We start from the raw sequence: 72,089 nt of genomic DNA, 5'->3' as shown, positions 1-72,089 counted from the left end.
CCCCGGCCATGATGTTCTTTAACCGAAGGTTGAGATCTCGTCTGGACTTGCTCAGACCAAATGTGCGAAGAAATGTTGAGGACAAACAATTCCAGCACATCAACGAGAAGCCGACAAGGAGCTTCAATGTAGGGCAACCAATCTTGGCCCGTGACTATCGAACAGAGAAGTGGCAACCCGGAACGATATGTACAAGGCAGAGGCCATTAATGTACACAGTGGATGTCGGGGAGAACATTGTGAGATGCCACGTCGATCAGATCTTAGCGTCACAGAAATGCGTCAACCCTATGACTCTAGTACCTGGGGATGAACCCGACATACCGGTAGCATCTACTTTAGACCCAGTAGCAGTGGAACCCGATGAACCACCTGATGAAAAGGGGTTAGAATTGCCTCTGCACCAAGAACAAGAACCTCCGGAAAGGTGCTATCCCGAAAGGGTCAGGAAGCCGCCCCAAAGACTGAATCTATAAATGGACTTTTTGTTATTGAATGTACATGTAAAAATGTAATTGTTATTTGAATATTAAGGGGGTATTATTAATCTAAAAAGGGAGGAATTGTAGTGTATGTGCTTTAAGTCAGAACTACTTTTTACAGCTCCTGTATGCTGTAGTACCGGCAGTAACCACACCGGTATATAAGCTGTGCGCATGCCTCTGTACTCCAGTCTAGAGATGACCCTCCTCCAGTAAAGACCTGTTGTTTGTTTATGTACAGCATCCGTGTAATTCTTTATCCACTGAACCACGGATCTAACAGTACTCCCACAGTGCTGTGAGGGAGGGAGTTCCAGGATTTTGACCCAGTGACGATGAAGGATTGGCGGTATACTTCTAAGTCAGGAGGGTATGTGACTTGGAGGGGAATTTAGAGGTGGTGGTGCTCCCATGCACCTGCTGCCCTTGTCATTCTAGGTGGAAGAGGTCGCGGGTTTGGTAGGTGCTGCTGGAGAAACCTTCGCGAGTTGCTACAGCGCATCTTGTAGATGGTGCACACTGCAGCCACGGTATGCCGGTGGTGGAGGGAGTGAATGTTTAAGGCGGTGAATGGGGTGCCAATCAAGCAGGCTGCTTTGTCCTGGATGGTGTCAAGCTTCTTGAGAGTTGTTGGAGCTGCACTCATCCAGGCAAGTGGAGAGTATTCCATCACACTCCTTACTTGTGCCTTGTGGATGATGGAAAGGCTTTGGGGAGACAGGAGGTGAGACACTCGCCACAGAATACCTAGCCTCTGACCTGCTCTTGTTGCCACAGTATTTTTATGGCTGGTCCAGTTAAGTTTCTGGTCAATGGTGACCTCCAGGATGTTGATGGTGGTGGATTTGGCGATGGTAATCCCATTGAATGTCAAGAGGCGGTGGCTAGACTCTCGCTTGTTGGAGATAGTCATTGCCTGGCGCTTCTGTGGCGTGAATGTTACCTGCCACTTATCAGACCAATGCTGTACGTCGTCCAGGTCTTGTTACATGTGGGCATGGAGTGCTTCATTTTCTGAGGAGTTGGGAATGGCACTGAACACTGTGCAGTCATCAGCAAACATCCCCATTTCTGATCTTATGTTGGAGGGAAGGTCATTGCTGAAGCAGCTGAAGTTGGTTGGGCCTAACACACTGCCCTGAGGAACTCTTGCTCTGATGCCCTGGGGCTTTGATGATTGACCTTCAACCACCACAACCATCTTCCTTTGTGCTAGGTATGACTCCAGCCAGTGGAGAGTTTTACCCCCGATTCCCATGACATCAATTTTACTAGGGCTCCTTGATGCTACACTCAGTCAAATGCTGCCTTGATGTCAAGGGCAGTCACTCTCACCTTACCTCTGGAATTCAGCTCTTTTGTCCATGTTTGGACCAAGGCTGTAATGAGGTAAGGAGCTGAGTGGTCTTGGCGGAACCCAAACTGGGCATCAGTGAGCAGGTTACTGGTGAGTAAGTGTCGCTTGATAGCACTGTCGGCGACACCTTCCATCACTTTGCTGATGATTGAGAGTTGACTGATGGAGCAGTAATTTGCCAGATTGGATTTGTCCTGCATTTTGTGGACAGGACATTCCTGGGCAGTTTTCCACATTATCGGAGAGATCCCAGTGTTGTAGCTGTACTGGAACAGCTTGGTTAGAGGCACGGCTAGTTCTGGAGCACAAGTCTACAGCACGATTGCTGGGATGTTGTCGGGGCCCAAAGCCTTTGCTGTATCCAGTGCGCTCAGCCGTTTTGTGATATCACGTGGAGTGAATTGAATTGGCTGAAGAGTGGCTTCTGTGATGGTGAGGACCGCAGGAGGAGGCCGATATGGATCATCCACTCAGCACTTCTAGCTGAAGATGGTTGCAAAAGTTCATTCTTGTCTTTTGCACTAACGTGCTGGGCTCCAACGTTATTGAAGATGGGGATATTCATGGAGCCTCCTCCTCCCATTAGTTGTTTAATGGTCCACCACCATTCATGACTGGAAGTGGCAGGACTGCAGAGCTTTGATCTGATCCGTTGATTGTGGGATAGCTTAGCCCTGTTTATAGCATGCTGCTTCCGCTTTTTAGCATGCATATAGTCCTGTGTTGCAGCTTCCTCAGGTTGGCACCTCATTTTTAGGTACACCTGCTGCTCCTCCTGGCATGATCTTCTGCATTTCTCACTGAACCAGGGTTGGTCCCCTGGCTTGATGGTAATGGTAGAGTGAGGCATATGCCATACCATGAGGTTACAGATTGTGGTGGAATACAATTCTGCTGCTGCTGATGGCCCACAGCACCTCATGGATGCCCAGTTTTGAGCTGCTAGATTTGTTATGAATATATCCCATTTAGCACGATGATAGTGCCACACAACACGATGGAGGGTGTCCTCAGTTTGAAGACGGGACTTCATCTCCACAATGACTGTGCGATGGTCACTGCTACCAATGCTATCATGGACAGATGCATCTGCGACCGGTATATTGGTGAGGATGAGATCAAGTAAGTTTTTCCCTCGTGTTGGTTCTCTCACCACCTGTCCCAGGCCCAGACTGGCCATTATGTCCTTCAGGAGTCGGCCAGCTCAGTCAGTAGTGGTGATGGACATTGAAGTCCCCCACCCCATGTTCAACATGGAGGAGTACTGATTCATCATCTGAGGGCGAGCAGTAGGTGGTAATCAGCAGGAAGTTTCCTTGCCCATGCTTGACCTGAAGCCATGAGATATCATGGCATCCGGAGTCAATGTTGAGGACTCCCAGAGCCACTCCTTCCTGACTATATACCACTGTGCCGCCTCCCCTGGTGAGTCTGTCCTGCTGGTGAGACAGGACATAGCCAGGGATGGTGATGGGTGTGTTTGGGACATTTGGCTGAAAGGTATGATTCCGCGAGTATGACTATGTCAGGCTGTTGCTTGACTTGTCTGTGGGACAGCTCTCCCAATTTTGGCACAAGTCCCCAGATGTTGGTGAGGAGGATTTTGCAGGTTCGATTGGGCTGGGTGTGCTGTTGTCCTGTCCAGCCTGCTGGGCCATCCGGTTTCATTCTTATTATTGTGTTTCGTAGTGGTTTGTTACAACTGAGTGGCTTGCTCGGGCATTTCAGGGGGCAGTCAAGAGTCAACTTTGCTGTGGGTCTGGAGTCACATATGGGCCAGACCAGGTAAGGATGGTAGATTTCCTTCCCTAAAGGACATTAGTGAACCAGATGGGTTTTTACGACAATCCAAAAGTTTCATGGTTACCATTATTAGTACCAGGGGGGCGATTTTGCCAATGGGGGCGCGTTGGAGGCGGGACAGCTGCTTGTCAGGATTTAGTCCCGCCTCCATCAACTTCTGGCCAACCCATGCTATTTTTCCTTGATTGACCTTGTTAAGCCCGCCCAGTGGGTTTAGCAGGCCAATTAATGGGAAGCCAGTAACAGAGAACGTCAGTGTATGACGTTTCATCTGTCAAAATTGTCACCGTTTGACAGCTTTGTGAAGCTGTCAAACATGGACATTCTATGTTGTTTGATGAATCCTTGTATTCAAGACTAATCAAACCTCTTTTGTGAGCAGAAATTGGATGACTGTTACATCGGAGAATGCAGCAGCCATCTGTCATCTCTGCCGGTGAGATGCGAGACTCTCCGCATCCCCAACTGTTGAAGCCTGCAGGAAGAAGTCAACAAAGGAGGACAAAGGGATTAATTAAGAAAGGGAAAATAGAATATAAGAGTAAGCTAGTAGGGAACATAAAAACTGACTGTAAAAGCTTTTATAGATATGTGAAGAGAAAAGGATTGGTGAATTCAAGCGTAGGTCCCTTACAGTCAGAATCAGGGGAATTTATAATGGGAAACAAGGAAATGGCAGACCAACTAAATACATACTTTGGTTCTGTCTTCACAAAGGAGGACACAAATAACCTCCCAGAGATGCCAGGGAATATAGGGTCTGATGAAAGAGAGGAACTGAAAGAAATCAGTATTTGTAGGAAAATGGTGTTAGGAAAATTGATGGGACTGAAGGCCGATAAATCCCCAGGGCCTGATGGTCTACATCCCAGGGTACTTAAGGAAGTGGCCCTAGAGATAGTAGATGCATTACTGGTCATCTTCCAGAACTCGATAGACTCTGGAACGGTACCCATGGATTGGATGGTATCTAATGTTACCTCACTATTCAAAAAAGGTGGTAGAGAAAAAGCGGGGAATTATAGACCGGTAAGCCTGACATCGGTAGTGGGGAAAATGCTAGAGTCTATTATAAAAGATGTAATAGCAGAGCACTTGGAAAGCAGTGACAGGATCGGACAAAGTCAACATGGATTTACAAAAGGTAAATCATGCTTGACTAATCTACTGGAATTTTTTGAGGATGTAACTGGTAAAATAGATAAGGGAGAACCAGTGGATGTGGTGTATTTGGACTTTCAGAAGGCTTTTGATAAGGTCCCACATAAGAGATTAGCGTGCAAAATTAAGGCACATGGGATTGGGGGCAAGGTATTGACTTGGATAGAGAACTGGTTGGCAGACAGAAAGCAAAGAGTTGGAATAAACAGGTCATTTTCCGAGTGGCAGGCAGTGACTAGTGGGATACCGCAAGGATCAGTCCTAGGACCCCAGCTGTTCACAATATATATTAATGATCTGGACGAGGGAATTGGATGTAATATCTCCAAATTTGCAGAAGACACAAAGCTGGGTGGGAGGGTAAGCTGCGAGGAGGATGTCGGGAAACTCCAGTACGATTTGGACAGGTTGGATGATTGGGCAGAAACATGGCAAATGCACTATAATGTGGATAAATGTGAGGTTATCCACTTTGGTGGCAAAAACAGGAAGGCAGATTATTATTTGAATGGCAATAGATTGGGAGAAGGGGAAGTGCAAAGAGACCTGGGTGTCCTTGTGCACCAGTCGCTGAAGGTAAGCATGCAGGTGCAGCAGGTGGTTAAGAAGGCAAATGGTTTGTTGGCCTTCGTAGCAAGAGGGTTCGAGTACAGGAACAAGGATGTCTTGCTACAGTTGTACAGGGCCTTGGTGAGACCGCACCTTGAGTATTGTGTGCAGTTTTGGTCACCTTATCTGAGGAAGGATGTTCTTGCCATGGAGGGAGTGCAGCGAAGATTCACCAGACTGATACCTGGGATGGCAGGAATGACGTATGAGGAGAGATTGTGTCGATTGGGCTTATACTTATTATGTCCGTGTATAATTGAGACACGGACTGCAGGAGTTGGTTATAACAGGTCTTTACTGAATGGAGGCAACCTGGAACTACTATGCAAATGTTACTACACAGGCTTATATACAGGGGTGGTCACTACTGGTACTGCAGTATACAGGGGCTGCAGAATATAATTCCTTCTGCAAAGTACATACACTACAATTCCTCCTCTTTTAGCTAAACAGTACATAACATTCAATTAACAATGAAATAACATTTTTACCATTACAGTTGCTAGATACATTAGTTGAAGTTAAGCAATTATAAGTTCAGTCTTTGAGGAGGCTTCCTGATTCTGTCTGGATAACGCCTCTTTGGGGTATCAGGTTCTTCTGGCAACGTTGAGTCGGGATCAACGTCGTTGTTTGGTTCGTCTCCTTCCAATACAGGTAGACTACCCTTTATCCGGACTTCCGAAAACCGAAACCCTCTAAAAACCGAAGGTTTTTTCATTCAGCGTAAGTCGTGCGTACGACTTACGCTGAACGAAAAAACCTTCGGTTTTTAGAGGGTTCCGGTTGCGCAAGTTCGGACAAAGGGTAAGTTGTGCGCACGACCCCCCGCCGACCCCCCCGCCGACCCCGCCAGCCCCGACAACCGCCGACCCCGCCAGCCCCGACAACCGCCGACCCCGCCAGCCCCGACAACCGCCGACCCCGCCAGCCCCGACAACCGCCGACCCCCCCGCGGACCCCGCCGGCCCCGACAACCGCCGACCCCGCCAGCCCCGACAACCGCCGACCCCCCCGCGGACCCCGCCAGCCCCGACAACCGCCGACCCCGCCAGCCCCGACAACCGCCGACCCCCCCGCGGACCCCACCAGCCCCGACAACCGCCGACCCCCCCCGCGTACCCCGCCGGCCCCGACCCCCGCCGACCCCGACTGACTTACGCTGAGCGTCAGCGTAAGTCGTGCGCACGACCCCCCGCCAACCCCCCCGCCGACCCCCGCCGACCCCCGCCGACCCACCTTCCGAAATCCGAAATTCTCCTTTATCCGAAACTCGGCTGGTCCCGAGGTTTTCGGATAAAGGATAGTCTACCTGTATCACCGATTCTGAGGTAGATGCAATTGGTACTTCGGTTTCATCGCCATGTGTATCAGATCGTGGTGTGGAGTTGACGTTTCCCAGTGACTCTAGAATCTGGTCAGCATGGCGTCTTACAATGCTCTCTCCAACGTCCACGGTATACATTAGAGGTCCTTGCCGTGTACAGATCGTTCCTGGCTGCCATTTCTCTGTGCGGTAGTCCCAGGCCAAAACTGGTTGACCTATCTTAAAACTCCTGGTCGGCCTTTCATTCATATTCTGAAACTGCCTGTTCTCCACATCTCTTCTGATGTTTGGCTTAACCAAATCCAAGCGACATCGTACTCTTCGATTGAAGAACATCATGGCTGGAGTTTGGTTGGTAACCGCATGTGTCGCATTCCGGTAGGCAAACAAGAAGTTATCCACCTTGTGCTGTAGGGGTATATCTTCATTACACATTGCCTTGATAGCCTTCTTGAATGTTTGAACGAACCTCTCGGCCAATCCATTAGTGGCCGGATGATATGGGGCGGATGTGTAATGCTTAACACCATTGTTCTTTAAGAACCTCCGGAACTCTTCAGACACAAACTGTGGTCCATTGTCGGAGCAAATCTGTTCAGGCAGCCCATTCCTGGCGAATATGGTTCGTAAGACTGTGATAGGTTTTTCTGTGGTGTTTGAGGACATTTTTATTACCTCTTGCCACTTTGAATGTGCATCCACCACAATTAAAAACATCGAGTCCATAAATGGACCAGCAAAATCAATGTGCACCCTTTTCCATGGAGATGAGGGCCACTCCCATGGATGTAGAGGGGCTTGTGGTGGGGCGTTTTGGACCTTCTGGCATCCTGTACAGCTCTTGGTCATCTCTTTGATTTCTCTATCGATTCCCGGCCACCACACAAACGCTCTGGCTAAGTTCTTCATTTTTACCCCTCCCAGATGACCCTCATGAAGCTCATTGAGCACTCTATCCTTCAATTTGGGAGGAATTACTACTCTGGATCCACACATTAAGGTTCCTCTGCACACTGACAGCTGTTCTTTTCTCGGCGAGAATGCTGGCAGCAGTGGTTCGCCATGTTCTGGCCATCCCTTCACCATTAAATCATAGACCCAGGAGAGTGTCGGGTCATTTCGATTTTCCTTTTCTATGTTTGCATTCGTCACGGAGACATTCGACTATGGTCGAGTGGAATATCTCCACTGGATCCACTGCAAGTTCTTCTTCCACCGTCGGCAACGGTAGGCACGACAATCCATCAGCATTCCCATGCTGTTTAGTTCCTTTGTACTCGAAGTCATATTGGTGTGCCCCTAGGAAAAGGGACCACCTCTGTAGCCGTTGTGCTGTCATTATTGGTACGCTCTTCTGAGGGTTGAAAATGGAGACAAGAGGTTGATGATCAGTAAGTAGAGTAAATTTCTGACCGTGCAGGTAGTGATTGAACTTCTTCACCCCCCACACCAGGCTGAGGGCCTCTCTGTCAATCTGGGCGTAGTTACGCTCAGCTGAAGTTAACGAGCATGACGCAAAAGCTATCGGCCTCTCTGAACCATCAAGGAATTTATGTGACAGTACCGCCCCAATGCCGTAGGGAGATGCATCACACGCCAGTCTTATCGGTAGTGATGGGTTGTAGTGAGCCAATACTTCTCTTGAAGTGATTAGGTCCTTACTCTTCTGAAAGGCCCGCTTACATTCATGGCTCCATTTCCATGCTACTCCCGTTTGTAGTAGGGCGTTCAGTGGGTGCAGAATTGTGGACAAATTCGGCAAAACTTACGGTAGTAATTCACCAATCCGAGGTATGACCTCAGTTGCGACACATTTTCAGGTGCTGGAGCCTTAACTACCGCTTCAATTTTGTCAGGGGACTTATGTAACCCCTCTTCATCAATCACGTGGCCACAATACAATATCTGTTTCTTAAAAAACTCGCACTTGAGGCGATTGGCCCGTAGCCCATGTTCACATAGTCTAGTGAGCACCTGCTCTAGGTTGGCAAGGTGTTCACTGTCATCTTCACCTGTCACTAGGATGTCGTCCAAGTAACACTGAGTCCCCGGAATTCCTTGCAGGACTTGTTCCATCGCTCTTTGCCATATCGCCGGAGCTGATGCTACTCCGAATACCAGTCGATTATACTGGTAAAGACCTTTGTGAGTGTTTATCGTGAGATACTTCCTAGAGGATTCTTCAACCTCCATCTGCAAATATGCTTGTGCTAGGTCAATTTTTGTAAAACGCTTCCCTCCAGATAGTGAGGCGAAGATATCTTCTATCCTTGGAAGAGGATATTGTACTGTGTGAAGGACTGGGTTCACCATCACCTTGAAGTCCCCACAGATGCGAACCTTCCTTGGCTCCTCAGACTTATTGTTTAACGTTTTCTTCATGACAGGAACGATGGGTGTCGCCCACTCACTCCAGTCTACCTTAGATAACACACCTGCATTCTCCAGATTCTCCAGCTCTGCCTCGACGGCTGGGCGAATTGCATATGGTACCGGTCTTGCTTTGAAAAACTTGGGAATTGCATTCTGTTCTATTTTTATCGAGGCGGTTACGCCTTTAAGAGTTCCCAGTTCTTGTTGAAATACCTCTTTGGTGTTAGCTAAGATTGTTGACAATCGTCCAGGAGTGACGTCGTCATCCTTTTTACCAGCCACCGTCAGTGCCTGAATGGAGTGCCGGTCTAAACTTATCTTTCTGATCCATTCATGTCCCAATAACGGTGGTCCACCATCTTGCAGTATGTAGAGATACAATTTCTGTCTTTCCTTGCCGTTGTATTCGACAGGCACCCTTATTTTTCCTCTGGGTTATACTTTTTGCCCCATATACGTCTTCAAGACAATGGATGTCTCTTTCAAGGGTAAGTGTGAGAATAGCCACTCGTAGTCTCGTCGATTCATGATGGTTAGAGCTGATCATGTATCCAATTCCATTTTGACTTGGGACCCTGCTATCGTGAGGGTGACCCAAATGGTTCGGTGATCCTCTTTTGCGATTACGTTGTGAAGTTTGAGACAGCTTAGTCTCTTGTTCCCGGATTCACTATCGCTCATCTGGTCTTCGGAACTACTGCCCGTCATCTTTTGTACTTTCCTGTACGGTTCCTTAGTAGCCTTTTTGTTGTCATTGGTCTTCTTCCCAGACCTGCAAACTCGTGCAATGTGTCCCATCTTTCGGCATTGCCTGCATATTTTGTCCTTGGACCAGCAGTCCTTCTGGTCATGGTTTGTTCTGCCACAGCGATAACATTTTGCAAATTCCCATGTCATTTCGTGGGTGCCGTATTCCTGTGGCTTTTGCTGTATTTCCGCAGCTCCCCTTGCTGCTGCTTCGTACGATACTGCCACGCTGAAAGCCTTATCTAGCGTCAGCTCTTTCTCTGAGAGTAACCTCTTCTGGGTTCCTTCACTCAGGAGTCCACAGACAAATTTGTCCCGTAAGGTATCTGCCAGTCCTGCTCCGAACTGGCAATGCTTTGATAGCTTGCGTAGTTCCGTAAGGTAATCAGCATTGCTCTCATCTTTATGCTGATTTCTCCTGTGGAATTTAAATCTTTCTGCTATCAGCAGCGGTGTAGGATTTAGGTGTTCCTGTAGGATAGCAACAATTTCGTTAAAACTCTTCACCTTCAGTTTGGCTGGAGTAATCAGGTCCCGCAATAGGCCGTACGTTCTTGCGCCCATTAAGTCTAGCAGTACCGATGCCTTTTTCTCATCGGCTACTTCGTTTGCCTCGCAATATACCTCGATTCTTTCCACATACGTGGTCCTGTCTTCTATTGCATTATCGAAGGCAGTGATATTGCCAGTCTTCCGCATCTTGGAAATCTAAGATGGTGCCTCCCACGCTTTGCCTTCTTCCCCGATTTAACAATATGGCGCCTCCCATGCTTTGCCTTCTTCCCCGCTGGATTTAGATGGTGCCTCCCGCGCTTTCTGTCTTCTCCGCTGTTGCTAGCGCCGTTGCTGCCGTTTTATGCCTTGATGGCGATGCCCTATGGTCTTCGCGCACTTCCCCCCACGCTGCTGCTAACGCTGCTCTCCGTGGTTCCCGTGGCAAACTGCCGCTCCTCGCGGCTTTCTGCGCATTTAATTTTTATTATTTCCCCGTCGTCGGAACAACCCTGCAGACTCTTGCCTCCCTCTTCTCGGGTCTGTGCGCTGCCCGGCTTTGTAGCACCGGCCGCGCCCTGTGTGCTCCACCCTCTCTCTCTCTCTCTCCTCTTCCCGACAACGCTGCTCGGCCCCGTTGCAAAGCCACCCGCTCGAGCTCTAGACCGCCGCAACCCAGGAAGGATCAGTGTACTACCTGCCACCAGCCCGATTAGCTGAAGCACCATCGACAGAATAACCAAGCCCCGCTCTCGACATCTCTCCTGCAATTCTTCAACTCCGCTGCCTCAGAGGCGGATGCCCACGGTCGACGCCCGTTTCTTCTGTTTCTTTCTTCCTTCTGGCCTCGACCTCTGATAACTTCGCTTCAGGGATGGATCCCCATGAGGTGGTGCAGACTGTAGGTAAGTTCGTATCTGCTCGTTGCCAGTATTATGTCCATGTATAATTGAGACACGGACTGCAGGAGTTGGTTATAACAGGTCTTTACTGAATGGAGGCAACCTGGAACGACTATGCAAACGTTACTGCACAGGCTTATATACAGGGGTGGTCACTACTGGTACTGCAGTATACAGGGGCTGCAGAATATAGTTCCTTCTGCAAAGTACATACACTACAATACTCACTGGAGTTTAGAAGATTGAGAGGGGATCTCATCAAAACCTATAAAATTCTGTCAGGTCTGGACAGACTAGATACAGGAAGGATGTTTCTGATGGCCGGGGTGTCCAGAACCAGGGGTCATAGTCTAAGGAAAAGGGGTAAGCCATTTAGGACTGAAATGAGGAGGAATTTCTTCACCCAGAGAGTGGTGAACCTGTGGAATTCTCTGCCACAGAGGGCGGTGGAGGCTAGTTCATTAAATATATTCAAGAAAGAGTTGGATATATTTCTTGGGGCTAAAGAGATCAAGGGATATGGGGAAAAGGCAGGGACAGGGTACTGAATTTGGATGATCAGCCATGATCACATTGAATGGCGGAGCAGGCTCGAAGGGCTGAATGGCCTACTCCTGCTCCTATCTTCTATGTTTCTGTGTTTCTATGTAAGAAACAAAGGTAAGTAAACATTTTATATTACTTTCCACTCATCTCACATGCTTACCTCTCCACACTTGCACCCATCACTCACCTTCACAGCACACTTTTGTACCCCTCTGACACCCGCAGACCCACTGCTCTCCTCGGTGACCCTGCCGGGGTTTCCCGATGTTGGGATGGGTACCCGCCCCCAGATTCTGCCATTTTCCCGGCAGTCCCACCTCCAAACCCGCCTCCGCAGGGCTGGCAAGATCGCGCCCTAGCTTTTTGTTCCAGATTTTATTTTATTAACGGAAAAGTCAGCACCTACCCATAGGAATTTATTAAATGTAGCATGTCTTTACATCCCTGTTTTTTGTATGATGATGTGTTGGCCAGGCAACAATGTAATGAGTAATTGAAATACTCATTTGCTGAAAGATTATTTTCACTGGCAGGTGTTTTGGTAATAAGTGCAAGTAAATTTAGGATCAGTACAAAAAGCAGAAAGGGAGGGGATCAAAGATCGGTTTTCATTAGATAAAATTAGGTTATTAGAATTTGGGCTGCATTACCAAAAGTGCCTTTTGAAGACATCAGTCACATCATTCAAGAGGGAATGGGATAAGCATGAAGAAGGAAAATATTAAAGGGTATGTGGAAAGGGAAGAAAATGGGACTGCAGTAGATAGCTCCAGTATGGAGCTAGCAGTGCCACAGGCAAAATAGGCTAACATGACCTCCTTCTGTGCTTAAATTGCAATGCTTCAATGGACTGGTTTCACAGCTGGCTTTTCAGTTTTGTAAAATATGGACCTCCCCCAAGCCATGTAACAATGAATAAGTCAGCTGAAGATAAATGGTGGGGGAAGGGGCTGTACACATGTATAATGACATTGGAAACCTTTAGGACATGGTGTTGGTGGACGCCACTATCAAATGTGGCAGGGAGCCTCCCACCCTCAAATTGTCAGTCACAATACTCAGTGGGAGAGATGATGAGGACAGATGTGATGAGAAAAATATTATGAAAATAGATTTACGTGAATTTACTCTATGTGTGTTAATTGTAACTTCCAAAAAAATCCTTGGAAAAAATATGTTTTAAAATGCTTGCTGGTTTGACTTTTTGAAACTGGCTAGAATTAGTATTAAAGGAGTAAGTGGCGGGGGAATGTTGTCAAATAACACTGGATATTGAAAATTCCAGTGCATGATTTTCTGACATTTCAAATTGTGGGCAGGAAATGCCCATGTTCAGCATGTGAGACTCCCTGCTGACAGGGTAAAGTGAGAAAATGGCCCCTTCAATGCACGTTAGACATAGATGATCAGTTTAATAAAAATTATACATTTAGGCAGAGCAATATCCACTTCCTCCTGCCATCATTCAATATTTTTTATATTTTAAATGAAACATTTAGTACAAGTTTTATTAATAGACCAGTATGCTGCTTCCTATATGATACAATTTTCTTTTGCACTTATGGATAACCATCACTCACCAACGAAGTAATCACTTGTGAGTTATGTGGTCAGTTTTATTTAAGGAAATTAAACTTAAGCTCCAATTTTAACTTAACCCACCCTTAAAAACAGGACGGGTTTGAATCGGATGCCCAATTATATCCATCCCAATTTTATGCCCTTTGCTTTCTACTTTATCTGCTTCAATTGTTCAGCAAAATCTTAGACGTGAAAATTGAAAAGATAATTTTAAAAAATCTAATTTAAATCTAATTTAATAATGGTGGGGTCCACACCTTTCTTCCCCCCAGTGTGATCCCCAGGTCTCATTTCTCTGCTGTCAAAAGAGCTAGCTAGGGTTGGAGACTCACCCAGGCCATTACTAACATAGGGTGGACCAGGAGCCATGTGTGATCGACCCAGGGGCGACATTTTCTGCCATCAGTCCACCCCACCCCAATCTCAGTGGGGAAGATTGTGCTTTTCACTTGGCATCTTGATTTGAAGAGATTAGAGAAGATGGGATTGCTCTCCTTAGAGCAGAAAATGTTAAGTGGAGATTTAATAGAAGTATTCAACATTACAATGGGTTTTGATAGCGGAGATAGGGAGAAACTGTTTCCACTGGCAGGAGGGATCAGTAACCAGATTTAAGATAATTGGAAAAAGAATCAGGGGGGAGATGAGGAGACATCTTTTTATGCAGTGAGTTGTTGTGATCTGGAATGCAGTGCCTGAAAGGGTGGTGGAAGCAGATTCAATAATAACACACAAATGGGAATTGGATAAATATTTAAAAAGAAAACATTGCAGGGCTATGGAGAATGAGCAGAGGAGTGGGACTAATTGGATAGCGTTTTCAAAGAGTTGGCATCGGCACAGGCACGATGGGCCGAATGGCCTCCTCCTGTGCTGTAAAATTCTATGATTCTATTCTATGAATCTCTTGCAGCACAACCGAGACCGGGAAATTACGTGAAGTGGAGGCTTGAATCGCACTGTGGGTTTAGCGGGAAAGTGGCTGAACAACTTGAGCTTAGACTCACGGAAATATGATAAAATATCTCCACAGTTATCAGACCACACACATGTGCATTCTAAACATAATACACTTTTACTGTCAAACTCCTAAAGCCATTTGCACTGAAAGGAGAACTAAGCTCTGTCAGCAGATCAGCAATCATTGTCATCGCTCTTTGATTCATATTTTAGATCAGTCCTGCTGACATCCTTCTAGTGTCTGCCTTGGTTCTGATCTGTCACTGTGTCTCTGTGCTTTGATCGGTAGCAACTTTCTGTCTCAGTTTCAGTAACATCTGGTTCCGATGCAGATCCTGCAGCTATGACTGTGTTCGAGGCCCAGTTCCCTTTCTCCACCACCTGCAGAAGCACTTTGTTCTGCCTCTTTCGTTCTGCAAAAAGGATTTTCTTTTCTTTCCCCCTGCGGGTCAGCAATTGTTGTGGAACATGAAAATGTGCTTGACCTGAAGCCCCAGCTGTGAACATTTACCTCCCACCGATGGCAAGGTCTTAGATTCAAAACACCTGGTTTGTAGCAAAATACGCATGAAGACATATGGCAACAAAATAGACTTAATATAAGCCACAGGGGCTTAGAAAAAATGAAACTACAATCTACGCATAACTACTCCTGATTATAATGTCAAATGCAGACCAGAAAATGGGAGAGCAGACTCCATTTTTTAATAAACTATTTTGTTTCAAGTTGCCAATCATTACAAACAAACAGATTGCAAATTGAAACATGAAAACAGCCCAAATGTCTAACAATTGGCGATCAAGGCTCAACTGAAGAAACATACACTTGTTTTCACATAGTGTGGTGGTAGATAGGGGTGATTCTGTGATCTGGGAGTGTGCCTGCAATTTCCCGAGTTTACATTGCATCTACTGCATAGAAACAGTCCATTCGGTCCAACGGGTGTTTATACTCCACACGAGCCTCCTCCCCCTCTAATCCTGCCCCCATGCCTCTCTGCTCCCGTCTCCTTCATGTGTGCATCAAGCCTCCCCTTAAATGTGCCAATGCCATTTGCTTCAACCACTCCATGTGCAGGGAGCTTCATATTGTTCCTTGTGAGCGCTGTCGATAAAGGCGATCACTTGAGGAATTGAAATTAACCAGATCGTGACGACAGTGAGTGTGCACTGGTCACGTCACGCCCGATCTGCAGCGTTGGATTTCACCATTCAACATACCAGGCAGAGCAAGCATTCAACAGCAGGAAAGTAACTCCAGCAACGATATTTAAGGAGATCATTTGCAATCACTTGCACCCGACATGTTTATATAGTTTGAGTGGCTTTGTGCAACTTTCTGCAACTCCACCAGATTTATTAGCCTCTTTCAAGGTTCTAAGGTAACAGGGAGTGTTGTTGCAAGTGGCGAAAGCTATCATTATTTTTTAAAGGCTTCTGCTCACAACACTTGCTCTCAGTCATAGGGGCTGTACTGGCAGTCGACCAGGATCCTCGGCAGAGGGAGTGGACGCAGCGAAGAAGACGGGTACATGCATGCAGAGGAAGGAGGAGGGCCATGAGGGCTCTCAACAGGAGGCCTTACCCACCTAGTATCTTTCAAGAACGCTTCTCCTACATCCACTTAAATGAGGAGCAATGTATTAGGAGGCTACACTTCAGCAAGAAGGTGGCCACAGAACTCTGCCACCTCCTGCAACCAGACTGGCAGCCTGAGAGCAGGGTGAACACGGCTCTTCCAGTGGCAGTCAAGGTCACTGTGGCCCTCAATTTCTTCGCCAGCGGATCCTTCCAGTCTGCAGCAGGAGACGTAGCTAACATCTCAAAGTTCGCCATCCATCGCTGCATCCGGGAGGTAACTGAGGCTCTCTACACCAGGAGAAGGGACTACGTTGTCTTCTCTCTCAACAGAGAGAAGCAGGACGAGTGCGCATGTAGCTTTGCCAGGATAGGATAGCCAGCTTCACCATGGTGCAGTGCACCATCAACTGCACTCACGTGGCTTTACGGGTGCCGCATAACAATCCTGAGATCCTCCGTAACCACAAAAGCTGCCACTCACTTAATGTGCAGTTGGTGTGTGACCACACACAGCAAATACTCAATGTCAATGCCCGCTATCATGGCAACAGCCATAATGCCTTCATCCTGCATCAGTCCGGTGTGCCAGCAATCTTTCAGCCACCTCAAATTCCAGCAAACTCAAGGGTGGTTACTGGGAGACAAGGGCAATCCATTGTCCACCTGGCTTATGACTGCCCTCCGCAAACCCAACACTCGTGCCCAGCACTCTTATAATGAGAGCCATGCTGCCACCAGGAACATCATCGAGCAGACTTTCGGGGTGCTGAAGCAATGGTTCCGCTGCATTGTCCGCTCAGGAGAAGCCCTCCAGTAATTGGCGGAGTGGGTGTCCCATTTCATGGTGGTCTGCTGCATGCTTCACAACTTGGCCATCATGATGGTGCAGCCCTTGCCACCAATGATTGCGGCACAACCTCAGGAGGAGGAGGATGAGGAGGAAAAGGATGAGGAAGGTGACAAGAGGAAGAGGAGGGAGGGAGGAGGCAGGCAGTCAATCATCCTTTGGATGGGCTCTCAGTGAACGGCTCATCAGGCTCTGATTCAAACGAGTTTAACCCTAGATCCCCGTTGCTCACCACATCCCCATCATACCATCCCTGTCTCACGGAATATCACAGCATCTTCCTGGGCACAAAGCTGAAGTGAGAAACACCACAAAAGATTTCAAACAAAATTAGTAAATTGATCACAAATCAATTCACACATATTTACATGAAAACTATTAACCAATCACCCTTGTACAATCCCTTAGCGCCTGTTGGTGATAAAAGCAGCGGCGAGGCTCAGGTAGGCCTCAGAGCAGCAGCGGCGGCAGACCTGCAAGGAGCGAGGCGGCGGCGGCGGTGATAAAAGCAGTGGCAAGGCTCAGGTAGGCCTCAGAGCGGCAGCGGCGGCAGACATGCGAGGAGCGAGGCGGCGGTGATAAAAGCAGTGGCGAGGCTCAGGTAGGCCTCAGAGCGGCGGCGGCGGTGATAAAAGCAGCAGCGAGGCTCGGGTAGGCCTCAGAGCGGCGGCGGCAGTGATAAAAGCAGCGGCGAGGCTCAGGTAGGCCTCAGAGCGGCGGCGGCGGTGATAAAAGCGGCGGCGAGGCTCGGGTAGGCCTCAGAGCGGTGGTGGCGGTGATAAAAGCGGCAGCGAGGCTCAGGTAGGCCTCAGAGCGGCGGTGGCGGTGATAAAAACAGCGGCGAGGCTCGGGTAGGCCTCAGAGCGGCGGTGGCGGTGATAAAAGCGGCGGCGAGGCTCAGGTAGGCCTCAGAGCGGCAGCGGCAGTGATAAAAGCAGCAGCGAGGCTCGGGTAGGCCTCAGAGCGGAGGTGGCAGAGATAAAAGCGGCGGCAAGGCTCAGGTAGGCCTCAGAGCGGCGGTGGCGGTGATAAAAACAGCGGCGAGGCTCGGGTAGGCCTCAGAGCGGCGGTGGCGGTGATAAAAGCGGCGGCGAGGCTCAGGTAGGCCTCAGAGCGGCAGCGGCAGTGATAAAAGCAGCAGCGAGGCTCGGGTAGGCCTCAGAGCAGTGGTGGCGGTGATTAAAGCGGCAGCGAGGCTCAGGTAGGCCTCAGAGTGGCGGTGGTGGTGATAAAAGCGGCGGTGAGGCTCAGGTAGGCCTCAGAGTGGTGGTGGCGGTGATAAAAGCGGTGGCGAGGCTCAGGTACACCTCAGAGCGACTGTGGTGGTGATAAAAGCAGCGGCGAGGCTCGGGTAGGCCTCAGAGCGGTGGTGGCGGTGATTAAAGCAGCGGCGAGGCTCAGGTAGGCCTCAGAGCGGCGGTGGCAGTGATAAAAGCAGCGGCAAGGCTCGGGTAGGCTTACCAATCTCCAATCTCCGAGCTCAGAGGAAGGGAGAGAAGTAAAAAGTAATCGAAGTGTGACGTCACCAGAAAGCAGGTTGGTGAGTATTTCTCTCTTTTTTAAACTTAAACTCTGTGGTTTATAGTTTCTAAGCCTCTATGGTGTAGTGGGGACTGTTGGTAAACCAGGGCCCTTAAGTATATCATTTAACTGTGGTGTAATTGGTGGGATTGATTTGATTGAATTTAATTTGAATTAATTAAAGGATAAGTCATGGCAGGAGAGCCCGGCCCCGTGGTATGCTCCTCCTGCGCTATGTGGGAACTCAGGGAGACTTCCTGTGTCCCTGACGACCATGTGTGCAGGAAGTGTGTCCAGCTGCAACTACTGGCAGACTGCATTGCGGCGCTGGAGCTGCGATTCGATACATACTGGACCATTCGTGATGCTGAGGACGTCGTGGGTATCACGTTTAATCAGTTGGTCACACTGCAGGTAAAGGTTGCACAGGCAGAAAGGGAATGGGTGACCAACAGGCAGAGTAGTAGGCGCAGGGAGGTAGTGCAGGTGTCCCCTGTGTACATCCCCCTCTCAAACAGATATACCACTCTGAATACTGGTGAGGGGGATGGCTTATCAGGGGAAAGCAGCAGCAGCCAACTTCCTGGCATCAAGAGTGGTATATGGACCCCCAAACAGTAATGCGGAGGTTGGGGATGGCATTAAAAGGGAAATTAGAGAAGCGTACAATAAGGACACAGCAGTTATCATGGGTGACTTTAATCTACATAGAGATTGGGCTAACCAAATTAGTAACAATACTGTGGAGGAGGAATTCCTGGAGTGTATACAGGATGGTTTCCTGGACCAATATGTCGAGGAACCAACTAGAAATCAGGCCATCTTAGACTGTGTATTATGTAATGAGAAAGGATTAATTAGCAATCTTGTTGTACGAAGCCCCTTGGGTTGGAGCGATCATAATATGATAGAATTCTTCATTAAGATGGAGAGTGAAGTAGTTGACTCAGAGACTAGGGTCCTGAATTTAAATAAAGGAAACTACGATGGTATGAGGCACGAGTTGGGTAGGATTGATTGGGGAATGTCACTCAAAGGGTTGACGGTAGATAGGCAATGGCAAACATTCAAAGGCCGCACGGATGATCTACAGAATTTGTTCATCCCAATTTGGCATAAAAATAAAACAAAAAAGGTGACTCAACCGTGGCTAACAAGGGAAATTAGGGATAGCATAAGATCCAAGGAGAGGACATATAAATTGGCCAGAAAAAGCAGTAAACCTGAGGATTGGGAGCAGTTTAGGATTCGCCAAAGGAGGACAAAGGGATTAATTAAGAAGGGGAAAATAGAGTATGAGAGTAAGCTTTCAGGGAACATAAAAACTGATTGTAAAAGCTTTTATAGATATGCGAAGAGAAAAAGATTGGTGAAGTCAAGCGTAGGTCCATTGCAGTCAGAATTAGGGGAATTTATAATGGGGAACAACGAAATGGCAGACCAATTAAATACATATTTTGGTTCTGTCTTCACAAAGGAGGACACTAATAACCTCCCAGAGATGCCGGGGAACATAGGGTCTGATGAAAGGGAGGAACTGAAAGAAATCAGTATTTGTAGGGAAATGGTGTTAGGGAAATTGACGGGATTGAAGGCCGATAAATCCCCAGGGCCTGATAATTTACATCCTAGGGTACTTAAGGAAGTGGCCCTAGAAATAGTAAAAGCATTGCTGGTCATCTTCCAACATTCGATAGAATCTGGAACGGTACCCATGGATTGGAGGGTAGCTAATGTTACTCCACTATTCAAAAAAGGTGGTAGAGAGAAAACGGGGAATTGCAGACTGGTTAGCCTGACATCGGTAGTGGGAAAAATGCTAGAGTCCATTGTAAAAGATGTAATAGCAGAGCACTTGGAAAACAGTGACAGGATCGGACAAAGTCAACATGGATTTACAAAAGGTAAATCGTGCTTGACTAATCTACTGGAATTTTTTGAGGATGTAACTGGTAAAATAGATAAGGGAGAACCAGTGGATGTGGTGTATTTGGACTTTCAAAAGGCTTTCGATAAGGTCCCGCATAAGAGATTAGCATGTAAAGTTAAGGCACATGGGATTGTGTGTAAGGTATTGACTTGGATAGAGAACTGGTTGGCAGGCAGAAAGCAAAGAGTTGGAATAAACGGGTCTTTTTCCGAGTGGCAGGCAGTGACTAGTGGGGTACCGCAGGGATCGGTCCTTGGACCCCAGCTATTCACAATATATATTAATGATCTAGACGAGGGAACTAGATGTAATATCTCCAAGTTTGCAGATGACACAAAGCTGGGTGGGCATGTGTGCTGTGAGGAGGATGCCGAGAAACTTCAGTATGATTTGGACAGGTTGGGGGATTGGGCAGAAGCATGGCAGATGCAATATAACATGGATAAATGCGAGGTTATCCACTTTGGCGTCAAAAACAGGAAGGCAGATTATTATCTGAATGGCAATAGATTGGGAGAAGGGAAAGTGCAACGAGACCCGGGTGTCCTTGTGCACCAGCCGCTGAAGGTAAGCATGCAGGTGCAGGAGCCGGTTAAGAAGGCTAATGGTATGTTGGTCTTCGTAGTGAGAGGATTCGAGTACAGGAACAAGGATGTCTTGCTGCAGTTGTACAGGGCCTTGCTGAGACCACATCTTGAGTATTGTGTGCAGTTTTGGTCGCCTTATCTGAGGAAGGATGTTCTTGCCATGGAGGGAGTGCAGCGAAGATTCACCAGGCTGATACCTAGGATGGCAGGAATGACGTATGAGGAGAGATTGGGTCGATTGGGCTTATACTCGCTGGAGTTTAGATGAATGAGAGGGGATCTCATTGAAACTTATAAAATTCTAACAGGACTAGACAGACTAGATGCAAGAAGAATGTTCCCGATGGTCGGGAAGTCCAGAACCAGGGGTCACAGTCTATGGATAAGGGGTAAGCCATTTAGGACAGAGATGAAGAGGAATTTCTTCACCCAGAGAGTGGTGAACCTGTGGAATTCTCTACCACAGAAGTCAGTAGAGGCCAATTCATTAAATATATTCAAGAAGGAGTTGGATATATTTCTTAAGGCTAAAGGGATCAAGGGATATGGGGAGAAAGCAGGGACAGGGTACTGAATTTGGATGATCAGCCTTGATCTCATTGAATGGTGGAGCAGGCTCGAGGGGCCAAATGGCCTACTCCTGCTCCTATCTTCTATGTTTCCATGTCTTTTGTGTAGCTTTTCCTAATCTAGCGCTCCTACGAAATGCTCTTCCAGCGGCTGCAGCATGGCTGGTGGAAGGCTACAGTGTTTCCACAGGGAAGACCTCAGATAGCCTTGCTGGGCGACCTCGAGCAGCTCCGGCCCTAGAAGGCCTGGCTGTAGACTGCACCACCTTGGCATTGGCTGCAGCAGTCTGGGCTGGATGGCTGACAGACAGCGGCAAGGGAAATGTCAGCGTGGCAGAGGTGAGAACAGGAATACTGTCATTTTGAGAGAGGGGAGCAGGGTCCTGCTCCACTGATCCACTGGCACTCCCCAGGGTGGTGCATCAGCACTCCTAGCAATCTGTTGGAGCACAGATTGCTGGCCTGCTGCAATACCCTGAAAGCTCCAGTCTACAGTGGTAAACCCAACCACGATGGAAGCAGTCCGACCTTGGGTGGCTTCAAGCTGAAACTGCTTGACGTTGGTCTGAGCTTGGGTGGCCTCATGCTGAGACTGCATGAGAGCAGTCTGAGCTACCACTGCAGCACGAAGACGTTGGGTCGCTGCAGCCTCTGCTGCAATGTCAGCTGCGACACCGCCCATCACACGCTCCATCATGTCTGGGTCGACACAGTCTCTTGGGGAGTGTACCATCATTTCCAGGCTGGAAATCCTGGGCTCCATGCTCTGCTGAGAGCCCTGTGTAATGTTGGAGGTGAACTCTTCCACGCTCCTAGCTTTTGTAGAGATGCTTTCTGGCATGCTTGCCATTACACCCATCAATTCGGTATGCATGCCCATCACCCTTCTTCTGAAGTGCACAACTGAGTCCTGTGCAGCAGAACCCATGCGCAATCTCACCCTCTGGGGAGCTGGTCCCCAAGCTACTCTTTCCCCCTGAACTTGTTGCAGCCCACTACACTAGGCACTAAAATTTGCATAGTGCCAGTTTCTGAGCTGGTGTCTGCATGTTAGAGATGCAGTGACACAGTGTTTTCTTCCTCCTCTTCTTCTCTCCCCTCGCTCTCTGCGATGACATTGGGGGCAGGCTGTTCAGGTGCTTGTTGATTTTCTAAAGCAGAAAGGCACAAGAGTCGGGTTATGTTGAGGGGAGCGGGGAGGATGCATGCGTAGAGGATGAGTAGCTTGAAAGTGACAAGTGAGTAAAGATTGTGGGCTGAGGGGGAAATGGGATGTGAGAAGAAAGATTTGGAATGAGCATACCATTGTTGTCCCCAAGTGGTTCAACCTTGCCGGTTACCACGGGCTCTACTACGTGCTGCCCAATTAGCTGGAGTACCCACTCCTCCAACTGGCTGAAGTCTTGCGTGTCCACCTGGCCCCCGCCTGTCTGCTGCTGCTCCTGCCGATTATGTGCTAGCTTGGCCTCCAAGAGAAAGAGAAGCGTGTTGAGTGAGTTTAGTGCAATGTGTTTGGGTGATGTGCCTGCCAAAGTTGAATAGCTGTAAGCGTGTGCAAGGTGTGAGATGTGAGTGTGAGTGTTGCAGCAGTGGTAAGGTTCTGAGGGTGAAGTGAAGCTATGATTGTGAGGTGTGAGTGGTGAACGGTAGAGATTGTTGGTTGGTGATTGATGTGGGTGTGGTGCATTGAGCAGTGTGTGAGGCTTGTGGTGCAGATGGTGGGATATGGTGTTTTCTAAATCTTCACTCACCTTGATCACCCATGTGAGGTCATTAAACTTCTTCCTGCACTGGATGTGGCACCTCTGCACTGGCCATCACATGGTCCGCTATCTTCTGCCTCATGATACGGGATGTATAGGGTGAGGGCTTCCTGCCACTTTGGGGTAGAGGACAGCCCACCTCCTCTTCATAGCCACTATGAGTACCTCCAGAGGTTCATCGGAAAACCCCCTGACTCTCTCCCTGGTGCGATGATCTGCCATGTGTACTGCACTCTTGCTTGTCCTTGAGCTTCTCTTTCTGGCTGTTGGGGCAGCTGCAAACTCAACTTCCCTGACAATGAGGTGCTGTAGCAGCAATGCACTGCCCCTTTAAATAGTGGAAAATGCAAGTGCCACACATGACTGAATTAGACTGGTCCCAATATTGGTCCACCTGTTGAGTGCTAAGTCAATGAGCATCAGTTTTTGCACTAAAATCATGATTATAATCATGTTAATGAAGAGCGGGCATGAATTTTGTGTGTTACCGAGCCCATTTTCAGGTGGCGCAGCTTAACATCGTTTGGCCTTAACACTGCCCGTTTCCTGGCTTTATCCAATTTCTAGGCCAAAGTATCTAAGAACATGGGCCTAGAAATTCAGTTGCTTGCGCCACCAGTTTGCGCCCAAAGAGGCCACTCAGAGGCTTTAGCGCCACTGGCCACAACCACCGTGATATTTAGCGGGGCGCTAATGGCGGCGTTAGCCTGTAGCGCTGCGCCGCCACCGATGACGTCATCGGTGTGCGCAGCGCCCCGCTACCGCCCCGAGCGACATATTAGGTTGCGCCCGCCTCTTCCGCGCTGGCCGCAAATAGCGACCGGTACACAGGGGCCTACCTGTGGCGGTAGTGGGGCGAGTTAAGGTGCAGGTGCGGTCAACCGCGTTTTCGGCGCCCGCCTGCCCGCACCTCCGTCCCCGGCCTCCTACACCCGCCCCCCCCCCCCGCGGCATTGCCGGCTGTTTCCCGAGAGCCCGGCACTTCTCCTTGGTGCCGGGCTCATTTGCCGGCACTCGCGAGCGGGGATCGTGCTGTTGCAGGCACCTCCCCCTTAACAGTGGGAGGAAGGCCTGCAGTACCGCAGCCTGCCGTGCCGCAGCGGGTGGCGCTGCGGCACTTTGCGCGCCGATATTCAGTTTCAGCGCCCCAAGCGGGGCGCCAAAAGCCTTGTTTAGCGGCCAGCTTCCATTTGGGGCGCTGAAACTGAATATCCCGATGGCGCAAGTGGCTCTGCGCGCAGCGGTAATTCCGACACCCAGGCGAGCTGGGCGCCCCTAACTGAATTTTTAGCCCATGGTGTTGTACATTATATAACATAATCACTAAAACATGACTTTAATTTAGAATTTACTCAGTTTGCCAAACTTTAAAGAAATTGTTGATTCCTGAAAATGTATAACAATGATTATTTTTTCTCAGGAGTACCTTGAACATCGAAGACCTTTTTTATTTTGATTACCTAGCTCAGTCTGTGACTTTACCACTTGTTGATGATTTTGGGTTTGTTTTATGCTGCTTTTGTCCCCTTGGGTTTCATGCAACTTCGTTGAGTCATAGAGTCATAGGGCTAGATTTTCAGTCGCTTGCGCCAGCAGTTAGCGCCTTAAGAGAAGTGATTTCCGGGCGCTATGCGTGTAGCGCCCGGGCGCAGCGCAGTTTGCGCCCCGCCCCAAATTAAGTTGCCCGTTAGCGCCGGCGCAAAGTTTAGCGCCCGCCCGGATGCGCGCGCAGAAAATGACGTCACATCCTCGTGCAACGCCCTTTGGCCGCCCCGATTGCAAACTTCAGTCGGACCGCCCCATTGTGCGGCGGGCGGCCGGAGCGTTTGGAAAAAGGAACGCAACACAACCAGTGCGGGCCCCGGGGGGCGCTAATTAAAGGGAACGTCCTCTCCAGTATAAAGGCCATCCTTTTTTCAGAAAACAGTCTTGTGCAACGCATTTCTGGAGACACAACAAGGAGGATAGCTAACTGGTTTCAAGCAGCAAGAGCCAGGTATTTTTGGACTCAGGCAATAGCGCTGCAAGTGGCCATTTGGAAATTAGACTGTTTGCCAGGATTTGATGGGGGCTGCATGGGGTGCCAACGCGCAGCTGCAGCGCCATGTCCATAGGGCTCGCAGACGCATTGTGAGAGGGGCTGCCCTGGCTAGAGGCAGAGGGGGCTACAGGCGTCGGCCACGTAGGCCTTACCCAGTCAGGCTATACCGCCAGCAGCGCTCCTACCTAAACATGAGTGCCGCGCGATGTGTTAGAAGGCTCCGATTCCGAAAGGAGGTGATTGCAGAGATCTGCCACCTGCTTCGCCGAGATCTGCGGCCAAAGCTCAGGTGCAGGACGTCTCTGTCGGTGGAAGTGAAGGTGACGGTGGCATTGAACTTCTATGCCACCGGCTCCTTCCAATACGCTGCTGGGGACATAGCAAACATCTCCCAGTATGGCGCGCATCGCTGCATCCGCCACGTGACCGAAGCACTGTTCAGAAGGAGAAGCCAATTCATCTCCTTCCCCATGGCCCTCGAGAGCCAGCATCAGCGCGCATTGGGATTTGCCAGACTCGGGGAATTCCCCTTGGTGCAGGGCGCCATTGACTGTACGCATGTGGCTTTGCGGGCCCCTCTGGAGCATGGCGAGCAGTATCGCAACAGGAAGGGCTACCATTCTCTGAATGTGCAGCTGGTATGTGACCACAAGCAGCGCATCATGGCAGTCAATGCCAGCTTCCCAGGCAGCAGCCACGATGCCTTTATCCTGCGGCAGAGTACTGTGCATGACATGTTCCAGGCACAGCCTTCCCCAAGAGGATGGCTCATCGGGGACAAAGGCTATCCTTTGTGCACCTGGCTCATGACCCCGCTCCGCGCGCCCAGGACCGCTGCTGAAGAGGCCTACAACGAGAGCCATCAAACCACCCGCAACATCATCGAGCTAACTATTGGGGTCCTCAAGCAGCGGTTCCGCTGCCTTGATCGCTCCGGAGGAGCTCTCCAGTATTCGCCGGACCGGGTCTCCCAATTTGTGGTGGTTTGCTGCATGCTACACAACCTGGCTATCCACAGGACTCAGGCACTGCCACCTGACGTTGGACCAGCACCTCAGGAGGAGGAGCAGGAGGAGCATGAGGAGGAGGAGGAGGAGCAGGAGTACGTTCCCAGGAGGGAGCGACCAGGGCCAAGGGCCGCACGACGCCACCTTATTACACGGTACTTCTAAGCCCCCTGTCAGGGAATGGCCAGGGGCCATGAGGGAAGATGAATGCAGCCGCTCCGCAAGCCCTCAGCCGGCGAAGCCAACAAACACTAAGAAGAACAACCATGGAGACTGCATGAATAAAGATAATTTTTTATTGCACAAAAATGAAAAGCCCTTCCCACATGAATCCCCAAAAACAATAAACGGGCCCCACAAAAAGCCCAACAAACGACTCACTCCCACAAACTGGGGAGGAGCCACTCCACCTTTATTCAAACCGGGCCTCAACGTCGGCCTAACGCAAAAAATAAGCCCTCCAAAAGCACAACCATGGGCAAAATAAAGATGGCCACCACCATATTAAAGGAAAGCTGCCCACACCCTCTACTGAGTGGCCCGCGAGGGCGAGACCTTGGCCAGCACTTTGCCTCCCCTGCCCTGCCTGCTGCTCCTTCGCAAGCTCTGCCCAGTGGCTGCTGCGAGGCTGGGGGAAGGCGCCTGAGGCTCAGATGCCCTTCCGCCAGATGCCGCTGGGGGGCGGCCTACACGGCGTTTGGGCCTCGAGGGGCCGTCTGCTGAGTGGCGCACCTGAGCCTGGCCACCATCAGCTGCAGCCGCTTGCCGTTGACGCCCCAGAGGGGGAATGGCGGCGACGGATGGCGCAATGTGGGCCAGCTGGCGTCTGGGATGCGCTGGCTGGTGCTGTGGCGCGGTGGCACTCGGCCGGGCCCGCACTGCAGGATCCGCAGCAATCAGCCGACGGGCGGCTTGCTGGGATGGTCCAGCGCGGCGCCTGCCCTGGCGATGCCTGCCTGAGACAGCGCGTGTGGCAGCAGTGAGTGGCCCTGTGGTCCTGGTGTGCGCGCGCATCACATCCGCCAGGGTCTTGACGGCATCAGTCAGCATGCGGCCACTCGCGGCAGTTGCTGCCCCGAACTCGCGCACACTGGTCGCCAGCGACTCGATGGCCTCAGGCATGCGCCCCACCACGCTCATGAGCTCCGTGTGGCGCCGGTCCGAGTCGTCGGCCATCTTATCCAGCTTCCGCACCTCCTCGGAAGTGAAGGTGTCCGGACTGGAGTCGCGACTCTCCCGCTGGGGAGGAGGGGGCCGAACTAGGGGACCCTTGCCGCGTTGGTGACGGCGAGTGTGCCGAGCAGCAGCACTCCCCTCTGATCCTTCCCCCCTTTGGGGGGAAGGCCGCGGGCCACGCGCACGGCTGCTGGGTGGCTGGACGCCACTGGTCCCAGAAGCTGCATTGCCCTGCGACAGTTCCTCCAGGCACTCGTCCAGTGAGGAGGTGTCAAGCATTTCCTCCTCTCCTGCGGGACGTGACTGTTCCCCCGAAGGTCCGGCTTGCTCCTCCTCCTCCTCCTGGTCGGAGGTGCTGTCACTGGCAGCTTCAGGGTCCTGGTCGTCACCAGCTGAAAGCAGGAATGCACAAGAGTAGCTTCAGAGTGAGGAGACGGCGTCAGCGAGGGAGTTAGGACTGGTGGGATTCAGCGCATTGGTGGGACAGTGCCAAAGGAGGTAGCTCGGATGGGCCAGTGCGACGCGAGAGGGCCAAAAGGCGAGGTCCTTACCATTGCCGGGCAGTGGAGGGTCGGATACACCGCACGCTGTGGGGACAATCACACGGGCTCCCATGAGCACACACACGCGCTCCTCCAGCCGAGTGAGCTTCTGCAGCTTGGCGCGGCCACCCCTGGCACGGGCCTGGCGATTAAACGCTACTTTAGCCTGCAAGAGAAAGGACGGGCTGTAAGTGCGCAGTGAAGCCCTGATGTAGTGTGCACTGCCTCCCATGGTGGAATAGCTTGGACAGAGTGAAGCCCTGATGTAGTGTGCACTGCTTCCCATGGTGGAATAGCTTGGACAGAGTGAAGCCCTGATGTAGTGTGCACTGCTTCCCATGGTGGAATAGCTTGGACAGAGTGAAGCCCTGATGTACTGTGCACTGCCTCCCATGGTGGAATAGCTTGGCCAAAGTGTAGAGTGCCGAATGGCCATTTGATGCTCATGACTGTCCCAATGCTGCTGGCTGAGGGCTGGCCAATAGGACTTTCAGGTCCCTTTGCCCATCATGTCAGGTGTACATGCAAGAATGAGGAGGAGACTGGAAAGGCTACTCACCTTCACAATCCTGGTCAGATCGTTGTATTTCTTACGGCATTGTTTGTGGGTCCTGGGGGCCTCGCCGGTGAACGTCACCCTCTGGGCGATCTGCTTCCAGGCTTTGGTGTAGTCATGGTGGGTTGGATTCCTCCCACTCTCTGGAAACAAGATCTTGCGCCTCACCTCCAGAGCTGTGACCATTATGTCCAGATCACCCTCTGAGAAGCGCAGGGCACGCTGACGGGCCTTCTCTGGCGTTGCCATGACTCCCTGGGGCTGAGCAGCAGTGTTGAGGCCTCTTTGCAAGGCTGCAGTGTGCAGGGCGTGGCAGCAGACCAATTCGTCCCTTCCCCCTTTAAGAGCTGGTCGGCACCACGGGGTCTGCTGTCAGTGCAAAAATGACCGCACCCGTGCTGCGCCCCGCCTGGGCGCTATCCCTCTGGACCGCCGGCTTAGCGCCTAAAGGTAGGAGTGGAACGCCTCTTTTAGCGCTCCACCACTCTCTTAGGGCGAAGCCACTGAATTTCCGGCAACGGGGCGCTACTTTGGGGCGGGCGCTAACTTCGGGCGGGCGCTAAGGTTAGCGCCCCAAAACTGTCTATACTGAAAATCTAGCCCATAGAGTTTTACAGCACAGAAAGAGGCCCTTCGGCCCATCGTGTCTGCGCCGCCCATCCATCCCTGTCCAGTCTAATCCCATTTTCCAGCATTTGGTCCATAGCCTTGTATGCAATGGCATTTCAAGTGCTCATCCAAATGCTTCTTGAATGTTGTGAGGGTTCCTGCCTCCACCACCCTTTCAGGCATTGAGTTCCACATTCCAACCACCCTCTGGGTGAAAAAGTTCCTCCTCAAATCCCCTCTAAATCTCCTGCCCCTTACCCTGAATCTATGCCCCCTTGTTATTGACCCCCCCACTAAGGGGAAAAGTTCCTCTTTATCTACGCTATCTATGCCCCAAGTGTACTTGATCAGGTCACTAAGCCAAAAGAAAGAAAGAACTTGCATTAATATAGCACCTTTCATGACCGCAGGATGCCCAAAAGCACTTTAGAGCCAATTAAGTAGTTTTGAATTATTGTCACTGTTGTAATCTAGGATAATGCAGGAGCCATAAACAGCAATGAGATAATGATCAGATAAAATGTTCCTTTATTGATGTTGGTTGAGGAATAAATATTTGCCAAGACATTGGGGACAACTCCCTTGGTCTTCAAAACGGACGATAGTAAATGCAGCCAATTTTACACCCGCCTGATTTTCTTTTCTATTGATATTTTAGGAAAAGAGAATCGGTTAGCGTTTAAGACAGACTACTGATTAATATTGTCCATTTAGCGCATTGAAAACGATCATGTAGAGTGATTGAGCAGTAGAATGAAGTGTGTGTGTGTGTGTGTGTGTGTGTGTGTGTGTGTTTGTGAAGCAAGATTTAAACCAGGGATATTGACATTTAAACAACACAAGCAAACAGAAAATCATACAATCATTTATTCCTTGTGAACATTTTTTCCAGTAGCAACCATAGCTATCACAATTTTTGTGAGCCAACGTGTTGGCATTGACAGATTGGTTACACAGTCTGTCAAAATCAGTACCAGTGTTGGTGAACTGCTGATGGGGCTTGGCTATTTAAAAATACACAAAACACCTACAGAAAGAATAAAGAGGTGTTCATTGTAACAATATAGCTAACAAGAAAATTTGATTTGATTTGACAAATTGTTAATTAAACAAAACCCTGTTGGCTGGGGATGATTTACTGCTCCATCTCCACACCATTGTTATTAGGCAGGCATCCAAAATGGCCAATCCAGCAAAGGATGTCATAAAAGTAATTGTGCTGCGAACCCTCTGCAGCAAGACACACTTGTTAATGATTGGAGGTCAAATCAAATTTTGATGCCAAAACAGCAAGCCTGAATTACAAACAATTTAGAAAAATACTAATATTGTGAAAATTCTGTGTTTTCAACCACAACAATTTGCATTTCTATAGCACTTGGGAACAAAGGAACAGGAGTTGGCCATTCAGCCCCTCCAGCCTGTTCCACCATTCAATGAGATCATGTCTGATCTGTGATCTAACTCCATATACCCGTCTTTGGCCCATATCCCTTAATACCTTTGGTTAACAAAAACTTTAAGGGGGGGAAAATGGGTCGCACCCACTTTGGGGCAATAACTTCGCTGGGGGGCTACTTTTAACCCCCCTGAAAAGTTAGCACCATCGCACCTGAAATTCAATGCTAGCACCCCAACCAGGAGGCGGGGTGCTACTGGAAGAGCTCCCCCTTCCTCTTGGGGTGCTCCCGTTGAATATCGCGGTGCTACGTGCAGCAGCGCCACGTGCAGCAGCATATAGTGCCGCAGTAATGCAGGCCTCCCTCCCCTGATTAAAGGGGAGGGGCCTAGCGCAACGCGCACCAGGTTGACCGATCATGGCCGGAACCCCCCAGGAGCAGGCCAGAGGGGGCAGGTGCTGGCAGGCAGCCCAAAAACAAATGGCCGCCCGGTACCTGCCCTTTAATTATTGCCACCCTGGCCACAAAAATGCCACCCTGATGCTGTCGGACATAGCGTCTGGTGGTAGGTCAGAGGGCGTGAGCCAAGTTTGCGGCCGGGACACAAGCAGGGCACTGCACACGCCGATAACGTCATCGTCGGAGGCGCAGTGCCACAGGGTGCTACCGGCTACCGCCGGCACTAACCTCCCGCTGAATTTTGCAGAAGGCGTTAGCAGTGCTGCGCTCAGGCGCTAGGGGCTTTGCGTCCTGTTAGCGCCCCCTCAGGAGGCGCAAAGCAACCAAATTTTTCCCCCTAAATGTCCCAAGATACTTCTCGTGATCATTATCAGATTAAGTTTGATACGTGTCCAAAATCTTGGTCAAAGGTTTAGGTTTTATGTTTTACCTTAAAGGAATTACATGGAATATACAGCACAGAAACAGGTCATTCGGGCCAACCAGTCCAGGTCAGCGTTATGCTCCACTCGAGCCTCCTCCCATCCTTCCTCATCCAATTCTATCAGCATAACCTTCTATTCCCTTCTCCCTCATATGCTTATCTAGCTTCTCCTTAAATGCATCTATACGATTCGCCTCAACCACTCCCTGTGGTAGCGAGTTCCATATTCTCATTACTCTCGGGGTAAAGAAGTTTCAGGAGGATAGAAAGGTAGAGAGCCGGAGAGGTTAAGGGAGGGAATTTTAGTGCTTAGGGCCTAGATAGCGTGGCCAACAATGGTAGGTCGAAGGGAGAGGGGGATGCACAAGAGGCCAGAATTGGAGGTATGCAGCATTCTCAGAAGGTTATAGGGCTGGAGGAGTCTGCAGAGATAGGGAGGGAGGAGGCCATGAAGGGATTTGAACATGAGGACTACAATTTTAAATTTTCACCATTGGTGGACACAGAGCCATTATAGGTCAGTGAGCACAGGGGTGATGGGTGAACAGGATTTGGTGTGACTTAGGATATGTACAGCAGAGTTTAGGATGAGCTTAAGGTGGAACCATAGTCTAGCTGGAGAAATCTGTACTGGTAGCCTGCAACCATGCCACCCAAATCTCAGGTGGAGTTGGCAGCCTTTGTTTTGGGCAACCATGGGTTCCTCTCCTAGCACCTGTGCATGCGGAAAGAGCCCATCAGTATTTGTTCCTCAGTTTATCAAAAAGTGAATTATCAGATGGAGGAAATTTAGCCCATACGTTCCCAGATCACGGTGACAAATCACAACTTTTCTTGCATCTTTAACCCAGAAGAATGCAAAATGCTCCGTAAAAATATGAAAACCATGAATTTTTATGACTTTATTGAATAGTTACAAAATATGATAGCTATAGTGAATTACAACCAGCTTATGCCAATGTCTATCTTCTGCAATGAAGAATCGTTAGTTTTGTGTTGCTTTGTCACATCACTGTGCAAATAGCTGTCCTTTCTGTTTTGTTTCACTCATTTTATAATGCCTTAATTTTAAAACCACTGTGACCCTGTTAAAGGACTAGTAACAAAACAGCAGGATAGTTCTCTCATTTGACCCATGATTACCCGCTTTCTTTACTTTTCCTCGCTATCTCAACAGGTCACTTTTCAAATACAGGAACTCTTACATTTATCACTGTTAATGGAACAGTAAATGTTTGATAATAACTGTAGAAGAGCACAAAATATTCAAATCAAAAACAGACTGGTATCCAAGGTAATGGAAAGAATAGCTGAAATGGGAAAGGAGAGGGCTACTTTAAAGAAATACTTCTGAACTGAAATGCTTAGAAACAAAATATATATTTTAAAAAATCAAGCCTCAGGTGCCTCAGCTTACCTTGGTACAAACATAACACACAACAGGAAACAACGTTCATCCAATTCATAGGTGAGCCTTTCATAATCCAATCTTGACTATATTGGCCCGTAATTTCCGATTGGAGGCTTCCTGTGTGCGGAGGCCTGCTATCGGAAAAAAATCTACACTCTTATCTGAGGGCTCCCGAGGTCCGGACACTTCCAATGCTGGGCCTCTCCACAGTTGAAATGCGCAGGGCTCACATATTCCAGAGGTGCCTGCAGTTCGCAAGCATCCCTGGGATCACATGGGCCAGGCCAGCCAATAGGAGAAGGGAATCTCCCTTCATACTTTTGACAGATAGACCTGTCAAATATATGAATGGAGATCACCCCAAAAACACATCAAAACATTAAATAAATTTTTAAAAAACCATCACTTTTTAAATGAGTTAAAATTACATTAAATTAAATATTTTAAACAAAAATTAAATTTTTTGAAAAAAATAATTAACGTTTTTTACGCAGCTAAAAATAAACTTACCTTTTTTAAACATATTTTTAATTTATAAATGAGTGAACTTTTTTAAAAACTTTTTTCAACTCTTATGCTGGTAAAAGCAGACTTTACGTCTGGCGTAAGAATTCTAAGGGTTTTCAGCGGGCGGAGGTTCTGCAGAAAGCGGAACTCTCCCCCCGCAGAGGCCCTTCTCTAGGGCAGGCATCCGATCTCTCAAGAGAATTCTTGACAAATCGGAAATACCGGTTTTCGCAAGCCTGAAACCAGCATTTCCGATGTCCCTACAGGTGTGTACACAGCCCATACACACCCATAGGCATCGGAAAATATGGGCCATTTAGTCTTAAGTTACAAGGTCCTCCTCATATATACAATTAAATGATATTTCACTATCAGAGGACCTGTTAAAGTTTTATTATTACTTGCCAAAGAAACACTGACATTTAAGAATCTTGAGCTAGGGGAGGATTCTTGGCTAAGAATTTCACATGCATTATTAAAGAATTCAATATACTTCAGTAGGTTTGGAAAGGGAAACTGTTATTGACTTTAACAGACTTTGACGGAATTCAACAATATCTAGAGTTCCTTTAAATATTTGATAAACTGCAACAAACAAGAACCTTTCTCGGGACTGTAACAAGTGTTGATGGTACTAAAACAAGTTGTATCAATTTTTTTTATATAGGAAAACCTGACGTTTACAAAACCTACATGTAAGCATCCACTACAAGGTTTTAAAAAAACATATTGATGTCAAGAATATGTTTTTAATTACTGTTGATCGCTTGTTTGATATTGAAACGGTGGCTGCTAGATAGCCTTACATCATGTTTAACACGTGCTTGGTCATAACCCTTCCCTTCAGGTTCCTGATGAAATGCAGTGTACAATTCTTGTAGTAACTAAAGCAGTTTATTAAACAAATAGTACTGTAAACAAATCATTCGCATTTTGTACGGAATGCACCACATGCTGCTCTCCAGGCAATTTCCTTTTGACACACATCTACTCATCATTTAGCAGGATATCAACACATACTCTCAGGTCAGGCTCAAGGCCAAAGCCTCAGGCCTGTCTCTATAACGCTCATTTAATACTCCGTCTGTCGCGATACAGATAAGGATACAGGGAAAAAGGAGAAATGAGCCAAGAGAGCATGGCAAGAAAGAGAATACTGGAGCAGACACAGTTCAGGCAGTGAAGGAAGGTGAAGCTTGAAAAAGAGACAATTCACCAATTATTCACTATGAGGTAGAAGCCAATCTCCTACACATTATAGTGATCACTTCTTGTAACCTGATATTAATGAGACCAAAATGTCAAGACAAACAGATTTATTCCTAAATACCAACCCTATTAATGCTCTAATCTTCCTCTCATTAGGTTATTAATAAAAACAATTTCATCTTCTCTGAAAATAATAGTTGAGACATTAATATAGCTGGGGGCAATGCAAGACAATAACAAAATGACCTCCTCACAGTGCCCTTGAACCTTTAAACTTTAGCAGGATACAGGGAAATGTCTTCATAGACCAGCTGGTTTTGTAAGTTTTCAATTCATAAAATGTGGCCCTGAAACAAATGCTAATATCATAGAAAAAGACTACTCAAATATCAGAAGTAGCTTCATTACTGTAACATGAATCCTATAACAGCACAATGCAATTTTAATTAAAAGTTTAAAAAAATGTCTAAGCACTTCAATTCAGGTTACTCTCTTTTCCTTGTCTTCCCTTCTTTCCCATTTTCTTGCCATTTAAGTTTTATTTTGTTTAGCTTATCTGAATTTTCTGTCTTTTTCCTTCAATAAATAAACCTTTTATTACAGTGTTTCCTCTTCATCCTGGCTTCTATCATTCATTCATATGTACGGTAGCCTAGTAGTTATGTTGCTGGACCTGCACTAATAATCCAGGGAATGTGAGTTCAAATCCCTCCATGAATAAAAATTGATATTAGTAAGTGGCTCTGAAGCTGTCGGATTGTCCTAAAAACCCAACTGGTTCACTAATGTTGTTTAGGGAAGGAAACCTGCCATCCCTACCTGGTCTGGTCTGGCCTATGTGTCCCATACCAATGTGGTTGACTTTTAACTGCCCTCTGTCGTGGCCTAGCAACTAGGGATCGGTAATAAATGTCAGTAAGTTTTGAAGCCTGGGGCAACTTTCCAACCAATTTACTTGTCAATGCTTTCCAGCCAGTCAAAATCCCAGGTTGGTATGTTTGTATCTTGGACTGTATAACTGGGGTCCATTTTTCCATAGGAAGGGAAAGTTTATTTGTTTTGACCAGCTTGGGATAGTTGGATAGATGGCCAAGTTTTCCTGGTGATGCTGCAGAAGTGAATTCAGGGAATTTTTGTTAGAAGCTCATGAATTTGTGATTTCTCACTCTTAGCTAAGTTGCTGCAGATCCACTGTGGAGGTGCATTGATGCTATGGTCCTGCTCACTTGTTGAGACTTAAGGGCAGAAGGCCAATAACCCTGCTTATAGTACTGCATCTCTTTGAAGCGCATAAGCCTCTCTGTGTTTTGTTGTGAGTTGCTTTCTAGCTTGTGTGAGAGCTTTGCCAGTTTTGTTGCAAGCTGCTGTTTTTGTGTTACTATTCAAGGCTGTGTGGTCTTTTCTTAAGCTTACTTTTTGCTGCTAGTATTTTATATTTCCTCATGATGCTAAGTTATTGGGCCCGATATTAATGTTAAGGCAGGTTCCGGGCGGGGTGGGGGTGGGGGGAATTGTGTGCGTGAAACTTGGAATTGAAGTTAGTGCTTCAGATTCTCTGATTTCGACTTTGTAGTGTATGTACTTTGCAGAAGGAACTATATTCTGCAGCCCCTGTATACTGCAGTACCAGTAGTGACCACCCCTGTATATAAGCCTGTGTAGTAACTTTGCATAGTTAGTTCCAGTTTGTCTCCACTCAGTAAAGACCTGTTATAACCAACTCCTGCAGTCCGTGTCTCAATTACACATGGACATAATACTGGCGACGAGCAGATCCGAACTTACCTACAGTCTGCACCACCTCATGGGGATCCATCCCTGAAGCGAAGTTGTCAGAGGTCGAGGCCAGAAGGAAGAAAGAAAAAAAAAGAAAACAAACAGAAAAAACGGGCATTGACCGTGGGCAACCGCCTCTGATTCATCGGAGTTGAAGATTTGCAGGAGAGGCTGCCAAGAGCGGGGCTTGGTTATCCTGCCAATGGTGTTCCAGCTAATCGGGCTGGTGGCAGGTAGTACACTGATCCTTCCTGGGCTGCGGCGGGCTAGAGCTCGATCGGGTGGCTTTTCAACGGGGCCGAGCAGCGTTGTCGGGAAGAGGAGAGAGAGAGAGAGGGTGGAGCACACAGGGCGCGGCCGGTGCTACGGAGCCGGGCAGCGTACAGACCCGAGAAGAGGGAGGAAAGTGTCCCGTAGGGTTGCTCCGACGATGGGGAAATAAAAGAAATTAGAAGCGCAGAAAGCCGCAAGAAGCTGCAGTTTGCCACGGGAACCGCGGAGAGCGGCATTAGCAGCAGCGCGGGGGGAAGTGCGCAAAGACCATAGGGCGTCGCCATCAAGGCATAAAACGCCAGCAACAGCGCTAGCAGCAGCAGAGAAGACGGAAAGCGCGGGAGGCGCCATTTTGTTAAATCGGGGAAGAAGGCAAAGCGCGGGAGGCACCATCTTAGATTTCCAAGATGCCGAAGACTGGCAATGTCACTGCCTTCGATAATGCAATAGAAGCCTGGACCACGTATGTGGAAAGAGTCGAAGTATATTGCGAGGCAAACGAAGTAGCCGATGAGAAAAAGGCATCGGTACTACTAAACTTAATGGGCGCAAGAACATACGGCCTATTGCGGAACCTGATTACTCCAGCAAAACCGATGGCAAAGAGTTTTAACGAAATTGTTGATATCCTACAGGAACACCTAGGCCTAGAAATTCAGTTTGGGCCCGCCAGCTCGCTTGTGCCCAGAAGTTACTGCTGCATGCGGAGCCACTTGCGCCCGCCGGAAATTCAGTTTCAGCACCCCAAGTCGAAGCCGGCCGCTATTCAAGGGTTTCGGCACCCCCGCTTGGGGCGCTGAAACTGAATATCGGTGCGCTAGGTGCCGCAGCGCCACCCGCTGCGGAGCTGCAGGCTGCGGTACTGCAGGCCTTCCTCCCTCTCTTAAGGGGGAGGTGCCTGCAACAGCGAGATCGCCGCTCGCTAGTGCCGGCAAATGAGCCCGGCACCACGGAGAAGTGTCGGGCTCCCGGAAAACAGCCGGCAATGCCGCGGGGGGGGGGTGGAGGAGGCCGGGGAAGGAGGTGCAGGCAGGCGGCCGCCGAAAAAGCGGCCGGCTGCACCTCCGCCTTAACTCGCCCCACTAACGCTACAGTACGGCCCCGTTTTCTGATCGCTGTTTGCGGCCGCTGCGGAAGAGGCGGCCGCAACTCAATATGGCGGTCGGGCCGGTAGCGGGGCGGTAGCGGGGCACTGCGCACACCGATGACGTCATCGGTGGTGGTGCAGCGCTACTGGCTAACGCCGCCATTACCGCAGCGCTGAATATCGGCGAAAGCTCAGCAAGTGGCGCAAAATCCCTCTTTGGGCGAAAACTGGGTGCAAAGCCTACTGAATTTCTAGCACTAAAACCTACACCACTGCTGATAGCAGAAAGATTTAAATTCCACAGGAGAAATCAGCATAAAGATGAGAGCAATGCTGATTATCTTACGGAACTACGCAAGCTATCAATGCACTGCCAGTTTGGAGCAGGACTGACAGATACTCTACGGGACAAATTTGTCTGTGGACTCCTGAGTGAAGGAACCCAGAAGAGGTTACTCTCAGTGAAAGAGCTGACGCTAGATAAGGCTTTCAGCGTGGCAGTATCGTACGAAGCAGAAATACAGCAAAAGCCACAGGAATACGGCATGCATGAAATGACACGGGGATTTGAAAAATGTTATCGCTGCGGCAGAACAACCCATGACCAGAAGGACTGCTGGTCCAAGGACAAAATATGCAGGCAATGCGGAAAGATGGGACACACTGCACGAGTTTGCAGGTCTGGGAAGAAGACTAACGACAACAAAAAGGCTACTAAGGAACAGTACAGGAAAGTACAAAAGATGACGGACAGTAGTTCCGAAGACCAGATGAGCGATAGATAATCCGGGAACAAGAGACAAAGCTGTCTCAAACTTCACAACGTAATCGCAAAAGAGGATCACCGAACCATTTGGGTCACCCTCACGATAGCAGGGTCCCAAGCAAAATGGAATTGGATACAGGATCAGCCCTGACCGTCATGAATCGATGAGACTACGAGCGGCTATTCTCAACATACCCTTGAAAGAGACATCCATTGTCTTGAAGACATATACGGGGCAAAAAGTATACCCCAGAGGGAAAATAAGGGTGCCTGTCGAATACAACGGCAAGGAAAGACAGAAATTGTATCTGTACATACTGCAAGATGGTGGACCACCGTTATTGGGACGTGAATGGATCAGAAAGATAAGTTTAGACTGGCACTCCATTCAGGCACTGATGGTGGCTGGTAAAAAGGATGACGACGTCACACCTGGACGATTGTCAAAAATCTTAGCTAACGCCAAAGAGGTATTTCAACAAGAACTGGGAACTCTTAAAGGTGTAACCGCCTCGATAAAAATAGAAGAGAATGCAATTCCCAAGTTTTTCAAAGCAAGACCGGTACCATATGCAATTCGCCCAGCCGTCGAGGCAGAGCTGGAGAATCTGGAGAATGCAGGCATGTTATCTAAGGTAGACTGGAGCGAGTGGGCGACACCCATCGTTCCTGTCATGAAGAAAACGTTAAACAATAAGTCTGAGGAGCCAAGGAAGGTTCGCATCTGTGGGGACTTCAAGGTGACGGTGAACCCAGTCCTTCACACAGTACAATATCCTCTCCCGAGGATAGAAGATATTTTTGCCTCACTATCTGGAGGGAAGCGTTTTACAAAAATTGACCTAGCACAAGCATATTTGCAGATGGAGGTTGAAGAATCCTCTAGGAAGTATCTCACGATAAACACTCACAAAGGTCTTTACCAGTATAATCGACTGGTATTCGGAGTAGCATCAGCTCCGGCGATATGGCAAAGAGCGATGGAACAAGTCCTGCAAGGGATTCCGGGGACTCAGTGTTACTTGGACGACATCCTAGTGACAGGTGAAGATGACAGTGAACACCTTGCTAACCTGGAGCAAGTGCTCACTAGACTAAGAGAACATGGGCTACGAGCCAATCGCCCCAAGTGCGAGTTTTTTAAGAAACAGATATCGTATTGTGGCCACATGATTGATGAAGAGGGGTTACATAAGTCCCCTGACAAAATTGAAGAGGTAGTTAAGGCTCCAGCGCCTGAAAATGTGTCGCAACTGAGGTCATTCCTCGGATTGGTGAATTACTACCATAAGTTTTTGCCGAATTTGTCCACAATTCTGCACCCACTGAATGCCCTACTACAAACTGGAGTAGCATGGAAATGGAGCGATGAAGGTAAGTGGGCCTTTCAGAAGAGTAAATACCTAATCACTTCAAGAGATGTATTGGCTCACTACAACCCATCACTACCAATAAGATTGGCGTGTGATGCGTCTCCCTACGGCATTGGAGCGGTACTGTCACATAAATTCCTTGATGGTTCAGAGAGGCTTATAGCTTTTGCGTCACACTTGTTAACTTCAGCCAAGCGTAACTATGCCCAGATTGACAGAGTGGCCCTCAGCCTGGTGTGGGGGGTGAAGAAGTTCAATCACTACCTGCACGGTCAGAAATTTACTCTATTAACTGATCATCAACCTCTTGTCTCCATTTTCAACCCTCAGAAGGGCGTCCCGTTAATAACAGCACAACGGCTACAGAGGTGGTCCCTTTTCCTTGGGGCACACCAATATGACATCGAGTACAAAGGAACTAAACAGCATGGGAATGCTGATGGATTGTCGTGCCTACCGTTGCCGACGGTGGAAGAAGCACCTGCAGTGGATCCAGTGGAGATATTCCACTCGACCATAGTCGAATGTCTACCTGTGACGAATGCAAACATAGAAAAGGAAACACGAAATGAACCGACACTCTCCTGGGTCTATGATTTAACGGTGAAGGGATGGCCAGCAGATGGCGAACCACTGTTGCCAGCATTCTCGCCGAGAAGAGAACAGCTGTCAGTGTGCAGAGGAACCTTGATGTGTGGATCCAGAGTAGTAATTCCACCCAAATTGAAGGATAGAGTGCTCAATGAGCTTCATGAGGGTCATCTGGGAGGGGTAAAAATGAAGAACTTAGCCACAGCGTCTGTGTGGTGGCCGGGAATCGATAGAGAAATCGAAGAGATGACCAAAAGCTGTACAGGATGCCAGAAGGTCCAAAACGCCCCACCACAAGCCCCTCTACATCCATGGGAGTGGCCCTCATCTCCGTGGTAAAGGGTGCACATTGATTTTGCTGGTCCATTTATGGACTCGATGTTTTTAATTGCACATTCAAAGTGGCCAGAGGTAATAAAAATGTCCTCAACCACCACAGAAAAAACTATCACAGTCTTACGAACCATATTCGCCAGAAATGGGCTGCCTGAACAGATTTGCTCTGACAATGGACCACAGTTTGTGTCTGAAGAGTTCCGGAGGTTCTTAAAGAACAATGGTGTTAAGCATTACACATCCGCCCCATATCATCCAGCCACTAATGGATTGGCCGAGAGGTTCGTTCAAACATTCAAGAAGGCTATCAAGGCAATGTGTAATGAAGATATACCCCTACAGCACAAGGTGGATAACTTCTTGTTTGCCTACCGGAATGCGACACATGTGGTTACCAACCAAACTCCAGCCATGATGTTCTTCAATCGAAGACTACGATGCCGCTTGGATTTGGTTAAGCCAAACGTCAGAAGAGATGTGGAGAACAGGCAGTTTCAGAATATGAATGAAAGGCCGACCAGGAGTTTTAAGATAGGTCAACCAGTTTTGGCCCGGGACAACCGCACAGAGAAATGGCAGCCAGGAACGATCTGTACACGGCAAGGGCCTCTAATGTATACCGTGGACGTTGGAGAGAGCATTGTAAGACGCCATGCTGACCAGATTCTAGAGTCACTGGAAAACGTCAACTCCACACCACGATCCGATACACCTGGTGATGAAACCGAAGTACCAATTGCATCTACCTTAGAATCGGGAATATTGGAAGCAGACAAACCCAACAACGACGTTGATTCCGAATCAACTCTGCCAGAAGAACCTGATACCCAAAAGAGGCGTTATCCAGACAGAATCAGGAAGCCTCCTCAAAGACTGAACTTATAATTGCTTAACTTCAGCTAATGTATATGATAACTGTAATTGTAAATATGTTATTTAATTATTAATCGAATGTTATGTACTGTTTAGCTAAAAGGGGAGGAATTGTAGTGTATGTACTTTGCAGAAGGAACTATATTCTGCAGCCCCTGTATACTGCAGTACCAGTAGTGACCACCCCTGTATATAAACCTGTGTAGTAACTTTGCATAGTTAGTTCCAGTTTGTCTCCACTCAGTAAAGACCTGTTATAACCAACTCCTGCAGTCCGTGTCTCAATTACACACGGACATAATAGACTTGATTGAATCATTACATTTTTCCTTCCAGGGTTTGGTGCAGTGAGTCTGATGTGCACCCACATGACATGATCTGAAGTCCACTATTTAAAGGGCCAATGCAGAAATGGAATTTGGAGCAGCAAGGACCATTCTAGGATGGATTCACAAAGAGCAAGGGCAGCACCCAGATTTAATGATGCTTCCCTTGAATTATTGTTGGGTGCAGTCAGGAGCAGGAGGGACATATTTTTCCCCAGGAATGGGAGGAGAAACCTGCTGCTGTTACTAAGAAGGCATGATTGGAGTGGTTGAGGAGGTGAGCAGCAGGTGAATTGTGCCCAGGTTTTGCATGCAATGCAGTCAGTGATTTAATGACCTAACCAGGTCAGGAAAAGTGAGTACATTTATTGATTCACCTACATCCTTTGGTACAAACCCCGACCCTCACACTCTGCCTTGCCAAGCGTACTACATCACATCAGTCCTCACACCCACTTAATTTTTAGCACCACCCATCCTTCACCTTCCATGCACTGCCTCAGCTCCCCGTGTATCCATCCACAGCTGCCATTCATCCCAATCCTTATACAATGTGATGCATCGGGCTGATAATCCCCCTCACTGGATGTATTGCATTCATCAGGTGAATACGCGATCTTCATTCACTCATAGGTTTGGTTCTTTGCCGCTTGTAGGAGAAGAGAGCGCAAACCTCAAGGGAGAGGGAGAGGACTGGACGTGGACCACCACAAATAGTCACAATGCAGAGGAGGACGCCATGGAGATAAATGGTATATCTGTGTCCCTCTCAATCAGTGATGGAGAGACTGGGAATTCGCAGTTGGCTAGTGACAGAATTAAAAATATCTCTGACACATATATTTTATTTCATTAATGACTGAACTATGAGAAGACTGAGTATGATGATTGCCATGAACGTTACTGTGCCATGACTAATTCACATCTATTTCTTTTTTCTTCCAGAGCCTTCATGTTTAGAGCAAGAGTTGCTGGAGATGCACGAGGATGATTCCTCAGAGGACCTCATTCCTTCTGAGGATGCAGCGTCACAGGACGTACAGCCATGCACCAGCGCAAATACTCGTACTTTGGTGGGTCCATTTAGACAGTTACTTGATTTTTCACCTGGTGATTCACAATTCACAAGTGAGCACAAACAGAGACTGGTTGCAGGGACAGTAGCGGAGAGTCCACGTCACGGGTCACAGTCCTCTCCAAGTTATGCTCAGCTGGACACAGATGCTGAACCCCGGGGGTCATCATTGAGATGGAAAATTATAGACGGACAGCAGCAACTTTGCAAGGTACTGACAGACATGCCACACACACTCTCCACAATAGCGGAGAAGATGGAAGAGTCCCACTTGAACAGTAGGGGATTGGTGACACAGGTACTTGCGAGATTGTTTGCCATGGAGAGACTAGCCGCCTCCATGAAGCTTCATGCCCAGCTGTCAAATGAGTCTATGCTGGCCATGACCACAACTGTGCAGACTTTGGATGGCAACATCTCTGCCACCTTAAGCAGGATGACAGATACCTTATCTGTGGCCTTACTATGCATTACTGATCTTCACCAATCTGGTCTGCAGCAGAGTGGTAGGAGTGATATGGCGCTGGCCCAAGAAAGAAATGATGGTGAAAGGGGAAATGGAAATGGCAAATCCACTCAAAGCACTCTCACATTTCACCCATTGCAACCTCCCCCAGCCAGTACTCAACATGGTGCCTCATCTCCCGATGGCCAAGTCTGTCCCTGCACAGGTGCAGGTGGAGCAATCTTTAGCGAGTTCTCCAAAGCCCAGAGGCCGTGGGCCAAAAGCATCTCGGCAGTCAGGACAAGGATCTGAGCAGTCTGCCTCTACCTCTGCTGGAGCCACACAGGATACACCATGTAGAAGTGGTAGGAAGTGTAAGTTAAAGCAATTGTAATTCACTAAGGATATGCACATGGCTCTTTGACAAAATGCTATTTTGCTAAGTTTCCTTTTTTTATAACTTCACATAAAATTTAAAGATTAGTGCCACTTCCACGTCTTGCCCATTATTGCGTCTGGAGTGCCAACTCGCCCTTTCACTTGTTTCATGATGAATGTCAATGTATGATAGGATCCATCGGATGAATGTGCAATGGGTGGATGAGTTGAAGGACTGTTCTTTGCAAAGGATGGTGGGGGAAGGGGGTTTGGTTGGTGGTGGTGGTAGCTTTCATTTGTTATTTGTTCCACTTGGAATAATTCACTGAACATCTAGCTATGAGGGCATCCCTAGCATCCCGGACAGCAATGTATGCGGCTGGTCTTGTGATGGGTGCCCCATCTTCATATTCCTCCTCCTCCTCTTCTTCAATTTTTTCCTCACCCAAAAAAGCCTGGTGAACACCTTGGTCATCCTCCACCTGTAATCCTCTCTGCTGTGCAATGTTGTGTAGGACACAGCTCACCATTATCATTCTGGACACCCTTGGTGGTGAGTACTGAAGGGCGCCTCCCGACCCAGCTCGGCACTTAAAGCGCATCTTCATCATTCCGATGGCTTGCTCTGTTGATCATGTGACTCTCATTGTAGTGTTCTTGCATTTCATTGGTGGGATTGCTCACAGGTGTCATGAGCCAAGTTTGAAGTGGGTATCCCTTGTTTCCTTGGAACCAGCCCATAAATCTAGTTCCTGGAACAAAAAGGTCTGAGATGTTGGAATGCCATTGTATGAAAGCATCATGGCAGCTCCCAGGAAATCTGGCGCACACCTGCATGAACTGCTTCTTGTGGTTGCACACCAGCTGTGCATTGTGGAATAAAATCTCTTGCAGTGCCCATTATTTCTGGCTATGGGCGAGGCAGGGGAAGGTGGCATAAGTCAATGGCCCGGCAAACAACCCATCCATGACCTGCCCTATACTTTATGTGCAGCTCACTGAGACACCTTTGAGATGTCTCCAGTGGAGCACAGGAAGAAGCCAAAGGCAAAATAAATTGAGGGCGGTGGTGACTTTGACAGCAATGGGCAATGCGTGGCCACCAGGTCCAGAAGGGAACAGCTCTTCTTGAAGGAGGCTGCAAATGTCAGTGACCACCTGCCATGTCAATCGAAGCCTGCGGAAGCTGAGCCTCTGTTGGTAGACCTTCTCACGTGGGTAGTACCTCTGCGACCTCGGCTCCTCTGTTGGTCTCCTCTCTGCTGTTCTGCACCTCTCTCCTGTGCACCTGTCTCTTGTGCACCTCTCTCCTTGCGCCTGTCTCTTGTGCACCTCTCTCCTGTGCAACTCCCTCCTGTGCACCTCTCTTCTGTGCACCATTCTACTCTGCACCTCTCTCTTGTGCACCTCTTTCCTGTGTACCTCCCTCCTGTGCACCTTTCTCCTGTGCATCTCCATCCATGCACCTCTCTCATGTGCACCACTCTTCCTGTGCAACTCTCTCCTGTGCACTGATCTCTTATGCACCTCTCTCTTATACACCTCTCTCTTGTGTACCACTCTCCCGTGCACCGCTCTTCTATGCACGGCATCCTGTGTACCTCTCTCCTGCTGATCCCACCACAGCACGTCGTCACTCCCGTGGATGGTGAATGATTTCCTCTTCCGATGTAGTGTCGGAAACATCGAGAGTGCCTCCCATCCTGCTGGTGTCCATTTGAAAGCCCCTAGACTTCTCAAAAACATATCTGCTGACAAAAACCCCCTGCTAAATGTTTGGCAGAAGGAGCTGATAAAGCAATTGTAATCACTGAGCCTTTATTCAGATCGGGCAATCTTAAATGTAAAGATCCCCATGAAGTTAAACTCAAACTCGCCTCCTTTTCGCTGGCGAGTTTCCTGAACCGCAGGAAACCCATGCTGCAGGCATTAAATTCAAAAGAATGATTAAATCAATAGAAAATCCCCTCATTTTCATGTAATTATGATGTTAAATGTTAATCGCCGACCCACATGTGCTAATGATTGCACCGACTCCGGTGAGCAGGTTATAGCAAACATGCCTCATTTAAACTCGGAAGTGGGCGAGTTGGTGCCGGGTTGCGATCGCACTTAAATGTTCTTCTATTTTTACTTCTTGGGTGTTAAAATGATCCTCATTGTGTTTCCCTTTGAGCTTTGCACACCCTAGATTTGGTGTGTATGGAGGGGGGCTTCATGGAAGGACATCTGCAGCATTGACTAGGAAGGACATAGGATCCAGATAAGAGGGCTATAGGACCCAGGTAAGAGGGCTATAGGACCCAGGTAAGAGGGCTATAGGATCCAGGTAAGAGGGCTATAGGACCCAGGTAAGAGGGCTATAGGATCCAGGTAAGAGGGCTATAGGACCCAGGTAAGAAGCACATAAGAACCAAGTAAGAGTGAAATCCAGCCAGGAATGATAAGAATGATGGAGGATCCAATTAAGAGGGATGAAGGATCCCTGGTGGAAGGAATATAGGAGAGCTGTAGGATCCAGCTAGGAGGGCAGTATTTCTGTATCGATATATATTTATTCATGGTCCAATAGGAATGCTGAAATTATTTTGCAAACCCCAACCGTCATGAGTGTGGGATGATAAAGTTGTTTATCTCAAATGGGGCCTGTGGGACTGGAGTAAAAACATACGCATTCAGGTTTAGTTCCCTCCATGCATTTACTACTAATTTAAGGCTTTCTCTGATCTTATAGTGGAGGAGAGAGGGGCACCCGCTCGGTCCTGCATATATAGAGCTTGTTGAGTGTTAAGGTTGCACCCATCTAGGTGAGTAATGAGTATTCCATTCAATTTCTGATTTGAGCTTTGTCAAGGTAAGCCAGTTGTTACAGAGTGCCCAGCCTCGATCCTGCACATGTAGCTACACTGCTGATATGGCTAGTCCAGTTCAACTCCTGGTCAATGGTGACCCTCAAGATATTGATGATCTGGAACTTGGCAGTGGTGATGATGTTGAAGATCAGTGGGAGATGGATGGGCTTTCTTTTGTTTGAGAAACTCATAACCTGGCACTTATTTGGTGTAAATGTTATCTTCCTCTTGTTAGCCCAAGCCTTAATGTTATCCTAGTCCTGCTGTAGGCTGGTATGGGCCACTTCATTATTAAAGATGTTGTGAATTGAGATGAAATCATCAGTAAACAGCCCCACTCCTGACTTTGTGATGCAGGGATGGCCATTGATGCAGCAGCTGACAATGGTTACGATGTTTGGGGCTGTGAGGAGTGGCCTTTGACAACCACAACTTATGTCCTGTGTGTCAGGTTTCACCTCAGCCACTAAAGGGATTTCCTTTGACCCTCATTGGCTTCAGTTTTGATCGGGCTCCTTGCTGCCACATTCAGTCAAATTCCACCTTGGTGTTGAGTGCAGCTACTCTCATCTCATCTCTGGTGGTTTTCATGGGAACAGAGTTGACTTTATGGCATCACAATGTAAGCTATTGCATATGCCGAACAAATATTTGTTGGTTCAAAGTCTTTCCCTAATTATGAGGTTACATTTCTGATTTGGCACTCCTGATGCAGACTTTCGCACAACAGGAGCATATGTTGGAATCTAGAGACAGGGATCAGCATGCCCGATTCACAGCCCGCACCATTTTTCCATCCATTAAGCTCATGGGGTTTAAAGGTAATGAACTGAAAAATCATGTAAGCCACGAATCGGGCGTGCCAGCCTCCATGGTTGAATTCTCCATGTACGCTCCCTTCACACAAAGCTTTTGTGCTGGGAGGGCTGACATTTACCCCTGGCTATCAATAAAGAGTGACTCTGAAATTCCTTGCAGGTTCCCTTGGTCTCCCATTGTAATTCTAATGGAAAACCAGGTGAAACCCAGTAAAATTTCAGGGCCAGTATCTCAAATGTAATGGGAAATTATGACTTGTCTTACAAGCATGTAAGAACCATCACTGGAAAGTATAACAGATGGAAGTTATTTATGATTCACAAGAGTAAAAGGTTAGCTGGAACCCACTTCCACGCATGAGCTATTAGGAACTATTTTATTATATAGAAATGCCTAAAATAAACACAAATTCCAATATCAATGAACACATTTTTCTTAAATTGCACCTATTCTTGCCTCTTGGGGCAAAACTATGCTGTGTGCTATTAATATATGAACATGTTAAAATGCTCATAAAAAATTACTTTGTCTGTTATTTTAATGGAAATGTCAATCCATTTTATTTCAGTTTAAAGCCTTTGAATGTGAATTTTCTATTTCCTAAACCTGAAGGCAGAATCCCTAGTCTCCAATGGCACCTACTGCTCTCACGCAGCTGGTCATTTTTCTTGTGTGCGTCTAGGTGGTGGGAGTTTGTAGGCTAGTCAGCTTGAGGGGCATCATAGCAAGAGTAATCCTGTCCTTATTCAACAACTGTACACACACACTTTCAAGCAAGAGTCACTGCATAGCGATCAGGAACAGAATCCTTGGGGGAATTTTAACTCCCCCACAACAGGCGGGAGAGGATAGGGGGAGGGTAGTCAGGGTTTTGGGGAGTTGAGTAACCTGCTCTGGAGAGACAATTAATAAGCCTGCTTCCTCGGGTTTTGCCAGCCATTTAAATTTAATGATTTGCAGGCCGGGTTTTCCAGGGCTCGAGAAACGCAACAGTTAATGGGAGGCGGGAACTGTCAGATCCAGCAGGTAAGTGCTTTTCCAGCATTTCTTGTGGGTCGGGAGGAACCGGAGTGTCTCCCCTCCCAGTCCCTCAAGCAAACCTGCCGCGATTGCACCTCCATATGTTCCGATCTCTCCTCCCCGCGATCTCTCCCGCCATCCACCGACCCCCGATCTTCTTGCTTGCTGGGGACCGTGCCCAGCGGTCCCTGGCTGCTGCCTTATAACGCAGGTTTTCCCACTCAGCAGCCAGTCGTCCTCTCAGTCTGGCCGACTGCGCGGTGGGACACAGAGTAAAAAAATTCTAATGAGGTCCTGCCTATGAATTCAGCAGGTCCTCCGCCTTCCTGGTATTTCTGGGTTACCCGGCTGCTGACACGCACCCGCGTTCCCTCCCCACCTCCCTGTAAATATCGGGGCCCATGTTTCCAAGAGCATGTATGCGGACATCAGGTGAGGACAGAATTGAGACCGGCTATGAAGCTTTCTCAATGATGGAATAGCCTCAACTGACTTGCTCACGTGTGAAAAGTGACAACTTGGATGAGGAACTATACCCCACTATGACCCAGGAGAGGAGGGTGGTAAACTGAGAAAATTAAAAGGGAATTGTGAAACACATTGCTGCATTACTGATTATTAATTAAATACATGCAATAGTGGATTCCTGTGAGCAGCAAAATTATCTTTCATGCCCATCATATCAATTTAAACAAAGGTTCCGAGGCTTAACTAACAGCCGACGGTAATTGAACTGTGTACTTTTGACAGTTACTGATTTTGTTAGAAAATCCTTTCATTCATTTGTGAAAAATCTTCACATGCTCACTTGTCAGATGTGAGTAGTGGGTCACTAGTCAAAAATTGATTTACGTTTGCTTATGTCTAAAAAAAAAATGAATGCATCTTCCTGCTTAGCCAACAAAGTCTTATGAAATTTTTTCAAAGGAATTTTTTTTTTAATGCAATAAATGTGATCACTTAATGTCTGGTTGAGTGACTATGAAATGATTGTGCTCTACATTTAGTCCTTTTCAGCTACTCTATAATTGTGGCACTGTAAAAAACACTGGTAACTTGAGCAAATACATTTTTGGCACGTGTAAGCGTTGATTTTACCTTTCAGCATTGGTAGAAAATGGGCAGTAGCGATTCGGCTGTCATTTTATACAATCAGACCGATTTTCCATTCCATTGAAGTCATTGAAATTAACCGCCAAAAGTTAAAATCAGCCCTGTGACCTTATTCTTTTGATTATGTCTCCATAACGGCACACAGGTTGATACTCATCTGCAGCAATTAAATATTGTGGGAGTCCTGGTGTAGTTCAAGAGTCAAAAGTTTTAGTTCAGATCCAAAATCACATCAACATTCTCCTGAGATGAAGTACATTCTACCTGTATTAGCCTTGTGTTCAAATCCTTCCATGATCTTGCCCCTGCCTATCTCTGTACCCTCCTCCAGCCCTACAACCCCTGAGCACTCTGTGTCCCTCCAACTCTGGCTTCACGCATCCCTCACTTTCTTTGTCCCATCATCGGTGGCCGTACCTTCAGCCGTCTAGGCTGTAAGCTCTGGAATCCCCTCCTTAAACTTTTCGACCTTTCCACCTCTCCCTCCTTGTTTAAGACCCTCCTTAAAACCTACCTCTTTGACCAAGCTTTTAGTCACTCTTCCTAATATCTTCTTCTTGACCTTGGTGTCAATTTTAGTCTGATTATGCTCCTGTGAAGTGCCTTAGGATATTTCCTATATTAAAGGCACTATATAAATGCAAGTTGTTGTACTGTAGTATGAACCCAAGAATTTGATGTTTTCCTCTCTTTTAAAAAAAGGTTTGTTTGTTTTTAGTTTTTTATGGTAGAAAATTTTAATGGTGGTTGCACATGATTTTTCATCACTCGAAGGGCAGGTACCGGTTAGATACAGAGTGGAGCTCCCCCTAGACTGTTCCGTCAAACACTCCCAGGGCAGGGATTAGGATCTTTACCCAGTAAACTATCAGAGAATCAGCACAGACCAGGAATCGGTGGATTTACCAAGTAAACCCCGCTTCAGTTATATGGAGAGACTGGAGAAGCTGGGGTTGTTCTCCTTGGAGCAGATTTGATAGAGGTGTTCAAAATCATGAAAGGTTTTGACAGGATAAATAAGGAGAAACTGTTTCCAGTTGCAAAAGGGTTGGTAACCAGAGAACACTGATTTAAGGTGATTGGTAAAAAAACCAGAGGCGACATGAGGAAACATTTCTTTACACAGCGATTTGTTGTGATCTGCAGTGCCCTGCCTCAAAAGGCGGTGGATGCAGATTCAATAGTAACGTTTAAATGGGAATTGGATAAATGCTTGAAGGGGAAACAAATGACAGGGCTATGGGGAAAGAGCAGGGGGGTGTGGCATTAATTGGATAGCCCTACCAAAGAGCCGGTAGGGCTGAATGGCCTCCTTCTGTGCTGAACGAATCTATGATTCATGTGTCTGATTTTGTGAAACATTAATTTGCTGATGAAATGATGGAAAACAGTCCAATCACAGCACAGTTGTAATAATGTTCCTTTCAAATTTTCCATGTCCTTAAATTCTCTTTTGGGAAAAACTACTGTTAGTCAGGCTGGTTACTCAAATAGATTTTTCTTCACTTTCTGGTTGGTAAAATATCTGTTTAATTCTGTTTTCCTAATGTTAGCACAGACAGATGATTGTAGTGTGGGAGCCTAATGGCTATAATACTAGACTGGCAACCTTGAGGTCATCAGTTGAAATCCCTACCGTAGTAAGTTGTGAAGTTGAATTTGTGGACTGACACTATAAAATGACCATGAAAGCTGCTGGCTTATTGTAAAAACCAAACTGGTTCACTAATGCCCTTGAGGGAAGGGAACCTGCTATCCCTACCTAGTCCTACATGTGACTCTAGTTCCACAGTTTCGGATAAAAACAGGTATTCATTGTTCCTGTTTTCCGGGTGGTAAAAATGGGGTTAAAAGGTATCAATATTATCGGGCTGTATCCCGTGCCCCAGGGATGCCTGAAATACGTCAGACTCCATATTGGGTTGGGTGATTTTTCAAGCATTCCTGGTGGCTTCCTAAAACAGATGTTAGGCTCCTTGCATATATTAATGAAGGTCCTAATTTTTTGTCCCCCTCTGTCAAATGGGGCTGTCTTGTGTGGAGTAGGTCCGGGGCCTGCTCTGCTCAGATTTTTCTGTCATGGAAGTGGCCTAGCAAGGGGCCACCCCCAAAAAGATAAGTCAATGTTTTTTACAGTTTGATGTATGGTGGAGCAGGAGTGCCAGTCTGCAATTGCCCCCCCCCCTCCAGATGGCCCTTTGGGTGGTTTGCGCCACCCGTTAATGCCATGAAATGTCGTAAAAAAGGCGGTGGCCACTCTTCTGCCAGCTGATGGTTGCTCCTGCGACAGGTGCCATTTTACAAGGGCTGGTAGTGCTGCCGGTAAATGCGATCGCCAGAGGATTTAAATCAATGACATCGTGACGTCAGTAACTGCACAGCGCTCATTGTCACCACTCAACTCACCAGCATGTCTAAACAACGACAGGGAGAGCAGGTGTCCAACAGGAAGGAGGCTCCAGCAATTATATTTAAAGGGATCATCAGCAATCGCTAAACTAAATAAGTGGGGGGGAGGGTCCCGGTGGAGAGACATCTAGAATGCTAAAGAGAAAAGACAAGGAAGCAGTGCAGGAAGGTGATTGGGGTAAGGATAACCAGATTATGTCAGGAAGGGACAGAGCATACAAACAAAGGAGTGCACTAACAAATAGGGTCTGGGAAAGAAAAAATGCTAATAAGACAAATAGAGCCATAGTATAAAAAAATGTTAAGATGTCTAAAAATGTTAAAAAGACAAATCTAAAGGCACTGTATCTGAATGCACGAAGCATTCGTAATAAGGTAGACAAATTAACAGCACAAATAGATGTAAATGGATATGATATAATTGTGATTACGGAGACACGGCTACAGGGTGACCAAGGCTGAGAGCTGAATATCCAAGGATATTCGATATTATGCATAGTGCCAGTTTCTGAGCTGGTGTCTGCGAGTGAGAGATGCAGTGACGCAGTGTCTTCTTCCTCCTCTTCTCCCCCCTCGCTTTCTGCGGTGCCCTCGGGTTAAGCTGCTCAGGTGCTTGTTGATTATCTGAAAGCAGAAAGGCACAAGAGTTGGGTTATGGCAAGGGGCGACGTGGAAGCCAGAAATGCATGCATACAGCATGAGTAGCTTGAAAGTGAGAAAAGACTATGGGCTGAGGGGGAAGTGGGATGTGTGAAGAAGGAAAAATGAACATACCATTGTTGTCCCCAAGGGTTTCAACCTCGCCAGTTGCCACGGCATTGACAACAAGGAGGAAGAGGAGGGAGGGAGGAGGCAGGCAGAAAATCCCCATTCCGGACGGGCGGCCTGTGAACGCCTCATCAGACTCCGATTCCAGTGAATAAAACCCCAGATCCCCATTGCTCACTGTGGTGTATGTGCCTTTAAGAGCCCCCTGTGTACTGTAATGCCGGTAATGGCCACTCGGGCTATATAAGCCTGTATATTGTCTTGTATCTGTTAGTTCACCTCCAGACTTTGTTCAGTAAACACCTATGAAACCTACTCCTGCCTTCCGTGTCTCTTAACACACGGATACAACAGTGGCAACGAATTGGAAACGGACTTACCTGCAATTCGGCAGCACCTCAAGGACATCGATTCCTCAGACATCCAAAGTCGAAGAAAAGCAAGAAAAAAAAAGCTGTGGTTTCACCAGCTAGCCGAGCTGGTGGCAGGTACTGCAATAATCCTTCCTGGGTGGTGGGCTGGGGCTCCATTGGCTGGCTCTGCAGCGAGGCCAAGCAGCGAAGGCGGAGGCAAGCAGAAACAGATGGGGGGGAGCACTCGGGAGACGGCCGGCGCTGCAAAGCAGGTTGGCGTTAGGACCTAGCAGAGGGGGGGGAAAGTCCCAGAGAGTCCGGCGGGAACGAGTCTCCACCTGTAAATAAAAAAAAAAAATTTTAAACGCGGAAAACAGTGTTGTCAGCAGCAGCAGTGGCGGGAAAGCGTGGGAAGCGCCATATCTTTTCTGCAGGAAAGAAAGAAAAGCGCGGGAAGCACCATTTTTTTCCAGGATGCCTAAGGCTGGCAATATTGATGCTTTTGATAACGATATAGAGGATTGGACCACATATGTGGAAAGAGTGGAGAAATATTGCACAGCGAATGAAATAAAAGATGATAAAAAGGCATCGGTACTTCCAAGTCTAATGGGCGCAAGGACATACGGGCTGTTACGAAACTTAATCACTCCAGCCAAACCGATGGACAAGAATTTTAAGGAGATTGTTGATACCCTACACTGCCAATTCGGGACAGGACTGGCAGATTCTCTACGAGACAAATTTGTCTGCGGTCTCCTAAGTGAAGGAACACAAATGAAGCTACTTTCTGAGAAAGATTTGACACTGGACAAGGCTTTCAGTGTGGCTGTATCATACGAAGCAGCAGCAACAGGAGCTGCAAAGATTCAGCAAAAGCCACAGGACTTCGGCACCCATGAAATGACACGGGGTTTCGAGAGATGTTATCGCTGCGGCAGATCCACCCATGACCAGAGGGATTGCTGGTTCAAGGACAAAGCATGCAGGCAATGCGGAAAGATGGGACACATTACACGTGTATGCCGATCTGGAAACAAAAAATCCACTGACAGAAAAAAAATCAATAAAGAAAAGTACAGAAAGGTACAAATGATGACGAACAGTAGCTCCGAAGACCAGAAGAGCGATAGCGACTCCGGAAACAAGAGACTAAGCTCTCTCAAATTACATAATGTAATTGCCAAAGAAGATTACCAGACCATTTGGGTTACCCTCACAATAGCGGGGTCCCCAGTTAAAATGGAGCTAGATACAGGATCAGCTATGACCGTCATAAGTAGACGGGATTACGAGCGGCTATTTCCGCATATACCTTTGAAAGACACATCCATTATCTTGAAAACATATACGGGGCAGAAAGTATACCCCAAAGGGAAAATAAAGGTGCCTATTGTATACAACAGCAAGGAAATACAGAAGTTGTATTTATACGTTCTGCAAGATGGTGGTCCACCGCTGTTGGGACGTGAATGGATCAGGAAGATACGTTTGGACTGGCACTCCATTCAGGCACTAACGGTGACCAGTAAGAAAAAAAATGATGATGACATCATACCTGAACGATTAAAAGACATCTTGGCCAACGCCAAAGAAGTGTTCCAACAGGAACTAGGAACCTTGAAAGGCGTCACCGCCTCAATAAAGGTGGAAGATGCGGCAATTCCCAAGTTTTTTAAGGTAAGGCCGGTGCCATACGCTATTCGTCCAGCAGTCGAGGCAGAGCTGGAGAATTTGGAAAAGACAGGCGTGTTATCCAAGATAGATTGGAGCAAGTGGGCAACACCCATCGTCCCGGTCATGAAGAAAACGTTAAATAATGATAAATCTGAAGAACAGAGAAAAATTTGCATCTGTGGGGACTTCAAGGTGACTGTAAACCCAGTCCTTCACATGGTACAGTATCCTCTTCCGAGGATAGAAGATATTTTCGCCTCACTATCCAGAGGGAAACGTTTCACAAAAATTGACTTGGCACAGGCATATCTACAGATGGAGGTTGAGGAGGCCTCTAAAAAGTATCTCACAATAAACACACACAAAGGCCTGTACCAGTACAATCGACTGGTTTTTGGAATAGCATCAGTTCCAGCTATCTGGCAAAGAGCTATGGAACAAGTCCTGCAAGGGATTCCTGGGACTCAATGCTACCTAGGCGACATCCTTGTAACAGGAGAAAACGACAACGAACAACTTGCCAATTTGGAGAAGGTACTCACTAGGCTGAGAGAACGGGGCCTACGAGCAAACTGCCTCAAGTGCGAATTTTTCCAGAAACAAATATATTGTGGCCACATAATTAATGAAGAAGTGTTGCATAAGTCCCCTGAGAAAATTGAAGCGGTCATAAAAGCACCAGCACCTGAAAATGTCTCACAATTAAGGTCGTTCCTGGGATTGATAAATTACTACCATAAATTTTTACCGAACTTCTCAACTGTTCTGCACCCTCTTAACGAACTGCTACAAACGGGAGTAATTTGGGAATGGAGCGAGGACTGTAAACGTGCCTTCCATAAATGTAAAGGCTTGATCACGTCCAAGGAAGTTTTGGCTCATTACAACCCATCACTGCCAATCAGACTGGCGTGCGATGCATCCCCTTACGGCGTAGGAGCGGTATTATCACATAGATTCCCTGATGGCTCAGAACGGCCGATAGCTTTTGCGTCACGCTCATTGAACTCAGCTGAGCGTAACTATGCCCAGATCGACAGGGAAGCACTCAGCCTGGTATGGGGAGTGAAGAAATTCAACCATTACCTACACGGACAAAAATTTACCTTGTTGACTGACCATCAACCCCTCGTCTCCATATTCAACCCTAAAAAGGGTGTTCCCATTATGACAGCGCAAAGGCTACAGAGGTGGTCCCTTTTCCTAGGGGCACACCAATATGACATAGAATACAAATGATCAAAACAGCATGGGAATGCTGACGGTTTATGGCGCCTACCGTTGCCAATGGTAGAAGAGGCACCTACAGTAGACCCAGTGGAGATGTTCCACTCAACCATAGTGGAATGTCTACCAGTAACAAATTCTGCCATTGAAAAGGAAACGAGAAATGACCCGACTCTCTCACGAGTCTACGATTTAACGGTGAAGGGATGGCCAGCACATGGCGAACCACTGTTGCCAGCATTCTCGCAAAGAAGAGAACAGCTGTCAGTGTGCCGAGGAACCTTGATGTATGGATCCAGAGTGGTGATTCCACCCAAACTCCAGGATAAAGTGCTAAAGGAGCTTCACGAGGGGCACCTGGGTGGAGTGAAAATGAAGAACCTAGCCAGAGCGTTTGTGTGGTGGCCAGGTATCGATGGAGACATCGAAGAAATGACCAAGAGCTGCCTAGGATGCCAGAAGGTCCAAAACGCCCCACCACAAGCCCCTCTACATCCATGGGAGTGGCCCTCATCTCCATGGCAAAGGGTACACATCGACTTTGCTGGTCCATTTAAGGACTCAATGTTCTTAATCGCGGTTGATGCACACTCCAAGTGGCCGGAGGTAATAAAGATGTCCTCCACCGCCACGGAAAAAACCATCACAGTATTAAGGACCATATTTGCCAGGAATGGGCTGCCTGAACAGATCTGTTCTGATACTGGACCGCAATTTGTGTCCGAAGAATTCAGGAAGTTCTTAAAAAACAATGGGGTTAAGCACTACACGTCCGCCCCATACCATCCCGCCACCAATGGATTGGCTGAAAGGTTTGTCCAGACCTTCAAGAAGGCCATAAAGGCCATGGGTAATGAAGACATAAAACTTCAGCATAAGGTAGATAACTTCTTGTTTGCATACAGGAATGCAACACATGTGGTTATAAACCAAACTCCCGCCATGATGTTCTTCAATAGAAACCTAAGATGCCGGCTGGATTTGATCAAGCCAAACATCAGAAGGGACGTGGAGAACTGGCAATTTCAAGGCATGAATGAAAGGCCAACTAGAACCTTCCAGATAGGTCAACAAGTTTTGGCCCGGGTCTACCGTACCGAGAAATGGCAGCCTGGAACTATTTGCACAGGACTAGGACCGTTGATGTATACCGTGGACATTGGAGAAAGCATAATAAGGCGCCATGCTGACCAGATCATAGAGTCATCCGAAAAGGGACAACCTACACCACAACTCTATATGCCTAATGATGAAGTAGAGATACCCATAGTATCTACCTCCGATCCGGTGATACTGGAACCAGATGAACCCGACACTGGCATTCAAGCCGAATCAGCCTTGCCAAAAGAACCTACTACACCACCAGAAACTACTACACCACCGAGGAGTCAGGAAGCCTCCAGAAAGACTGACTTATAATTGATTAACTGCAGCAATGTGTAGATTATTGTTCTTGTAACATGTTAATTAATGATTACTTAAAATATTATGTACTGGTTGTCTAAAAGGGGAGGAATTGTGGTGTATGTGCCTTTAAGAGCCCCCTGTGTACTGTAATGCCACTCGGGCTATATAAGCCTGTATATTGTCTTGTATCTGTTAGTTCACCTCCAGACTTTGTTCAGTCAACACCTGTCAAACCTACTCCTGCCTTCCGTGTCTCAATTAACACACGGATACAACACTCACTACACCCCCATCATACCATCCCTCTGTCACGGAATATCACAGCATCCTCCTGGGCACAATGCTGAAATGAGAGCCACCACAAAACACACATTACAAACAAAAATCATAAATGTATCCAAATCCAAACAACATTACAATATCAACTAATCACCCTTGAGCATTCATTTCATGCTGGTTGTTCATGTGCCCTTTCCTGCTCTAGTGCTCCTACGTAGTGCTCCCCCAGTGGCTGCAGCATGGCTGGTGGAAGGCTGCTGACTTTCAGTGGGGAAGACTGCAGATGGCCTTGATCAGCTGTGGACCTAGAAGGCCCGGCTGTAGACTGCACCACCTCGGCATGGATGGCAGCAATCTGAATATCTCCTGGAGTTGCCCATTATTTCCATCCTGGAAATCATGGACTCCAACCTTTGCGCAAAGCCCCATCCAATGTTGGAGCCGGACTCCTCCATGCTCCTTCACACTGACAAGAGGCGCTTTGGCAGGCTTTCCATTACACCTAGGATTTCCGTGTGCAGCAGAACTCGTGCGCGAACTTACCCTCCGGGGAGCTAGCACCCAAGCTACCCCTTCTCTCTGGCCTTGCTGCAGCCCACTGATGCCCAGTGACTCACCATGTGCAGATCCCACATCCATACTACCCTCTAAATTCCGTATAGTGCCATTTTCTGAGCTGGTGTCTGTGAATGTCAGATGCAGTGCCGATGTGTATTCTTCTTCTCCTCCATCACTGCTCCACAACTTCAGGGACAGGCTGGCCTGCTGGTAGTTCTTGGGTATCTGACAACAGAAAGGCACAAGGGTTGTGTTGTGAGGGTAGGGGGGAAAGCAAGATACCCATGCATACACCATCAGCAGCTTTTAAGCGAGAAGAGATTGTAGGATGAGGGGGAAGTGGGATATGAGAAGAAGGTTTAGGTATGAGCATACCATCATCATCAGCAAGCTTTCCACTCATCCGCTCACCACGGACTCTGTCACTGCCCCTCCAGTGATGTCAAGCACCAATTCCTCCAGGTCAGTGAGGTTCTGTACTGGGGCTTGCCCACCTCCTGTCTGCCGCTGCTCCCTCCTGTTCTGTGCCCCCTTTGCCTGCAAGAGAGAGGGAAGTGTGTCAGTGAGTGTAGTGCATGTGTTTGAGTGATGTTGAATAGCTGTCAGTGTGTGCAAGGTGTGAGATGTAGGTGTAACTGTTGCAGCAGTGGTAAGTATGTGAGGATGAAGTGAAGTTATGATTATGAGTGGTGATAGCTAGAGATTGTTGGTAGGTGAGTGAGGGGGTGGGGTGCATTGAGCTGCGTGTGAGGCTTGTGGTGCAGATGGTGGGATATGGCATTTGCTGAAGCCTTCACTCAACTTGACCTGCCATTTGAGGTTGTTAAACTATTTTCGGCACTGGATCAAGGTCCTTGAGACCACACTGGTGGCCATGACGGAGTCAGCTATTTCCTCCCAGAGCTTTCTGCAAGTGGCCTTGAATGGCCCCCTGCCACCCTGTGAGAACAGGACAGCCCACCTTTGTTGCATAGCCATGACCAAGGCCTCCAGTGCAGCATCCGAAAACCTTTGTGCTGACTCCCTTGGTTGCTGAGGCATGTCTTCATCTAGACTGACATGGAGGTGCTTCTGCAACAAAGCACCCCCCCTTTAAGTAGTGCAGAGAGCCTAGGCCAAACATTATTGGCCAGTAGATAGCACCTGATATTGGAACCACCATTGAGCGCTAAGCCAATCAGCAGCACGTTTAGCGCTGAGATCAGCACTGCAATCATGTTACTGAGCAGGCAGCTCAAATTTTGCCTGCTGCCTGGACCACATTGAACGGGCGCAGGCAAATAGCGATGGTCTGTGGCACTGCCCGTTTTCTAGGACTGTGAGTTTTACATTAAAGATTTTATATATTTTGCATTCACATGAAGAATATAATTAAGATGGAAGTAATACTTTAATGTTTTGAAATCATCCACAAGTTCAGAAAATACTGTATGTGGTATTAGTTTATAAATTTTTAGTGGGTTATTTTAACAGGGGTATTCACCCACTTATTTTTTGTTAAGTCAGTTAATGCCTACATTAAACTGTAGACAAAGGAATGTCATACATACCCATCAAGTGTAAATATACCAATATTGAAAATATTAATTTCTAGGCTAAGGAGCTATAAACAAGGTGCTTGAAGGCCCAAGGACCATCAAACGACATATTGTACAGAAATGCAGCACAAGTGCATTATGAGTGAGACCTCAAGCATGAGGTAGGTTCATTTTTGCAGACAAGACTTAGAACTCTTTGTTACTGAAGTAATGAAAAGCAAAACCAAACTCTTTGTTCTAGTCTCCCAGCATGTATAAACAACAGTGTCTTTCAAACCTGAGCAGAGATTACCACACACATGAATGCTTGCTCTGAAGAGGCAGGAAAAGGATTTGCTTACAGTCTGAAATGAGCTGAAGCAGAGTGGTAAAGAGAAATTGGCTGAAATCTGGTTGGCACAAATGCAGATTACGGGGCAATATGATAGAAGTATTTAGCATTATGAGGCAGATTGTTTCCAGTAATCGAGGGGTCTAAAATGAGAGACAAAAGGTATGAGATTAATTGTAAGAGATTTAAAACCAAGAGAAAGAGAATATTTTTCACACAGTGATGTCCACATCCCAGGAACAAATAAAAAAAACACAGTGGAATTCACTTCCAGGGTGAGTGATTGAGGCAGGAACTATGCCAACATGAAGGATTAGATATGATAGGTGGATGAAGAAAAAGAGGATAATGAAATTAGAAACAGTGTGTAAATGTGATTAGAACTATTTGCTGGCATGGAAGGTAAATGCTGCCATGGATTGGTTGAGCCGAATGGACCGTTTCTATGTTGTAACTTCTGTGTAGGTCTATGGTGCTGGGAAGGGAAGAACTTCCACATACCTTTTGCCCAAGGAAAAGCAGGCAATGCACAATACATTACCACACACAAGAAGAACTGCACCACCACTCTTTCCAATTCTTACAATAGTAAATAGTAAAATATTTTATAGGCACATCAATAAAAAAGGACGGTTGAGATAGGAATAGGGCCATGAACAGATAGTCAGGATAATAACACAGGTAACAATAGAAAGATGGCAGAAATATTAAATAATTACTTTGCTTCAGTATTTACCAGGGAGATAGAACAGGTGGACATGACATTGGATGATGAGATTAATATTGAGATAAGTGCATTTAAAATAAAAAAATGGGATATATTAAATAAATTAATCAAATTCAAAGAGGATAAAACTCCTGGTCCGGATGGATTGCATCCACACATTTTAAAAGAATCTAGGGAAGAGATAGCAGAGGCATTACTATACATATTTAATAATTTGTAAGAAACAGAGGACTGGCGGATAGCTAACGTAATACTGATATTTAAGAAGGGGAATAGAACCTGTCCAGGCAATTATAGACCAGTCAGCTTAACATCGGTGGTCGAAAAAATAATGAATCCCTACTGAAGGAAAAAACAGAAGAACATCTAGAAACCAAAAATATAATAATGAATAGTCAACATGGATTTCAAAAGGGAAAGTCTTGCTTGACCAACCTTATTGAATTTTTTGAAGAGGTAACAGAGAGAGTAGACAATGGTAATGCAGTAGATGTAATTTATCTGGATTTTCAAAAGTCCTTCGATAAGGTACCCCATAATAGACTGATGAACAAGGTCAGAGAATGCGGAGTCGGGACAAGCAGCAGAATGGATAGCTGGCTGGCTTCAGGATAGAAAGCAGAGAGCAGGAGTAAAGGGTAGCTATTTACAGTGGCAGAAGTTGGGTAGTGGTGTTCCACAAGGATCAGTGCTGGGACCACTGCTGTTCACAATTTACATTAACGATTTAGACTTACAAATCAAAAACACAATTTCTAAATTTGCGGATGACACCAAATTGGGGGGGATAGTCAATACTGAGGAGGACTGCAACAATTTACAGGAAGACATTAATAAACTTGCAGAATGGGCATATAATTGGCAAATAAAGTTCAACACAGATAAATGTGAGGTATTACAATTTGGTAGGAAGAATAGGGAGGTCACTTATCACTTGGAGGGTGCGAGTCTAGGTGGGGTGGAGGAACAAAGGGATCTTGGAGTACAAATGCACAAATCACTAAAAGTTGCGACACAGGTTAGCAAGGCCATAAAAAAAGCAAACCAAGCACTAGGGTTTATTTCTAGAGGGATAGATTTGAAAAGTAGGAAAGTTATGCTAAACCTGTATCGAACCTTGGTTAGCCCACACTTAAAGTACTGCGTACAGTTCTGGTCACCATATTATAAAAAGGATATAGAGGCACTGGAGAGGTTGCAGTGAAGATTTACAAGGATGATACCAGAAATCCGAGAGTATACATATCAGGATAGGATAAACAGGCTGGGTCTCTTTCTCTTGAAAAAGAAAGGCTGAGGGGTGACCTAATAGAGGTCTTTAAAATTATGAAAAATTTTAATAGAGTGGATACAGAGAGAATGATTGCACTTGTGGGGAAGAGCATAACTAGAGGCCATCAATATAAGATAGTCACCAAGAAATCCAATAGGGAATTCAGAAGAAACTTCTTTACCTAGAGAGTGGTGAGTATGTGGAACTTGCTACCACAGGGAGTGGTTGAAGCGAATAGTATAGATGCATTTAAGGGGAGGCTAGACAAGCATATGAGGGAAAAGGGAATAGAGGGTTATGCTGATAGATTTAGATGAGGAAAGACGGGAGGAGGCTCGTGTGGAGCATAAACACCGGCAGGGACTGGTTGGGCCAAATGGCTTGTTTCTGTGCTGCATATCATATGTAATCCTATGTACAAGACATTCCTGAATGGAGATCTGGATGCTGCGATGGGTTCGATTATGGCCTTTCATCTTTGGCACTTCTGTTCAACTTGAACCGAAGCTAATGGGATGAAAGTCTCTTCTGGTGCTGTAAGGGTCCTATGTGAGATGAGTTTGGCCAGTCTCAATTCAGTTCCAATTGGGCATGGGCTCACAGCACAACAATGAAAATTATTTGTAATGTCACTCAGACGGGCTTAAGGATGATGGAGCTAGAAAATGGAGGAAGATGTCACACTGATGTAGTGGGGGTGCTTTAATTAGGTTTGGGAAGAATAGGGGAAATTAACTCTGCATTTGGCTGCTTGATGCTGACACTGGAGAGCTGATTCCCTGAGCGGGAGGCTAATGGTCAGGAGCAGCACTCGCTGGGGATGTACTGGCTGGAAAATTTCAGGCCGCAGTACCTGATTTTCTGTCCATTTAAATGAATGAATGGAAAATCAGGCATTGGGGATCTGCAATTTTTCTAGCAGTGCTGCCTGTGGGTATCAATCCTCTCTGGGAGTGCCCAGTTGATGTACCAGCCGTTGAGTGCTTATTCCCCAGCACTCTAACATCCCTCATCTTGATGATTCCGTTTTACTGTAACAAAACCTCAAACTGGGCGATGTGGGAGCAGCACAGTCATCAGACACAGTGGGGGCAATTTTAACCCCCAAACACAGGTGGGTTTGAGTCGTGTGGGAGGTAGAAATGTAAAATATCTCAACCCCATGCCCAACCCGACTCGAACCCGCCCACTTCTGGTTTTAATGGAGGCCGGACTGGGGACAGGTGACCATCCAGCACCCAGGAAACGGGTCGCTCATTTAAATATTTTAATGAGGCTGCATGCCTCAGTTTATTTCTCTGTTCCAGCTTTAAGGCTGGCCGGCCGGGCTTCCTTGGCCTCTGGAACCTGGCAGCTAAAGGGAGGCGAGGACTGCTGCATGGAACAGGTAAGTACTTTTCAAGCACTGCTTGTGGGCCAGGAGGAGCAGGAGTGCTTATCCCCGGCCCACCAAGGAAACCTGTTAACCTCCACAGCGATCATACCCACTCCCCGTGATCCAATGCCCTCCTGATATCCTCCATGGCCTGCGATCTCCTACTGCCTCTCCCCCCACCCTGTCCTCCATGGGTATTCTGCAATTTTCTCCCCTCCTCCCTGATCTCTCCGGACCCCCCATCAATGTCCCCCCCCAACCCCAGATCTCGGCGGCCCTCCCATTGATGCAGTATCTGAGGGAAACTCGTTCTTCAGGGCTTCCCAACCACAAAACTGCACCCCCGCTCCCTCCCCACCTCCCTGTTAATATCGGAGCCAGTGTCCCTCCTACCATTAGAAACATTATTCTCACCACCACAACAGACCTCCAGTCGGCTGGAGAGACTCTTGGTAAATAATTCAGGTATTTATTGGTATGCTTAGTAAACACAACACTTGTTAAAAGCTAGATATCTTTAAATCTCACTTTGTTTCACACATTGAAATGTCTTTACAGTTTGTATACTGCCATTTAATTGAATGGTGTTTTTGCTATGTGCTATAGAGTGAAAGATAGTCGGCAAGTTTCAATTACTAAGTGAACCAGAGGTTTAATGGCAATTAGTTTGCTAACCATCTCCTACAAATATGAGCACTGAATTTCTGTGGTTCTGGGGCCATAAATGGAGCAGAATCTGGGTGTGACTAGAAGCCTGCAGGGAATACAGAAGGCCTGCTACCAGTGTCAGTGACAAGACCTGATGGACCGCTATCAGTGCCACGAAGTTTTACCGCTGGGCTCTCTGTGGGCTCATTGTTTTCAGAACTGGGCCGCAGTCCTTCAGCAATGCTACAGGATGGTACAAAATTGCTATCATCTTGACGACCAACTGACTACTTTTCTTTCCTTTTTTTTTCTCTCTCCCACATGGCAGCTGTCTCTTATTCTGCCAGAACATTTCACACCTAATCTAAGCCGTCTTTTGTCTCCACTTGTCCTATTACCATCTCGTCTGGTTTTGAATACCTCTTAATGTCTCTTTACTTCTTTTGTTCTATCACAGCCCTGCCTTTCGATCTATTTAATTTCCTTTCCAGTTTTGAAAAAGGGTTAGATCCGAAACGTCGATTCTAATTTCTCTCCACGGATGTTGCCTGGCCTGCTGAGTTTTTCCAGCATTTTCTGTTGTTATTTCGGATTTCCAGCATCTGCAGTATTTTGCTATCTCACTACTGTTGTACTCTATGCATGCCATGAGTGAAGGGCATCTCCTGTGTGCGGGTTTGGGGGCGGGTCGGCAGTAAAAATCCCAGAAATAGCGAGCGCATCAGGAACCCAGTGTCATCCTGCCCCCTCGCACATTTAACTCGGGCAGCTTTGAAGGCAAGACACGGACCCAATCGGCAGAGGCGGGCAACCTCATTGAAATCATTAACTTCTTGTTGAGAGACCCTTAAGAGTGATTTTAACGTCAGCTTTTGAGTTTTACTGCAGGAGCACGGGATTCACGGAGGTCGGGTACCTCGCCTGTGAAGGGGAAGCGGAAGCTCAGTGGCCATTGGCGAGTTCATTCATTGACAGCTGGAAAAAGCACATAAATACTGCAACATTACAGCTCATTACTTGCCTCATGGAAAGACTCTTGCTCAGTCCATTTTGTCCACAGATTTCAGTGCCTGTAGCTTGCAAGTCATTTCTGAAACCTCGGAAGCCACTCTCACCACATTGCTATTCACTATCACAACATTGAGAGATTGGGCCTCTGATCTCCACTTTACCTGCCATCTATTACATCAGCATGAGTGCCATTTATACTGTCCTCAGAATTGTACCAAGATGACCCCCACCACCAACAACGCCAGCCACAACACCAGCAGCAGCAACCACACCAGCAGCCTTCTCCTCAATGACCTGATGCACCACAGGTGAGAAGGGGGCTGCAGCGCGCCAGAGGCAATACCCCCAATGCCAGGTATACAGGCAGAGGATGAGCTTCCTCAACATGACTGAGCAACAGTGCTTCAGAAGGCTCAGGCTATCGCGCCAGGTCATCGAAGCTTGCTGGAACAAGACCTGCTGCCCAGAGGTCCTGGAAGACACTCCTTACTAGTGTCTGTCAAAGTCACCACCGCCCTCAACTTCTTCACCTCAGGCTCCTTCCAGGGATCTGCAGCAGACATTTGCAGGATCTCGTAGTCGGCTGCCCACAGATGCATCACCCAGGTGACCAATGCCATGTTTCACAAGTCAGCCATTTATATCAACTTTGTCACTGATGAAGCCAGTATTACTGAGCGGGCGCTCAGCTTTGTGGCTCTGGCTGGCTTCCCACAGGTGCAGGGCATCATCAATTGCACACATGTGGCCATGAAGGCATTCCCATCATCACCCAGGCATGTTTGTGAACCACAAGGGCTTCCATTCCCTCAATGTGCAGCTCGTCTGCAACCATAAAAAGATCATCATGCATGTGTGTGACAGATTCCCTGGCAACTGTCACGACCCTTTGACTCTGCGCCAGTCAACCCTCCCTCAGCTCTTCGCAGCGCCAAACACATTTACTGGCTGGCTGCTTGGAGACAGGCTATCCACTGAAGATGTGGCTCATGACACCCCTGAGGACGCCAAGTACTGAGGCCAAGGGGCATTATAATGAGAGCCACATCGCCACCAGATGTGTCATAGAGCAAGCAATAGTAATGCTGAAGATGCGCTTCAGATGCCTTGACAGATCTGGAGAAGCCCTTCAGTACGCAGCAGCCAGGGTCTCCAGAATCATCGTCGTCTGCTGCGCCCTGCACAACATAGCACAGCAGCGGGGATTGGAGCTGCAGGAGTTGCAAGGCGCAGAGTGCACAGCCTCTTCAGAGGAGGAGGAGGAACCTGAGATGCAGATGGCATCAGCAGTGGTGCACATTGCTGCCGGGAGGCCCCCATCATGGCCAGATTTACTTAACTTGCTCCAGTGCAGCCACATCGCTGCCACATGCTGTACTAAGGTCCCACCCAACAACACCATAAAGCATCCCTACAATGAGCAAGCCATTCCTTTCACCCAAAGCCCCTGTGCTCAAGGTTAAGTAATGTCCCACCATTCACTCCAAGTATCAAAGCAACTTCCAAGTTTTGAGGCAAAATTGGACAAGACCTGAAAGTGATGCAAAGAGAAACATTTATGTCATCAAAATAACTGAAACTTGTCACTAACATTTTTTGATACACCTAACTGCATGACTTTATGCATCTACTTTTGTGTCATTTTTCTTTTCCGTGTGCTTCTATGAGGTGCAACCCCTGTGGCTTCAGCAGAGGAAGAGGCAGGTTGCTAACTTCCCTGCTGCGACTCATCAGACACTTTTGGCAGATGTCCTCTGGGTTTTGGAGCCTGTGATGGCCCCACAAAAGTCTGCTCCTCCTGCGACTATGCAGCGGCAGATTTGGCCATCGGGATCAGAGGCAGCTTGTGGGGCTCTGACAGAGAGGGAGGCAATGGGGGAGAAGTGGGAGCGCTTTGAGAAGAGTCCCCACTCCCATGTCTCCTCTCAACATCATCCCTCTCATGGGCCACCCACAATTCCCTGCTAACAAGGAGCTGATGAACACCTTTCTGCACAGCAGTGGGGTGATGAAGGTCCAAGTCTATGTTTACATCCCTCCTAGAGAGGGGGTCTATGAGCGCCTGCCATCTGTTGTCCACAGCTAGCATGTGCTCATGTGACTGGCTCATTTGCTGCTCCATGCAGGTGGCCATCCTTTCCACGGAAGAGCACATCATCGCCATCACGTGCAACATGTTGGTGCTCATGTTGGAGATGAACTCCTCCATTTTCTGAACAATTGCAGTCATTGCAGCTGAAAAAGATGCCAGAGCCTCAAGCAATTATTTCTGCCCCTCCAAGATCACCCTCTTTCTGGATGGCCCCCAATGCTCAGCATCTGTGTGCAGCTCTGCCAACCTGGGTGAGTCCTGCGCCCTCCGGCGAGAAGTCTCCACTGCTGTACCTGTCAACACCATCTGCTCTTGCTCACTTGTGAATTGTGAGACACCAGGTGACAACTCTACACTATGGCGCACAGGTCCCACCGAGGTGTGCATATCTGCCCTGGTGGCGGCTGTGCATGGGTATGCTGATGCTGCACCCTCAGAGGCTGGAGCTTCCTCTGTCTTCGGCTGGACAGTGGTGGGGGACAGTTGATGGACCTGTGGGAGAGTAAAGAGATGAATTAGACATGTTATAATACGAATGGGCAATGTTACCATTGAGTAATGATAGAAACATAGAAATTAAGAGCAGGAGTAGGCCATTCGGCCCTTCGAGCCTGCTCCGCCATTCAATGAGATCATGGCTGATCATCCAAACCCTAGCACCCAGTCCCTACACCGACAGCCATCCCACCCAAGCCCTATCCCCGTAACCCTGTAACCCCACATATTTAATCCCCCCTAACACTAAGGGCCAATTTTTATCATGGCCAATCAACCTAACCCGCACATCTTTGGACTGTGGGAGGAAACCGGAAACCGGAGCACCTGGAGAAAACCCACGCAAACACGGGGAGAATGTGCAAACTCCACACAGTCATCCGAGGCCGGATTTGAACCCAGGTCCCTGGTGCTGTGAGGCAACAGTGCTAACCACTATGCCACCGTGCTGCCATTTCACTGGCTGCTGACATCAGTAACCATATGAATGACTGTTGTATGCCATGTGACTTTATGAGATGTGATTCTGTCGCCAGGTTGCTGGGATGTCCCCCTCTCTCTGTCTCCCACTGCCAGTGTCTCTCGAGCTCTGAGATCTCCAGATCCCTCTCCTCTGCTGCTGTTAGGTGTGCGAAGACTGGAGGGCCACCTCCGGTTCTCTCCCTCTCGCTGTTGTTCTGGGTTCTTTTCTCTTGCAAGGAGGGAAAGAAGAGAATTTTGAGTGAGAGTGATAGAATGAGTGTAAGGAATTAATGGGTTACAGGGTGATTATGAGGGAGTGGGGTGACATTGCCAAATGCCTCCTTCTGTGGTGTTACTTGCTATGATTGCATTAGGATGATGGTGAGTGTGAGGGATGGTTAGTCAGATTGGTATGTGAGTATGTACATAGAGAGAGAGAGATGAGTAGACCTAGATAGTATGTTGGTGTGAGTAATGATGTGCAGGAGTAGGCATGGGAAGGCAGAGTGATGGGGATGGGGTGATAGGCACATCAGGATGAAGGTGAGTGTGGCTTTGCACTCACCTTTCCTGACCTCATGAGATCTTTGAAACTCTTCCTGCATGACCTCCCTGCTGCTGACTTCCTCTGCTATCTCCAGCCAGGTCCTTTGGGAGAGGTCTCTTGTATCCATCTGCTAGAAGAGGACCTCCCTGTGTGCTCTTACTGCCTCGACCAGAATATGCAGTGAAGCATCTTTAAAACGGGATGCAGCCCTCTGACTTTGGGTATTCATATTTTTCACTTTGCACAATAACTCCAACCTTTCCAATGCTCCTTCCACACTCCTTCACCAACCTTCAAATGAGTTGTGTGCAAGGCTGCTTTAAATATGGACACTGGACGTGAGTCATCGATGATGTCATCAGACCCGCACCCTGTAATAGTGCTGGGCAACATGCATGGCTGATTTAATTGGGCCCATTATGCTAAAGTTACTCTGAAGAGCGGACTGATCATGACATCGCGTTCCCGACCCTCTATGTGGCCCACACGCACCTGACCCGATTCAGAAGTAAAAATGTCATTCTTGGAGTTTCGTGCACTCCAAGGGGGAATTTTTCCTGAAAAAAACAGGTGCGTTTGGAGTGCTAGATTGTGCTGGTATTTTCAGCACAATCTGGCCAAAATCAGCCAAACCAGTGCAAAAGGTTGAGGAATTTTAAGCGCAAATTACACCCAGTGCAAATCGAGTTTCTGAAAAGTTTTGCACTAGTTTTAAAATGGAGTGATTATTTGTAACACATTTTTGACTCTCCCTTGCATGCACACCTGTTTGTTACCATGCATGCACACTCGATCCGGTCGTACATGCGCAGTACCAAATGGTGCGGCGGCTGTGGCCTGCACAGCCACACTTCCCTCGGTTCCATGTGAAGAAGGTCAGGGGCACCGTTGGGGAAAGGGTATCGAAGTGGGGGAGAGAGAAGATCGAAAGGGGGGGGTGAGAATTGAAAGGGGGGAGAGGGTCGAAATGGGGATGGGGAGAGGTTTGAAAGGGGAAGAGAGGGGATCGAAGGGGGGAGGGAGGAGAGGGGATCAAAGTGGGGAGAGAGCAGAGGGAATCAAAATGGGGGAGGAGAGAGGATCGAAGTTGGGAGGGGGGAGAGGGGATCGAAAGCAGACAGAGAAAAGGGGATCAAAGTGGGAAGGAGAAGCGATTGAATGGGAGAAAGGGGGAAGAGGAACTCGGAGACAGAGGAGCTCAGATAGAGGAGCTCGGAGAGGGTGGAGAAGGTCAGGAGATCGGGGAGAGAGGTCAGGAACTCAGGGAGAGAATGTCAGGGACTTGTTGGGGGGGTGAGCACAATGAGAACAGTGGGGAGGGGGGAGAACGTGATCCAGGCCTAAAGGGGTGGGGGGAAATGAGACCAAGAACGTGATCCAGATGGGGAGATAGATCACATTCTCCTGCCCTCTTAGGCCTGGATAATGTTCTTCCACCCCATCCCCTTTACACCTGCAGCCGTTCTCCCTTTCCTGCCCCCTCCCCCCCAGGCTGCTGTGGTTCAAGAAGGCAGTTCACTACCACCCTCTCAAGGGCAACTAGGGATGGGCAATAAATAAATACGTTTTTAAAAGTTAGAGCGTATTCTGTGTTGGTCCTACAACATGCATAACATTACATTTATGTGTTATTTGCCAGACTCGACTATTCCAATGTTCTCCTGGCCAGCCTTCCATCTTCCACCCTCAATGAACTTGATCTCATACAAAATGCTGCTGCGCTATCCTAACACGCATCAAGTCCCATTCACCCATCACCCCTGTGCTCACTAAACAGCACGACCGCACAGCTGTCTGGAGATCCCACACAGCCCATTAATGGGACCGTGCACCCAAAAATAAATTAGGGGGCACATTGTCCACCAACACCTTGATCTTAAAATTCTCATCCTCATGTTAAAATCCCTCCATGGCCTCACCCCTTTCTATCTGAACTCGGCACTGTGAGTGTTCCTAACCCAAGAGGGTGGGCCCTGGCTGTTCTCTGTAAGCAGCAGTGTGTGTCCTAGAGCACTGTGAGCTCTGGAGCTGGCTGTCAATGCATGTGTCTGCGTCTGCGCTCCCTCGGAGGTCGAACTCCAAACCATCGTAAACACCTTCACCGAAGCATACAAAAGCATGGGCCTTACACTAAACATCCGTAAGACAAAGGTCCTCTACCAACCTGCCCCCGCCACACAGTGCTGCTCCCCAATTATCAAAATCCACGACAAGGCCTTGGACAACGTGGACAACGTGGACCACTTTCCATACCTCGGGAGCCTACTGTCAACAAGGGCAGACGTCGACGTCGAAGTCCAACACCGCCTTCAGTGTGCCAGTGCAGCCTTCGGTTGCCTGAGGAAGAGAGTGTTTGAAGACCAGGACCTCAAACCTGACACTAAGCTCATGGTCTACAGGGCAGCAGTGATACCTGCCCTGCTGTATGCCTCAGAGACATGGACCATGTACAGCAGGCACCTCAAAGCACTGGAGAGGTACCACCAACGCTGCCTCCGCAAGATCCTGCAAATCCATTGGCAGGATAGGTGCACCAACATCAGTGTTGTTGCTCAGGCAAACATCCCCAGCATCGAAGCTCTGACCGCGCTCAATCAGCTCCGATGGACGGGTCACATTGTCCGCATGCCCGATACGAGACTCCCAAAACAAGCGCTCTACTCGGAGCTCCGGAATGGCAAGAGAGCCCCAGGTGGGCAGAGGAAATGCTTCAAGGGCACCCTCAAAGCCTCCTTGAAAAAGTGCAACATCCCCACCGACACCTGGGAATCCCTGGCCCAAGACCGCACAAAGAGGACGAGAAGCATCAGGGAAGGCGCCGAACACCTAGAGTCTCTTCGCCGTGAGCAAGCGGAAGCCAAGCGCAGGCAGCGCAAGGAGCGCACGTCAACCCAAGCACCCCACCCACACGCCCCTTCAACCACCGTCTGCCCCACCTGTGACAGAGACTGTAGGTCCCGCATTGGACTAATCAGTCACCTGCAAGCTCATTTTTAATGTGGAAGCAAGTCATCCTCGGTTCCGAGGGACTGCCTAAGAAAGAGAAGAAGAGTGTGTCCTGGAGCACTGTGAGCTCTGGAGCTGGCTGTCAATGAATGGATCGAATTACACATCCCTGGGTGTGTCTTGTCCTCCAAGGGGACCAATCAGAACTTTGGTGTTACAGATAGTTACAGCCTTTAAAAAAACAATGCACTGGAAGCCGGCCCAGTCCACAAAACTGGCCCCGACCCCAGGGTGAATTAATCACCATTGGGAGTATCTGTTAATTGCGTCCATTTGTGGGCCTTTGAGGAGGCTGTTAAAATGAAGCTATCTTTTTAGGCGCAA

The 72,089-nt window shown here is 47.8% G+C and overlaps 1 pseudogene; it reads left to right on the top strand.

Moving 5' to 3' along the window:
- Positions 1 to 16,798: 16,798 nt before the first annotated feature.
- On the top strand, positions 16,799 to 43,794 carry LOC147111569 (uncharacterized; annotated as a pseudogene).
- Positions 43,795 to 72,089: the final 28,295 nt, after the last annotated feature.

The sequence above is a fragment of the Somniosus microcephalus genome, chromosome 10 (assembly GCF_052327205.1).
Source record: "Somniosus microcephalus isolate GS21.2 chromosome 10, FLI_Smic_1.0, whole genome shotgun sequence".
Classification (NCBI taxonomy): Eukaryota; Metazoa; Chordata; class Chondrichthyes; order Squaliformes; family Somniosidae; genus Somniosus; species Somniosus microcephalus.
The sequence above is the reverse complement of the archived record's forward strand: the minus strand, read 5'-3'. Positions and strand labels throughout refer to the sequence as shown.